The 69,585-nt window shown below is 46.9% G+C and overlaps 18 non-coding genes across 18 annotated transcripts; all 18 read left to right on the top strand.

Annotated features, from left to right (window-relative positions):
• Positions 1–605: 605 nt before the first annotated feature.
• On the top strand, positions 606–677 carry TRNAG-UCC (transfer RNA glycine (anticodon UCC)). The gene has a single exon. It is a non-coding gene; the product is annotated as a tRNA-Gly (tRNA).
• Positions 678–2,211: 1,534 nt separating this feature from the next.
• TRNAG-UCC (transfer RNA glycine (anticodon UCC)) lies at positions 2,212–2,283 on the top strand. Its single transcript has one exon. It is a non-coding gene; the product is annotated as a tRNA-Gly (tRNA).
• A 3,135-nt stretch (positions 2,284–5,418) lies between these two features.
• Positions 5,419–5,490, top strand: TRNAG-UCC (transfer RNA glycine (anticodon UCC)). The gene has a single exon. It is a non-coding gene; the product is annotated as a tRNA-Gly (tRNA).
• Positions 5,491–8,628: 3,138 nt separating this feature from the next.
• TRNAG-UCC (transfer RNA glycine (anticodon UCC)) lies at positions 8,629–8,700 on the top strand. Its single transcript has one exon. It is a non-coding gene; the product is annotated as a tRNA-Gly (tRNA).
• A 1,533-nt stretch (positions 8,701–10,233) lies between these two features.
• TRNAG-UCC (transfer RNA glycine (anticodon UCC)) lies at positions 10,234–10,305 on the top strand. Its single transcript has one exon. It is a non-coding gene; the product is annotated as a tRNA-Gly (tRNA).
• Positions 10,306–13,413: 3,108 nt separating this feature from the next.
• On the top strand, positions 13,414–13,485 carry TRNAG-UCC (transfer RNA glycine (anticodon UCC)). The gene has a single exon. It is a non-coding gene; the product is annotated as a tRNA-Gly (tRNA).
• Positions 13,486–15,018: 1,533 nt separating this feature from the next.
• TRNAG-UCC (transfer RNA glycine (anticodon UCC)) lies at positions 15,019–15,090 on the top strand. The gene has a single exon. It is a non-coding gene; the product is annotated as a tRNA-Gly (tRNA).
• Positions 15,091–16,622: 1,532 nt separating this feature from the next.
• On the top strand, positions 16,623–16,694 carry TRNAG-UCC (transfer RNA glycine (anticodon UCC)). The gene has a single exon. It is a non-coding gene; the product is annotated as a tRNA-Gly (tRNA).
• A 6,348-nt stretch (positions 16,695–23,042) lies between these two features.
• Positions 23,043–23,114, top strand: TRNAG-UCC (transfer RNA glycine (anticodon UCC)). Its single transcript has one exon. It is a non-coding gene; the product is annotated as a tRNA-Gly (tRNA).
• Positions 23,115–26,251: 3,137 nt separating this feature from the next.
• TRNAG-UCC (transfer RNA glycine (anticodon UCC)) lies at positions 26,252–26,323 on the top strand. Its single transcript has one exon. It is a non-coding gene; the product is annotated as a tRNA-Gly (tRNA).
• A 1,531-nt stretch (positions 26,324–27,854) lies between these two features.
• On the top strand, positions 27,855–27,926 carry TRNAG-UCC (transfer RNA glycine (anticodon UCC)). The gene has a single exon. It is a non-coding gene; the product is annotated as a tRNA-Gly (tRNA).
• A 4,731-nt stretch (positions 27,927–32,657) lies between these two features.
• On the top strand, positions 32,658–32,729 carry TRNAG-UCC (transfer RNA glycine (anticodon UCC)). The gene has a single exon. It is a non-coding gene; the product is annotated as a tRNA-Gly (tRNA).
• A 1,532-nt stretch (positions 32,730–34,261) lies between these two features.
• Positions 34,262–34,333, top strand: TRNAG-UCC (transfer RNA glycine (anticodon UCC)). Its single transcript has one exon. It is a non-coding gene; the product is annotated as a tRNA-Gly (tRNA).
• Positions 34,334–40,633: 6,300 nt separating this feature from the next.
• On the top strand, positions 40,634–40,705 carry TRNAG-UCC (transfer RNA glycine (anticodon UCC)). Its single transcript has one exon. It is a non-coding gene; the product is annotated as a tRNA-Gly (tRNA).
• Positions 40,706–43,842: 3,137 nt separating this feature from the next.
• TRNAG-UCC (transfer RNA glycine (anticodon UCC)) lies at positions 43,843–43,914 on the top strand. The gene has a single exon. It is a non-coding gene; the product is annotated as a tRNA-Gly (tRNA).
• Positions 43,915–45,445: 1,531 nt separating this feature from the next.
• Positions 45,446–45,517, top strand: TRNAG-UCC (transfer RNA glycine (anticodon UCC)). The gene has a single exon. It is a non-coding gene; the product is annotated as a tRNA-Gly (tRNA).
• Positions 45,518–51,852: 6,335 nt separating this feature from the next.
• On the top strand, positions 51,853–51,924 carry TRNAG-UCC (transfer RNA glycine (anticodon UCC)). Its single transcript has one exon. It is a non-coding gene; the product is annotated as a tRNA-Gly (tRNA).
• A 15,877-nt stretch (positions 51,925–67,801) lies between these two features.
• TRNAG-UCC (transfer RNA glycine (anticodon UCC)) lies at positions 67,802–67,873 on the top strand. Its single transcript has one exon. It is a non-coding gene; the product is annotated as a tRNA-Gly (tRNA).
• The last annotated feature ends 1,712 nt before the right edge of the window (positions 67,874–69,585 follow it).

Below are 69,585 nucleotides of genomic sequence, written 5' to 3' on the forward strand. Positions count from 1 at the left end.
GCTGGGCCCATAACCCAGAGGTCGATGGATCGAAATATCCTCTGCTAGCATGGATTGATTTTTTTTTCTTGTGAGGACCACTCTCTCGTTTCCACGCTGCCAGAGCGGAAAACAGCAGGCTTGTGCCAGCTTTTTGTGGGAAGAGACTGCTCAACTATCGGTCTCTGCTCAAAGTCAGGGAGACAGATGGTCAGAGAATCAACCCTACTCTTCAAAGGAAATGATGCACAGTTATGACCATTAACGAAAGATGGGACCCTCGCACTTCTTTCTGAGCCTGCTTGGAACGCTATTATTCCCTTTTTTTCTCCTACTATTATCAATCTCCTGTGAATTTTGTGGAGCTGTTTTCTTTCTCTACCCTGCTGTTTTTCCCTTGCTGCCAATATATGCTTATTTCAATGATTTGAACTGCTGCTTTCCCTTTCTCCTTTTCTGCGCAGCTTTTGCATGGGTTTCAATCTCCAGTTCCTTAGCAGTTGCAAGAACTTTTTTCCTGATTTTCATGTTGGTCTGTAAACCAAAAATACCTGTGATACTGGTGCAATATAGTAATTGAACTCAGGGTTGTGATGTCTAGAGCTTAAAAAAAAAAATACCATGGAGCGTTGGTGGTATAGTGGTGAGCATAGCTGCCTTCCGAGCAGTTGACCTGGGTTCGATTCCCGGCCAACGCAGTGCTAATATTTATACATTAAGAAAGCAGTAGCTATTCTAACGCAATATGTTAAAAAAAAGAAAAATATCTTGACCAGATTACTCAGCTATTAGATAAATAATAAACAAAGACATAGGCAGACATCCCAAAAGCCCCGTCTGCGACTTTCTATGTCCTGAAATTTTTATATTTTACAAACAGCAGTCACCACTCACAACTGCTGGTAATAAATAGGCTGCAGGGGGGCAGGCAATGAAACGGCTAAGCCCTTCTGCCCGACCAGCCTTTAGAACTGCAGCATCTCTGCAGTAAAAAGTGTTTCAGGTCAATATCTCTCCCCTGGAAAAAATGTGCGAGACCCACCACCGATAAATGTGGCAAAAGTCCCCAACATTTTCTGCATATTTGTGCTCTTACCTGAAAGCAGCGCCACCTTGTAGTCATCGCAGGCAACTGCAGCATACAACCAAATTTATCCGAGAGCAAGGTGAAAGAAACCCAAGGGAACAGCCCCTGTCTGCAGCAGGAAGGGTGGCTGCTTCGAATGGACAGAACTTCCAGTCCTAAGTCCACTCACGTCCCGAACGCTCCCAAACGCTCATACCGGGCAAGCCCTCACCGGGTGCACCTCTGGCTCCCAGGTAAGGCCAAAACCTGAGCATGGTAGCGCAGGATCACAGAGAAGGAGCGGGTGGGGGTGCTTCTGTCTTGACAAAGGCATGACATGGCTAGTGACAGAGAGGGACTTGACTTTCCCCTATGACTGACTGTGAGAGGGGAAGGCGAAGATTTTCTGCACCCAGCATGCCTTGTGACATTCTTAGGCAAATGAGGTGAGAGCCCTGCCAGAATAGCTCCAGCAATCCCATGCCACTCCTCTGAAGGCTCCTGATCTGCATAACAACAGCATTTTGAACAGGAAGCAGAGTGGCGCAGCGGAAGTGTGCTGGGCCCATAACCCCGAGGTCGATGGATCGAAACCATCCTCTGCTAGCATGGATTGATTTTTTTTTTCTTGTGAGGACCACTCTCTCGTTTCCACGCTGCCAGAGCGGAAAACAGCAGGCTTGTGCCAGCTTTTTGTGGGAAGAGACTGCTCAACTATCGGTCTCTGCTCAAAGTCAGGGAGACAGATGGTCAGAGAATCAACCCTACACTTCAAAGGAAATGATGCACAGTTATGACCATTAACGAAAGATGGGACCCTCGCACTTCTTTCTGAGCCTGCTTGGAACGCTATTATTCCCTTTTTTTGTCCTGCTATTATCAATCTCCTGTGAATTTCGTGGAGCTGTTTTCTTTCTCTACCCTGCTGTTTTTCCCTTGCTGCCAATATATGCTTATTTCAATGATTTGAACTGCTGCTTTCCCTTTCTCCTTTTCTGCGCAGCTTTTGCATTGGTTTCAATCTCCAGTTCCTTAGCAGTTGCAAGAACTTTTTTCCTGATTTTCATGTTGGTCTGTAAACCAAAAATACCTCTGATACTGGTGCAATATAGTAATTGAACTCAGGGTTGTGATGTCTAGAGCTTAAAAAAAACATATGCCATGGAGCGTTGGTGGTATAGTGGTGAGCATAGCTGCCTTCCAAGCAGTTGACCCGGGTTCGATTCCCGGCCAACGCAGTGCTAATATTTATACACTAAGAAAGCAGTAACTATTCTAACGCAATATGTTAAAAAAAAGAGAAATATCTTGACCAGATTACTCAGCTATTAGATAAATAATAAACAAAGACATAGGCAGGCATCCCAAAAGCTCCGTCTGCGACTTTCTATGTCCTGAAATTTTTATATTTTACAAACAGCAGTCACCACTCACAACTGCTGGTAATAAATAGGCTGCAGGGGGGCAGGCAATGAAACGGCTAAGCCCTTCTGCCCGACCAGCCTTTAGAACTGCAGCATCTCTGCAGTAAAAAGTGTTTCAGGTCAATATCTCTCCCCAGGAAAAAATGTGCGAGACCCACCACCGATAAATGTGGCAAAAGTCCCCAACATTTTCTGCATATTTGTGCTCTTACCTGAAAGCAGCGCCACCTTGTAGTCATCGCAGGCAACTGCAGCATACAACCAAATTTATCCGAGAGCAAGGTGAAAGAAACCCAAGGGAACAGCCCCTGTCTGCAGCAGGAAGGTTGGCTGCTTCGAATGGACAGAACTTCCAGTCCTAAGTCCACTCACGTCCCGAACGCTCCCAAACGCTCATACCGGACAAGCCCTCACCGGGTGCACCTCTGGCTCCCAGGTAAGGCCAAAACCTGAGCATGGTAGCGCAGGATCACAGAGAAGGAGCGGGTGGGGGTGCTTCTGTCTTGACAAAGGCGTGACATGGCTAGTGACTGAGAGGGCCTTGACTTTCCCCTATGACTGACTGTGAGAGGGGAAGGCGAAGATTTTCTGCACCCAGCATGCCTTGTGACATTCTTAGGCAAATGAGGTGAGAGCCCTGCCAGAATAGCTCCAGCGATCCCATGCCACTCCTCTGAAGGCTCCTGATCTGCATAACCACAGCATTTTGAACAGGAAGCAGAGTGGCGCAGCGGAAGTGTGCTGGGCCCATAACCCAGAGGTTGATGGATCGAAACCATCCTCTGCTAGCATGGATTGATTTTTTTTTCTTGTGAGGACCACTCTCTTGTTTCCACGCTGCCAGAGCGGAAAACAGCAGGCTTGTGCCAGCTTTTTGTGGGAAGAGACTGCTCAACTATCGGTCTCTGCTCAAAGTCAGGGAGACAGATGGTCAGAGAATCAACCCTACTCTTCAAAGGAAATGACGCACAGTTATGACCATTAACGAAAGATGGGACCCTCGCACTTCTTTCTGAGCCTGCTTGGAACGCTATTATTCCCTTTTTTTCTCCTACTATTATCAATCTCCTGTGAATTTCGTGGAGCTGTTTTCTTTCTCTACCCTGCTGTTTTTCCCTTGCTGCCAATATATGCTTATTTCAATGATTTGAACTGCTGCTTTCCCTTTCTCCTTTTCTGCGCAGCTTTTGCATGGGTTTCAATCTCCAGTTCCTTAGCAGTTGCAAGAACTTTTTTCCTGATTTTCATGTTGGTCTGTAAACCAAAAATACCTGTGATACTGGTGCAATATAGTAATTGAACTCAGGGTTGTGATGTCTAGAGCTTAAAAAAAAAAATACCATGGAGCGTTGGTGGTATAGTGGTGAGCATAGCTGCCTTCCGAGCAGTTGACCTGGGTTCGATTCCCGGTCAACGCAGTGCTAATATTTATACATTAAGAAAGCAGTAGCTATTCTAACGCAATATGTTAAAAAAAAGAAAAATATCTTGACCAGATTACTCAGCTATTAGATAAATAATAAACAAAGACATAGGGAGACATCCCAAAAGCCCCGTCTGCGACTTTCTATGTCCTGAAATTTTTATATTTTACAAACAGCAGTCACCACTCACAACTGCTGGTAATAAATAGGCTGCAGGGGGGCAGGCAATGAAACGGCTAAGCCCTTCTGCCCGACCAGCCTTTAGAACTGCAGCATCTCTGCAGTAAAAAGTGTTTCAGGTCAATATCTCTCCCCAGGAAAAAATGTGCGAGACCCACCACCGATAAATGTGGCAAAAGTCCCCAACATTTTCTGCATATTTGTGCTCTTACCTGAAAGCAGCGCCACCTTGTAGTCATCGCAGGCAACTGCAGCATACAACCAAATTTATCCGAGAGCAAAGTGAAAGAAACCCAAGGGAACAGCCCCTGTCTGCAGCAGGAAGGTTGGCTGCTTCAAATGGACAGAACTTCCAGTCCTAAGTCCACTCACTTCCCGAACGCTCCCAAACGCTCATACCGGACAAGCTCTCACCGGGTGCACCTCTGGCTCCCAGGTAAGGCCAAAACCTGAGCATGGTAGCGCAGGATCACAGAGAAGGAGCGGGTGGGGGTGCTTCTGTCTTGACAAAGACGTGACATGGCTAGTGACTGAGAGGGCCTTGACTTTCCCCTATGACTGACTGTGAGAGGGGAAGGCGAAGATTTTCTGCACCCAGCATGCCTTGTGACATTCTTAGGCAAATGAGGTGAGAGCCCTGCCAGAATAGCCCCAGCGATCCCATGCCACTCCTCTGAAGGCTCCTGATCTGCATAACCACAGCATTTTGAAAAGGAAGCAGAGTGGCGCAGCGGAAGCGTGCTGGGCCCATAACCCAGAGGTCGATGGATCGAAACCATCCTCTGCTAGCATGGATTGATTTTTTTTCCTTGTGAGGACCACTCTCTCGTTTCCACGCTGCCAGAGCGGAAAACAGCAGGCTTGTGCCAGATTTTGTGGGAAGAGACTGCTCAACTATCGGTCTCTGCTCAAAGTCAGGGAGACAGATGGTCAGAGAATCAACCCTACTCTTCAAAGGAAATGATGCACAGTTATGACCATTAACGAAAGATGGGACCCTTGCACTTCTTTCTGAGCCTGCTTGGAACGCTATTATTCCCTTTTTTTCTCCTACTATTATCAATCTCCTGTGAATTTCGTGGAGCTGTTTTCTTTCTCTACCCTGCTGTTTTTCCCTTGCTGCCAATATATGCTTATTTCAATGATTTGAACTGCTGCTTTCCCTTTCTCCTTTTCTGCGCAGCTTTTGCATGGGTTTCAATCTCCAGTTCCTTAGCAGTTGCAAGAACTTTTTTCCTGATTTTCATGTTGGTCTGTAAACCAAAAATACCTGTGATACTGGTGCAATATAGTAATTGAACTCAGGGTTGTGATGTCTAGAGCTTAAAAAAATATATACCATGGAGCGTTGGTGGTATAGTGGTAAGCATAGCTGCCTTCCGAGCAGTTGACCTGGGTTCGATTCCCGGCCAACGCAGTGCTAATATTTATACATTAAGAAAGCAGTAGCTATTCTAACGCAATATGTTAAAAAAAAGAAAAATATCTTGACCAGATTACTCAGCTATTAGATAAATAATAAACAAAGACATAGGCAGACATCCCAAAAGCCCCGTCTGCGACTTTCTATGTCCTGAAATTTTTATATTTTACAAACAGCAGTCACCACTCACAACTGCTGGTAATAAATAGGCTGCAGGGGGGCAGGCAATGAAACGGCTAAGCCCTTCTGCCCGACCAGCCTTTAGAACTGCAGCATCTCTGCAGTAAAAAGTGTTTCAGGTCAATATCTCTCCCCTGGAAAAAATGTGCGAGACCCACCACCGATAAATGTGGCAAAAGTCCCCAACATTTTCTGCATATTTGTGCTCTTACCTGAAAGCAGCGCCACCTTGTAGTCATCGCAGGCAACTGCAGCATACAACCAAATTTATCCGAGAGCAAGGTGAAAGAAACCCAAGGGAACAGCCCCTGTCTGCAGCAGGAAGGTTGGCTGATTCGAATGGTCAGAACTTCCAGTCCTAAGTCCACTCACGTCCCGAACACTCCCAAACGCTCATACCGGGCAAGCCCTCATCGGGTGCACCTCTGGCTCCCAGGTAAGGCCAAAACCTGAGCATGGTAGCGCAGGATCACAGAGAAGGAGCGGGTGGGGGTGCTTCTGTCTTGACAAAGGCGTGACATGGCTAGTGACTGAGAGGGCCTTGACTTTCCCCTATGACTGACTGTGAGAGGGGAAGGCGAAGATTTTCTGCACCCAGCATGCCTTGTGACATTCTTAGGCAAATGAGGTGAGAGCCCTGCCAGAATAGCTCCAGCGATCCCATGCCACTCCTCTGAAGGCTCCTGATCTGCATAACCACAGCATTTTGAACAGGAAGCAGAGTGGCGCAGCGGAAGCTTGCTGGGCCCATAACCCAGAGGTCGATGGATCGAAACCATCCTCTGCTAGCATGGATTGATTTTTTTTTCTTGTGAGGACCACTCTCTCGTTTCCACGCTGCCAGAGCGGAAAACAGCAGGCTTGTGCCAGCTTTTTGTGGGAAGAGACTGCTCAACTATCGGTCTCTGCTCAAAGTCAGGTTGACAGATGGTCAGAGAATCAACCCTACACTTCAAAGGAAATGATGCACAGTTATGACCATTAACGAAAGATGGGACCCTCGCACTTCTTTCTGAGCCTGCTTGGAACGCTATTATTCCCTTTTTTTGTCCTGCTATTATCAATCTCCTGTGAATTTCGTGGAGCTGTTTTCTTTCTCTACCCTGCTGTTTTTCCCTTGCTGCCAATATATGCTTATTTCAATGATTTGAACTGCTGCTTTCCCTTTCTCCTTTTCTGCGCAGCTTTTGCATGGGTTTCAATCTCCAGTTCCTTAGCAGTTGCAAGAACTTTTTTCCTGATTTTCATGTTGGTCTGTAAACCAAAAATACCTCTGATACTGGTGCAATATAGTAATTGAACTCAGGGTTGTGATGTCTAGAGCTTAAAAAAAACATATGCCATGGAGCGTTGGTGGTATAGTGGTGAGCATAGCTGCCTTCCAATCAGTTGACCCGGGTTCGATTCCCGGCCAACGCAGTGCTAGTATTTATACATTAAGAAAGCAGTAGCTATTCTAACGCAATATGTTAAAAAAAAGAGAAATATCTTGACCAGATTACTCAGCTATTAGATAAATAATAAACAAAGACATAGGCAGGCATCCCAAAAGCCCCGTCTGCGACTTTCTATGTCCTGAAATTTTTATATTTTACAAACAGCAGTCACCACTCACAACTGCTGGTAATAAATGGGCTGCAGGGGGGCAGGCAATGAAACGGCTAAGCCCTTCTGCCCGACCAGCCTTTAGAACTGCAGCATCTCTGCAGTAAAAAGTGTTTCAGGTCAATATCTCTCCCCTGGAAAAAATGTGCGAGACCCACCACCGGTAAATGTGGCAAAAGTCCCCAACATTTTCTGCATATTTGTGCTCTTACCTGAAAGCAGCGCCACCTTGTAGTCATCGCAGGCAACTGCAGCATACAACCAAATTTATCCGAGAGCAAGGTGAAAGAAACCCAAGGGAACAGCCCCTGTCTGCAGCAGGAAGGTTGGCTGATTCGAATGGTCAGTACTTCCAGTCCTAAGTCCACTCACGTCCCGAACACTCCCAAACGCTCATACCGGGCAAGCCCTCACCGGGTGCACCTCTGGCTCCCAGGTAAGGCCAAAACCTGAGCATGGTAGCGCAGGATCAAAGAGAAGGAGCGGGTGGGGGTGCTTCTGTCTTGACAAAGGCGTGACATGGCTAGTGACTGAGAGGGCCTTGACTTTCCCCTATGACTGACTGTGAGAGGGGAAGGCGAAGATTTTCGGCACCCAGCATGCCTTGTGACATTCTTAGGCAAATGATGTGAGAGCCCTGCCAGAATAGCTCCAGCGATCCCATGCCACTCCTCTGAAGGCTCCTGATCTGCATAACCACAGCATTTTGAACAGGAAGCAGAGTGGCGCAGCGGAAGCGTGCTGGGCCCATAACCCAGAGGTCGATGGATTGAAACCATCCTCTGCTAGCATGGATTGATTTTTTTTTCTTGTGAGGACCACTCTCTCGTTTCCACGCTGCCAGAGCGGAAAACAGCAGGCTTGTGCCAGCTTTTTGTGGGAAGAGACTGCTCAACTATCGGTCTCTGCTCAAAGTCAGGGAGACAGATGGTCAGAGAATCAACCCTGCACTTCAAAGGAAATGATGCACAGTTATGACCATTAACGAAAGATGGGACCCTCGCACTTCTTTCTGAGCCTGCTTGGAACGCTATTATTCCCTTTTTTTCTCCTACTATTATCAATCTCCTGTGAATTTCGTGGAGCTGTTTTCTTTCTCTACCCTGCTGTTTTTCCCTTGCTGCCAATATATGCTTATTTCAATGATTTGAACTGCTGCTTTCCCTTTCTCCTTTTCTGCGCAGCTTTTGCATGGGTTTCAATCTCCAGTTCCTTAGCAGTTGCAAGAACTTTTTTCATGATTTTCATGTTGGTCTGTAAACCAAAAATACTTCTGATACTGGTGCAATATAGTAATTGAACTCAGGGTTGTGATGTCTAGAGCTTAAAAAAAACATATGCCATGGAGCGTTGGTGGTATAGTGGTGAGCATAGCTGCCTTCCAAGCAGTTGACCCGGGTTCGATTCCCGGCCAACGCAGTGCTAATATTTATACATTAAGAAAGCAGTAGCTATTCTAACGCAATATGTTAAAAAAAAGAGAAATATCTTGACCAGATTACTCAGCTATTAGATAAATAATAAACAAAGACATAGGCAGGCATCCCAAAAGCCCCGTCTGCGACTTTCTATGTCCTGAAATTTTTATATTTTACAAACAGCAGTCACCACTCACAACTGCTGGTAATAAATGGGCTGCAGGGGGGCAGGCAATGAAACGGCTAAGCCCTTCTGCCCGACCAGCCTTTAGAACTGCAGCATCTCTGCAGTAAAAAGTGTTTCAGGTCAATATCTCTCCCCTGGAAAAAATGTGCGAGACCCACCACCGATAAATGTGGCAAAAGTCCCCAACATTTTCTGCATATTTGTGCTCTTACCTGAAAGCAGCGCCACCTTGTAGTCATCGCAGGCAACTGCAGCATACAACCAAATTTATCCGAGAGCAAGGTGAAAGAAACCCAAGGGAACAGCCCCTGTCTGCAGCAGGAAGGTTGGCTGCTTCGAATGGACAGAACTTCCAGTCCTAAGTCCACTCCCGTCCCGAACGCTCCCAAACGCTCATACCGGGCAAGCCCTCACCGGGTGCACCTCTGGCTCCCAAGTAAGGCCAAAACCTGAGCATGGTAGCGCAGGATCACAGAGAAGGAGCGGGTGGGGGTGCTTCTGTCTTGACAAAGGCGTGACATGGCTAGTGACAGAGAGGGCCTTGACTTTCCCCTATGACTGACTGTGAGAGGGGAAGGCGAAGATTTACTGCACCCATCATGCCTTGTGACATTCTTAGGCAAATGAGGTGAGAGCCCTGCCAGAATAGCTCCAGCGATCCCATGCCACCCCTCTGAAGGCTCCTGATCTGCATAACCACAGCATTTTGAACAGGAAGCAGAGTCGCGCAGCGGAAGCGTGCTGGGCCCATAACCCAGAGGTCGATGGATTGAAACCATCCTCTGCTAGCATGGATTGATTTTGTTTTCTTGTGAGGACCACTCTCTCGTTTCCACGCTGCCAGAGCGGAAAACAGCAGGCTTGTGCCAGCTTTTTGTGGGAAGACACTGCTCAACTATCGGTCTCTGCTCAAAGTCAGGGAGACAGATGGTCAGAGAATCAACCCTACACTTCAAAGGAAATGATGCACAGTTATGACCATTAACGAAAGATGGGACCCTCGCACTTCTTTCTGAGCCTGCTTGGAACGCTATTATTCCCTTTTTTTGTCCTGCTATTATCAATCTCCTGTGAATTTCGTGGAGCTGTTTTCTTTCTCTACCCTGCTGTTTTTCCCTTGCTGCCAATATATGCTTATTTCAATGATTTGAACTGCTGCTTTCCCTTTCTCCTTTTCTGCGCAGCTTTTGCATGGGTTTCAATCTCCAGTTCCTTAGCAGTTGCAAGAACTTTTTTCCTGATTTTCATGTTGGTCTGTAAACCAAAAATACCTCTGATACTGGTGCAATATAGTAATTGAACTAAGGGTTGTGATGTCTAGAGCTTAAAAAAAACATATGCCATGGAGCGTTGGTGGTATAGTGGTGAGCATAGCTGCCTTCCAAGCAGTTGACCCGGGTTCGATTCCCGGCCAACGCAGTGCTAATATTTATACATTAAGAAAGCAGTAGCTATTCTAACGCAATATGTTAAAAAAAAGAGAAATATCTTGATCAGATTACTCAGCTATTAGATAAATAATAAACAAAGACATAGGCAGGCATCCCAAAAGCCCCGTCTGCGACTTTCTATGTCCTGAAATTTTTATATTTTACAAACAGCAGTCACCACTCACAACTGCTGGTAATAAATGGGCTGCAGGGGGGCAGGCAATGACCAGCCTTTAGAACTGCAGCATCTCTGCAGTAAAAAGTGTTTCAGGTCAATATCTCTCCCCTGGAAAAAATGTGCGAGACCCACCACCGATAAATGTGGCAAAAGTCCCCAACATTTTCTGCATATTTGTGCTCTTACCTGAAAGCAGCGCCACCTTGTAGTCATCGCAGGCAACTGCAGCATACAACCAAATTTATCCGAGAGCAAGGTGAAAGAAACCCAAGGGAACAGCCCCTGTCTGCAGCAGGAAGGTTGGCTGATTCGAATGGTCAGAACTTCCAGTCCTAAGTCCACTCACGTCCCGAACACTCCCAAACGCTCATACCGGGCAAGCCCTCACCGGGTGCACCTCTGGCTCCCAGGTAAGGCCAAAACCTGAGCATGGTAGCGCAGGATCAAAGAGAAGGAGCGGGTGGGGGTGCTTCTGTCTTGACAAAGGCGTGACATGGCTAGTGACTGAGAGGGCCTTGACTTTCCCCTATGACTGACTGTGAGAGGGGAAGGCGAAGATTTTCTGCACCCAGCATGCCTTGTGACATTCTTAGGCAAATGAGGTGAGAGCCCTGCCAGAATAGGTCCAGCGATCCCATGCCACTCCTCTGAAGGCTCCTGATCTGCATAACCACAGCATATTGAACAGGAAGCAGAGTGGCGCAGCGGAAGCGTGCTGGGCCCATAACCCAGAGGTCGATGGATCTAAACCATCCTCTGCTAGTATGGATTGATTTTTTTTCTTGTGAGGACCACTCTCTCGTTTAAACGCTGCCAGAGCGGAAAACAGCAGGCTTGTGCCAGCTTTTTGTGGGAAGAGACTGCTCAACTATAGGTCTCTGCTCAAAGTCAGGGAGACAGATGGTCAGAGAATCAACCCTACACTTCAAAGGAAATGATGCACAGTTATGACCATTAACAAAAGATGGGACCCTCGCACTTCTTTCTGAGCCTGCTTGGAACGCTAATATTCCCTTTTTTTGTCCTGCTATTATCAATCTCCTGTGAATTTCGTGGAGCTGTTTTCTTTCTCTACCCTGCTGTTTTTCCCTTGCTGCCAATATATGCTTATTTCAATGATTTGAACTGCTGCTTTCCCTTTCTCCTTTTCTGCGCAGCTTTTGCATTGGTTTCAATCTCCAGTTCCTTAGCAGTTGCAAGAACTTTTTTCCTGATTTTCATGTTGGTCTGTAAACCAAAAATACCTCTGATACTGGTGCAATATAGTCATTGAACTCAGGGTTGTGATGTCTAGAGCTTAAAAAAAACATATGCCATGGAGCGTTGGTGGTATAGTGGTGAGCATAGCTGCCTTCCAAGCAGTTGACCCGGGCTCGATTCCCGGCCAACGCAGTGCTAATATTTACACATTAAGAAAGCAGTAGCTATTCTAACGCAATATGTTAAAAAAAAGAGAAATATCTTGACCAGATTACTCAGCTATTAGATAAATAATAAACATAGGCAGGCATCCCAAAAGCCCCGTCTGCGACTTTCTATGTCCTGAAATTTTTATATTTTACAAACAGCAGTCACCACTCACAACTGCTGGTAATAAATGGGCTGCAGGGGGGCAGGCAATGAAACGGCTAAGCCCTTCTGCCCGACCAGCCTTTAGAACTGCAGCATCTCTGCAGTAAAAAGTGTTTCAGGTCAATATCTCTCCCCTGGAAAAAATGTGCGAGACCCACCACCGATAAATGTGGCAAAAGTCCCCAACATTTTCTGCATATTTGTGCTCTTACCTGAAAGCAGCGCCACCTTGTAGTCATCGCAGGCAACTGCAGCATACAACCAAATTTATCCGAGAGCAAGGTGAAAGAAACCCAAGGGAACAGCCCCTGTCTGCAGCAGGAAGGTTGGCTGCTTTGAATGGACAGAACTTCCAGTCCTAAGTCCACTCACGTCCCGAACGCTGCCAAACGCTCATACCGGGCAAGCCCTCACCGGGTGCACCTCTGGCTCCCAGGTAAGGCCAAAACCTGAGCATGGTAGCGCAGGATCACAGAGAAGGAGCGGGTGGGGGTGCTTCTGTCTTGACAAAGGCGTGACATGGCTAGTGACTGAGAGGGACTTGACTTTCCCCTATGACTGACTGTGAGAGGGGAAGGCGAAGATTTTCTGCACCCAGCATGCCTTGTGACATTCTTAGGCAAATGAGGTGAGAGCCCTGCCAGAATAGCTCCAGCGATCCCATGCCACTCCTCTGAAGGCTCCTGATCTGCATAACCACAGCATTTTGAACAGGAAGCAGAGTGGTGCAGCGGAAGCGTGCTGGGCCCATAACCCAGAGGTCGATGGATCGAAACCATCCTCTGCTAGCATGGATTGATTTTTTTTTCTTGTGAGGACCACTCTCTCGTTTCCACGCTGCCAGAGCGGAAAACAGCAGGCTTGTGCCAGCTTTTTGTGGGAAGAGACTGCTCAACTATCGGTCTCTGCTCAAAGTCAGGTTGACAGATGGTCAGAGAATCAACCCTACACTTCAAAGGAAATGATGCACAGTTATGACCATTAACGAAAGATGGGACCCTCGCACTTCTTTCTGAGCCTGCTTGGAACGCTATTATTCCCTTTTTTTGTCCTGCTATTATCAATCTCCTGTGAATTTCGTCGAGCTGTTTTCTTTCTCTACCCTGCTGTTTTTCCCTTCCTGCCAATATATGCTTATTTCAATGATTTGAACTGCTGCTTTCCCTTTCTCCTTTTCTGCGCAGCTTTTGCATGGGTTTCAATCTCCAGTTCCTTAGCAGTTGCAAGAACTTTTTTCCTGATTTTCATGTTGGTCTGTAAACCAAAAATACCTCTGATACTGGTGCAATATAGTAATTGAACTCAGGGTTGTGATGTCTAGAGCTTAAAAAAAACATATGCCATGGAGCGTTGGTGGTATAGTGGTGAGCATAGCTGCCTTCCAAGCAGTTGACCCGGGTTCGATTCCCGGCCAACGCAGTGCTAATATTTATACATTAAGAAAGCAGTAGCTATTCTAACGCAATATGTTAAAAAAAAGAGAAATATCTTGACCAGATTACTCAGCTATTAGATAAATAATAAACAAAGACATAGGCAGGCATCCCAAAAGCCCTGTCTGAGACTTTCTATGTCCTGAAATTTTTATATTTTACAAACAGCAGTCACCACTCACAACTGCTGGTAATAAATGGGCTGCAGGGGGGCAGGCAATGAAACGGGTAAGCCCTTCTGCCCGACCAGCCTTTAGAACTGCAGCATCTCTGCAGTAAAAAGTGTTTCAGGTCAATATCTCTCCCCTGGAAAAAATGTGCGAGACCCACCACCGATAAATGTGGCAAAAGTCCCCAACATTTTCTGCATATTTGTGCTCTTACCTGAAAGCAGCGCCACCTTGTAGTCATCGCAGGCAACTGCAGCATACAACCAAATTTATCCGAGAGCAAGGTGAAAGAAACCCAAGGGAACAGCCCTTGTCTGCAGCAGGAAGGTTGGCTGCTTCGAATGGACAGAACTTCCAGTCCTAAGTCCACTCACGTCCCGAACGCTCCCAAACTCTCATACCGGGCAAGCCCTCACCGGGTGCACCTCTGGCTCCCAGGTAAGGCCAAAACCTGAGCATGGTAGCGCAGGATCACAGAGAAGGTGCGGGTGGGGGTGCTTCTGTCTTGACAAAGGCATTACATGGCTAGTGACAGAGAGGGACTTGATTTTCCCCTATGACTGACTGTGAGAGGGGAAGGCGAAGATTTTCTGCACCCAGCATGCCTTGTGACATTCTTAGGCAAATGAGGTGAGAGCCCTGCCAGAATAGCTCCAGCGATCCCATGCCACTCCTCTGAAGGCTCCTGATCTGCATAACCACAGCATTTTGAACAGGAAGCAGAGTGGAGCAGCGGAAGCGTGCTGGGCCCATAACCCAGAGGTCGATGGATCGAAACCACCCTCTGCTAGCATGGATTGATTTTTTTTTCTTGTGAGGACCACTCTCTCGTTTCCACGCTGCCAGAGCGGAAAACAGCAGGCTTGTGCCAGCTTTTTGTGGGAAGAGACTGCTCAACTATCGGTCTCTGCTCAAAGTCAGGGAGACAGATGGTCAGAGAATCAACCCTACACTTCAAAGGAAATGATGCACAGTTATGACCATTAACGAAAGACGGGACCCTCGCACTTCTTTCTGAGCCTGCTTGGAACGCTATTATTCCCTTTTTTTGTCCTGCTATTATCAATCTCCTGTGAATTTCGTGGAGCTGTTTTCTTTCTCTACCCTGCTGTTTTTCCCTTGCTGCCAATATATGCTTATTTCAATGATTTGAACTGCTGCTTTCCCTTTCTCCTTTTCTGCGCAGCTTTTGCATTGGTTTCAATCTCCAGTTCCTTAGCAGTTGCAAGAACTTTTTTCCTGATTTTCATGTTGGTCTGTAAACCAAAAATACCTCTGATACTGGTGCAATATAGTCATTGAACTCAGGGTTGTGATGTCTAGAGATTAAAAAAAACATATGCCATGGAGCGTTGGTGGTATAGTGGTGAGCATAGCTGCCTTCCAAGCAGTTGACCCGGGTTCGATTCCCGGCCAACGCAGTGCTAATATTTATACATTAAGAAAGCAGTAGCTATTCTAACGCAATATGTTAAAAAAAAGAGAAATATCTTGACCAGATTACTCAGCTATTAGATAAATAATAAACAAAGACATAGGCAGGCATCCCAAAAGCCCCGTCTGCGACTTTCTATGTCCTGAAATTTTTATATTTTACAAACAGCAGTCACCACTCACAACTGCTGGTAATAAATGGGCTGCAGGGGGGCAGGCAATGAAACGGCTAAGCCCTTCTGCCGACCAGCCTTTATAACTGCAGCATCTCTGCAGTAAAAAGTGTTTCAGGTCAATATCTCTCCCCTGGAAAAAATGTGCGAGACCCACCACCGATAAATGTGGCAAAAGTCCCCAACATTTTCTGCATATTTGTGCTCTTACCTGAAAGCAGCGCCACCTTGTAGTCATCGCAGGCAACGGCAGCATACAACCAAATTTATCCGAGAGCAAGGTGAAAGAAACCCAAGGGAACAGCCCCTGTCTGCAGCAGGAAGGTTGGCTGCTTCGAATGGACAGAACTTCCAGTCCTAAGTCCACTCACGTCCCGAACGCTCCCAAACGCTCATACCGGACAAGCCCTCACCGGGTGCACCTCTGGCTCCCAGGTAAGGCCAAAACCTGAGCATGGTAGCGCAGGATCACAGAGAAGGAGCGGGTGGGGGTGCTTCTGTCTTGACAAAGGCGTGACATGGCTAGTGACTGAGAGGGCCTTGACTTTCCCCTATGACTGACTGTGAGAGGGGAAGGCGAAGATTTTCTGCACCCAGCATGCCTTGTGACATTCTTAGGCAAATGAGGTGAGAGCCCTGCCAGAATAGCTCCAGCGATCCCATGCCACTCCTCTGAAGGCTCCTGATCTGCATAACCACAGCATTTTGAACAGGAAGCAGAGTGGCGCAGCGGAAGCGTGCTGGGCCCATAACCCAGAGGTCGATGGATCGAAACCATCCTCTGCTAGCATGGATTGATTTTTTTTTCTTGTGAGGACCACTCTCTCGTTTCCACGCTGCCAGAGCGGAAAACAGCAGGCTTGTGCCAGCTTTTTGTGGGAAGAGACTGCTCAACTATCGGTCTCTGCTCAACGTCAGGGAGACAGATGGTCAGAGAATCAACCCTACACTTCAAAGGAAATGATGCACAGTTATGACCATTAACGAAAGATGGGACCCTCGCACTTCTTTCTGAGCCTGCTTGGAACGCTATTATTCCCTTTTTTTGTCCTGCTATTATCAATCTCCTGTGAATTTCGTGGAGCTGTTTTCTTTCTCTACCCTGCTGTTTTTCCCTTGCTGCCAATATATGCTTATTTCAATGATTTGAACTGCTGCTTTCCCTTTCTCCTTTCCTGCGCAGCTTTTGCATTGGTTTCAATCTCCAGTTCCTTAGCAGTTGCAAGAACTTTTTTCCTGATTTTCATGTTGGTCTGTAAACCAAAAATACCTCTGATACTGGTGCAATATAGTAATTGAACTCAGGGTTGTGATGTCTAGAGCTTAAAAAAAACATATGCCATGGAGCGTTGGTGGTATAGTGGTGAGCATAGCTGCCTTCCAAGCAGTTGACCCGGGTTCGATTCCCGGCCAACGCAGTGCTAATATTTATACATTAAGAAAGCAGTAGCTATTCTAACGCAATATGTTAAAAAAAAGAGAAATATCTTGACCAGATTACTCAGCTATTAGATAAATAATAAACAAAGACATAGGCAGGCATCCCAAAAGCCCCGTCTGCGACTTTCTATGTCCTGAAATTTTTATATTTTACAAACAGCAGTCACCACTCACAACTGCTGGTAATAAATGGGCTGCAGGAGGGCAGGCAATGAAACGGCTAAGCCCTTCTGCCCGACCAGCCTTTAGAACTGCAGCATCTCTGCAGTAAAAAGTGTTTCAGGTCAATATCTCTCCCCTGGAAAAAATGTGCGAGACCCACCACCGATAAATGTGGCAAAAGTCCCCAACATTTTCTGCATATTTGTGCTCTTACCTGAAAGCAGCGCCACCTTGTAGTCATCGCAGGCAACTGCAGCATACAACCAAATTTATCCGAGAGCAAGGTGAAAGAAACCCAAGGGAACAGCCCCTGTTTGCAGCAGGAAGGTTGGCTGCTTCGAATGGACAGAACTTCCAGTCCTAAGTCCACTCACGACCCGAACGCTCCCAAACGCTCATACCGGACAAGCCCTCCCCGGGTGCACCTCTGGCTCCCAGGTAAGGCCAAAACCTGAGCATGGTAGCGCAGGATCACAGAGAAGGAGCGGGTGGGGGTGCTTCTGTCTTGACAAAGGCGTGACATGGCTAGTGACTGAGAGGGCCTTGACTTTCCCCTATGACTGACTGTGAGAGGGGAAGGCGAAGATTTTCTGCACCCAGCATGCCTTGTGACATTCTTAGGCAAATGAGGTGAGAGCCCTGCCAGAATAGCTCCAGCGATCCCATGCCACTCCTCTGAAGGCTCCTGATCTGCATAACCACAGCATTTTGAACAGGAAGCAGAGTGGCGCAGCGGAAGCGTGCTGGGCCCATAACCCAGAGGTCGATGGATCGAAACCATCCTCTGCTAGCATGGATTGATTTTTTTTTCTTGTGAGGACCACTCTCTTGTTTCCACGCTGCCAGAGCGGAAAACAGCAGGCTTGTGCCAGCTTTTTGTGGGAAGAGACTGCTCAACTATCGGTCTCTGCTCAAAGTCAGGGAGACAGATGGTCAGAGAATCAACCCTACTCTTCAAAGGAAATGATGCACAGTTATGACCATTAACGAAAGATGGGACCCTCGCACTTCTTTCTGAGCCTGCTTGGAACGCTATTATTCCCTTTTTTTGTCCTGCTATTATCAATCTCCTGTGAATTTCGTGGAGCTGTTTTCTTTCTCTACCCTGCTGTTTTTCCCTTGCTGCCAATATATGCTTATTTCAATGATTTGAACTGCTGCTTTCCCTTTCTCCTTTTCTGCGCAGCTTTTGCATGGGTTTCAATCTCCAGTTCCTTAGCAGTTGCAAGAACTTTTTTCCTGATTTTCATGTTGGTCTGTAAACCAAAAATACCTCTGATACTGGTGCAATATAGTCATTGAACTCAGGGTTGTGATGTCTAGAGCTTAAAAAAAACATATGCCATAGAGTGTTGGTGGTATAGTGGTGCGCATAGCTGCCTTCCAAGCAGTTGACCCGGGTTCGATTCCCGGCCAACGCAGTGCTAATATTTATACATTAAGAAAGCAGTAGCTATTCTAACGCAATATGTTAAAAAAAAGAGAAATATCTTGACCAGATTACTCAGCTATTAGATAAATAATAAACAAAGACATAGGCAGGCATCCCAAAAGCCCCGTCTGCGACTTTCTATGTCCTGAAATTTTTATATTTTACAAACAGCAGTCACCACTCACAACTGCTGGTAATAAATGGGCTGCAGGGGGGCAGGCAATGAAACGGCTAAGCCCTTCTGCCCGACCAGCCTTTAGAACTGCAGCATCTCTGCAGTAAAAAGTGTTTCAGGTCAATATCTCTCCCCTGGAAAAAATGTGCGAGACCCACCACCGATAAATGTGGCAAAAGTCCCCAACATTTTCTGCATATTTGTGCTCTTACCTGAAAGCAGCGCCACCTTGTAGTCATCGCAGGCAACTGCAGCATACAACCAAATTTATCCGAGAGCAAGGTGAAAGAAACCCAAGGGAACAGCCCCTGTCTGCAGCAGGAAGGTTGGCTGCTTCGAATGGACAGAACTTCCAGTCCTAAGTCCACTCACGTCCCGAATGCTCCCAAACGCTCATACCGGACAAGCCCTCACCGGGTGCACCTCTGGCTCCCAGGTAAGGCCAAAACCTGAGCATGGTAGCGCAGGATCACAGAGAAGGAGCGGGTGGGGGTGCTTCTGTCTTGACAAAGGCGTGACATGGCTAGTGACTGAGAGGGCCTTGACTTTCCCCTATGACTGACTGTGAGAGGGGAAGGCGAAGATTTTCTGCACCCAGCATGCCTTGTGACATTCTTAGGCAAATGAAGTGAGAGCCCTGCCAGAAAAGCTCCAGCGATCCCATGCCACTCCTCTGAAGGCTCCTGATCTGCATAACCACAGCATTTTGAACAGGAAGCAGAGTGGCGCAGCGGAAGTGTGCTGGGCCCATAACCCAGAGGTCGATGGATCGAAACCATCCTCTGCTAGCATGGATTGATTTTTTTTTCTTGTGAGGACCACTCTCTCGTTTCCACGCTGCCAGAGCGGAAAACAGCAGGCTTGTGCCAGCTTTTTGTGGGAAGAGACTGCTCAACTATCGGTCTCTGCTCAAAGTCAGGGAGACAGATGGTCAGAGAATCAACCCTACACTTCAAAGGAAATGATGCACAGTTATGACCATTAACGAAAGATGGGACCCTCGCACTTCTTTCTGAGCCTGCTTGGAACGCTATTATTCCCTTTTTTTGTCCTGCTATTATCAATCTCCTGTGAATTTCGTGGAGCTGTTTTCTTTCTCTACCCTGCTGTTTTTCCCTTGCTGCCAATATATGCTTATTTCAATGATTTGAACTGCTGCTTTCCCTTTCTCCTTTCCTGCGCAGCTTTTGCATTGGTTTCAATCTCCAGTTCCTTAGCAGTTGCAAGAACTTTTTTCCTGATTTTCATGTTGGTCTGTAAACCAAAAATACCTCTGATACTGGTGCAATATAGTAATTGAACTCAGGGTTGTGATGTCTAGAGCTTAAAAAAAACATATGCCATGGAGCGTTGGTGGTATAGTGGTGAGCATAGCTGCCTTCCAAACAGTTGACCCGGGTTCGATTCCCGGACAACGCAGTGCTAATATTTATACATTAAGAAAGCAGTAGCTATTCTAACGCAATATGTTAAAAAAAAGAGAAATATCTTGACCAGATTACTCAGCTATTAGATAAATAATAAACAAAGACATAGGCAGGCATCCCAAAAGCCCCGTCTGCGACTTTCTATGTCCTGAAATTTTTATATTTTACAAACAGCAGTCACCACTCACAACTGCTGGTAATAAATGGGCTGCAGGGGGGCAGGCAATGAAACGGCTAAGCCCTTCTGCCCGACCAGCCTTTAGAACTGCAGCATCTCTGCAGTAAAAAGTGTTTCAGGTCAATATCTCTCCCCTGGAAAAAATGTGCGAGACCCACCACCGATAAATGTGGCAAAAGTCCCCAACATTTTCTGCATATTTGTGCTCTTACCTGAAAGCAGCGCCACCTTGTAGTCATCGCAGGCAACTGCAGCATACAACCAAATTTATCCGAGAGCAAGGTGAAAGAAACCCAAGGGAACAGCCCCTGTTTGCAGCAGGAAGGTTGGCTGCTTCGAATGGACAGAACTTCCAGTCCTAAGTCCACTCACGACCCGAACGCTCCCAAACGCTCATACCGGACAAGCCCTCCCCGGGTGCACCTCTGGCTCCCAGGTAAGGCCAAAACCTGAGCATGGTAGCGCAGGATCACAGAGAAGGAGCGGGTGGGGGTGCTTCTGTCTTGACAAAGGCGTGACATGGCTAGTGACTGAGAGGGCCTTGACTTTCCCCTATGACTGACTGTGAGAGGGGAAGGCGAAGATTTTCTGCACCCAGCATGCCTTGTGACATTCTTAGGCAAATGAGGTGAGAGCCCTGCCAGAATAGCTCCAGCGATCCCATGCCACTCCTCTGAAGGCTCCTGATCTGCATAACCACAGCATTTTGAACAGGAAGCAGAGTGGCGCAGCGGAAGCGTGCTGGGCCCATAACCCAGAGGTCGATGGATCGAAACCATCCTCTGCTAGCATGGATTGATTTTTTTTTCTTGTGAGGACCACTCTCTTGTTTCCACGCTGCCAGAGCGGAAAACAGCAGGCTTGTGCCAGCTTTTTGTGGGAAGAGACTGCTCAACTATCGGTCTCTGCTCAAAGTCAGGGAGACAGATGGTCAGAGAATCAACCCTACTCTTCAAAGGAAATGATGCACAGTTATGACCATTAACGAAAGATGGGACCCTCGCACTTCTTTCTGAGCCTGCTTGGAACGCTATTATTCCCTTTTTTTGTCCTGCTATTATCAATCTCCTGTGAATTTCGTGGAGCTGTTTTCTTTCTCTACCCTGCTGTTTTTCCCTTGCTGCCAATATATGCTTATTTCAATGATTTGAACTGCTGCTTTCCCTTTCTCCTTTTCTGCGCAGCTTTTGCATGGGTTTCAATCTCCAGTTCCTTAGCAGTTGCAAGAACTTTTTTCCTGATTTTCATGTTGGTCTGTAAACCAAAAATACCTCTGATACTGGTGCAATATAGTCATTGAACTCAGGGTTGTGATGTCTAGAGCTTAAAAAAAACATATGCCATAGAGTGTTGGTGGTATAGTGGTGCGCATAGCTGCCTTCCAAGCAGTTGACCCGGGTTCGATTCCCGGCCAACGCAGTGCTAATATTTATACATTAAGAAAGCAGTAGCTATTCTAACGCAATATGTTAAAAAAAAGAGAAATATCTTGACCAGATTACTCAGCTATTAGATAAATAATAAACAAAGACATAGGCAGGCATCCCAAAAGCCCCGTCTGCGACTTTCTATGTCCTGAAATTTTTATATTTTACAAACAGCAGTCACCACTCACAACTGCTGGTAATAAATGGGCTGCAGGGGGGCAGGCAATGAAACGGCTAAGCCCTTCTGCCCGACCAGCCTTTAGAACTGCAGCATCTCTGCAGTAAAAAGTGTTTCAGGTCAATATCTCTCCCCTGGAAAAAATGTGCGAGACCCACCACCGATAAATGTGGCAAAAGTCCCCAACATTTTCTGCATATTTGTGCTCTTACCTGAAAGCAGCGCCACCTTGTAGTCATCGCAGGCAACTGCAGCATACAACCAAATTTATCCGAGAGCAAGGTGAAAGAAACCCAAGGGAACAGCCCCTGTCTGCAGCAGGAAGGTTGGCTGCTTCGAATGGACAGAACTTCCAGTCCTAAGTCCACTCACGTCCCGAACGCTCCCAAACGCTCATACCGGACAAGCCCTCACCGGGTGCACCTCTGGCTCCCAGGTAAGGCCAAAACCTGAGCATGGTAGCGCAGGATCACAGAGAAGGAGCGGGTGGGGGTGCTTCTGTCTTGACAAAGGCGTGACATGGCTAGTGACTGAGAGGGCCTTGACTTTCCCCTATGACTGACTGTGAGAGTGGAAGGCGAAGATTTTCTGCACCCAGCATGCCTTGTGACATTCTTAGGCAAATGAAGTGAGAGCCCTGCCAGAAAAGCTCCAGCGATCCCATGCCACTCCTCTGAAGGCTCCTGATCTGCATAACCACAGCATTTTGAACAGGAAGCAGAGTGGCGCAGCGGAAGTGTGCTGGGCCCATAACCCAGAGGTCGATGGATCGAAACCATCCTCTGCTAGCATGGATTGATTTTTTTTTCTTGTGAGGACCACTCTCTCGTTTCCACGCTGCCAGAGCGGAAAACAGCAGGCTTGTGCCAGCTTTTTGTGGGAAGAGACTGCTCAACTATCGGACTCTGCTCAAAGTCAGGGAGACAGATGGTCAGAGAATCAACCCTACACTTCAAAGGAAATGATGCACAGTTATGACCATTAACGAAAGATGGGACCCTCGCACTTCTTTCTGAGCCTGCTTGGAACGCTATTATTCCCTTTTTTTGTCCTGCTATTATCAATCTCCTGTGAATTTCGTGGAGCTGTTTTCTTTCTCTACCCTGCTGTTTTTCCCTTGCTGCCAATATATGCTTATTTCAATGATTTGAACTGCTGCTTTCCCTTTCTCCTTTCCTGCGCAGCTTTTGCATTGGTTTCAATCTCCAGTTCCTTAGCAGTTGCAAGAACTTTTTTCCTGATTTTCATGTTGGTCTGTAAACCAAAAATACCTCTGATACTGGTGCAATATAGTAATTGAACTCAGGGTTGTGATGTCTAGAGATTAAAAAAAACATATGCCATGGAGCGTTGGTGGTATAGTGGTGAGCATAGCTGCCTTCCAAGCAGTTGACCCGGGTTCGATTCCCGGCCAACGCAGTGCTAATATTTATACATTAAGAAAGCAGTAGCTATTCTAACGCAATATGTTAAAAAAAAGAGAAATATCTTGACCAGATTACTCAGCTATTAGATAAATAATAAACAAAGACATAGGCAGGCATCCCAAAAGCCCCGTCTGCGACTTTCTATGTCCTGAAATTTTTATATTTTACAAACAGCAGTCACCACTCACAACTGCTGGTAATAAATGGGCTGCAGGGGGGCAGGCAATGAAACGGCTAAGCCCTTCTGCCCGACCAGCCTTTAGAACTGCAGCATCTCTGCAGTAAAAAGTGTTTCAGGTCAATATCTCTCCCCTGGAAAACATGTGCGAGACCCACCACCGATAAATGTGGCAAAAGTCCCCAACATTTTCTGCATATTTGTGCTCTTACCTGAAAGCAGCGCCACCTTGTAGTCATCGCAGGCAACTGCAGCATACAACCAAATTTATCCGAGAGCAAGGTGAAAGAAACCCAAGGGAACAGCCCCTGTTTGCAGCAGGAAGGTTGGCTGCTTCGAATGGACAGAACTTCCAGTCCTAAGTGCACTCACAACCCGAACGCTCCCAAACGCTCATACCGGACAAGCCCTCCCCGGGTGCACCTCTGGCTCCCAGGTAAGGCCAAAACCTGAGCATGGTAGCGCAGGATCACAGAGAAGGAGCGGGTGGGGGTGCTTCTGTCTTGACAAAGGCGTGACATGGCTAGTGACTGAGAGGGCCTTGACTTTCCCCTATGACTGACTGTGAGAGGGGAAGGCGAAGATTTTCTGCACCCAGCATGCCTTGTGACATTCTTAGGCAAATGAGGTGAGAGCCCTGCCAGAATAGCTCCAGCGATCCCATGCCACTCCTCTGAAGGCTCCTGATCTGCATAACCACAGCATTTTGAACAGGAAGCAGAGTGGCGCAGTGGAAGCGTGCTGGGCCCATAACCCAGAGGTCGATGGATCGAAACCATCCTCTGCTAGCATGGATTGATTTTTTTTTCTTGTGAGGACCACTCTCTTGTTTCCACGCTGCCAGAGCGGAAAACAGCAGGCTTGTGCCAGCTTTTTGTGGGAAGAGACTGCTCAACTATCGGTCTCTGCTCAAAGTCAGGGAGACAGATGGTCAGAGAATCAACCCTACTCTTCAAAGGAAATGATGCACAGTTATGACCATTAACGAAAGATGGGACCCTCGCACTTCTTTCTGAGCCTGCTTGGAACGCTATTATTCCCTTTTTTTCTCCTACTATTATCAATCTCCTGTGAATTTCGTGGAGCTGTTTTCTTTCTCTACCCTGCTGTTTTTCCCTTGCTGCCAATATATGCTTATTTCAATGATTTGAACTGCTGCTTTCCCTTTCTCCTTTTCTGCGCAGCTTTTGCATGGGTTTCAATCTCCAGTTCCTTAGCAGTTGCAAGAACTTTTTTCCTGATTTTCATGTTGGTCTGTAAACCAAAAATACCTGTGATACTGGTGCAATATAGTAATTGAACTCAGGGTTGTGATGTCTAGAGCTTAAAAAAAAATATACCCTGGAGCGTTGGTGGTATAGTGGTGAGCATAGCTGCCTTCCGAGCAGTTGACCTGGGTTCGATTCCCGGCCAATGCAGTGCTAATATTTATACATTAAGAAAGCAGTAGCTATTCTAACGCAATATGTTAAAAAAAAGAAAAATATCTTGACCAGATTACTCAGCTATTAGATAAATAATAAACAAAGACATAGGCAGACATCCCAAAAGCCCCGTCTGCGACTTTCTATGTCCTGAAATTTTTATATTTTACAAACAGCAGTCACCACTCACAACTGCTGGTAATAAATAGGCTGCAGGGGGGCAGGCAATGAAACGGCTAAGCCCTTCTGCCCGACCAGCCTTTAGAACTGCAGCATCTCTGCAGTAAAAAGTGTTTCAGGTCAATATCTGTCCCCTGGAAAAAATGTGCGAGACCCACCACCGATAAATGTGGCAAAAGTCCCCAACATTTTCTGCATATTTGTGCTCTTACCTGAAAGCAGCGCCACCTTGTAGTCATCGCAGGCAACTGCAGCATACAACCAAATTTATCCGAGAGCAAGGTGAAAGAAACCCAAGGGAACAGCCCCTGTCTGCAGCAGGAAGGTTGGCTGCTTCGAATGGACAGAACTTCCAGTCCTAAGTCCACTCACGTCCCGAACGCTCCCAAACTCTCATACCGGGCAAGCCCTCACCGGGTGCACCTCTGGCTCCCAGGTAAGGCCAAAACCTGAGCATGGTAGCGCAGGATCACAGAGAAGGAGCGGGTGGGGGTGCTTCTGTCTTGACAAAGGCATTACATGGCTAGTGACAGAGAGGGACTTGACTTTCCCCTATGACTGACTGTGGGAGGGGAAGGCGAAGATTTTCTGCACCCAGCATGCCTTGTGACATTCTTAGGCAAATGAGGTGAGAGCCCTGCCAGAATAGCTCCAGCGATCCCATGCCACTCCTCTGAAGGCTCCTGATCTGCATAACCAAAGCATTTTGAACAGGAAGCAGAGTGGCGCAGCGGAAGCGTGCTGGGCCCATAACCCAGAGGTCGATGGATCGAAACCATCCTCTGCTAGCATGGATTGATTTTTTTTTCTTGTGAGGACCACTCTCTCGTTTCCACGCTGCCAGAGCGGAAAACAGCAGGCTTGTGCCAGCTTTTTGTGGGAAGAGACTGCTCAACTATCGGTCTCTGCTCAAAGTCAGGGAGACAGATGGTCAGAGAAGCAACCCTACACTTCAAAGGAAATGATGCACAGTTATGACCATTAACGAAAGATGGGACCCTCGCACTTCTTTCTGAGCCTGCTTGGAACGCTATTATTCCCTTTTTTTATCCTGCTATTATCAATCTCCTGTGAATTTCGTGGAGCTGTTTTCTTTCTCTACCCTGCTGTTTTTCCCTTGCTGCCAATATATGCTTATTTCAATGATTTGAACTGCTGCTTTCCCTTTCTCCTTTTCTGCGCAGCTTTTGCATTGGTTTCAATCTCCAGTTCCTTAGCAGTTGCAAGAACTTTTTTCCTGATTTTCATGTTGGTCTGTAAACCAAAAATACCTCTGATACTGGTGCAATATAGTAATTGAACTCAGGGTTGTGATGTCTAGAGATTAAAAAAAACATATGCCATGGAGCGTTGGTGGTATAGTGGTGAGCATAGCTGCCTTCCAAGCAGTTGACCCGGGTTCGATTCCCGGCCAACGCAGTGCTAATATTTATACATTAAGAAAGCAGTAGCTATTCTAACGCAATATGTTAAAAAAAAGAGAAATATCTTGACCAGATTACTCAGCTATTAGATAAATAATAAACAAAGACATAGGCAGGCATCCCAAAAGCCCCGTCTGCGACTTTCTATGTCCTGAAATTTTTATATTTTACAAACAGCAGTCACCACTCACAACTGCTGGTAATAAATGGGCTGCAGGGGGGCAGGCAATGAAACGGCTAAGCCCTTCTGCCGACCAGCCTTTAGAACTGCAGCATCTCTGCAGTAAAAAGTGTTTCAGGTCAATATCTCTCCCCTGGAAAAAATGTGCGAGACCCACCACCGATAAATGTGGCAAAAGTCCCCAACATTTTCTGCATATTTGTGCTCTTACCTGAAAGCAGCGCCACCTTGTAGTCATCGCAGGCAACGGCAGCATACAACCAAATTTATCCGAGAGCAAGGTGAAAGACACCCAAGGGAACAGCCCCTGTCTGCAGCAGGAAGGTTGGCTGCTTCGAATGGACAGAACTTCCAGTCCTAAGTCCACTCACGTCCCGAACGCTCCCAAACGCTCATACCGGACAAGCCCTCACCGGCTGCACCTCTGGCTCCCAGGTAAGGCCAAAACCTGAGCATGGTAGCGCAGGATCACAGAGAAGGAGCGGGTGGGGGTGCTTCTGTCTTGACAAAGGCGTGACATGGCTAGTGACTGAGAGGGCCTTGACTTTCCCCTATGACTGACTGTGAGAGGGGAAGGCGAAGATTTTCTGCACCCAGCATGCCTTGTGACATTCTTAGGCAAATGAGGTGAGAGCCCTGCCAGAATAGCTCCAGCGATCCCATGCCACTCCTCTGAAGGCTCCTGATCTGCATAACCACAGCATTTTGAACAGGAAGCAGAGTGGCGCAGCGGAAGCGTGCTGGGCCCATAACCCAGAGGTCGATGGATCGAAACCATCCTCTGCTAGCATGGATTGATTTTTTTTTCTTGTGAGGACCACTCTCTCGTTTCCACGCTGCCAGTGCGGAAAACAGCAGGCTTGTGCCAGCTTTTTGTGGGAAGAGACTGCTCAACTATCGGTCTCTGCTCAAAGTCAGGGAGACAGATGGTCAGAGAATCAACCCTACTCTTCAAAGGAAATGATGCACAGTTATGACCATTAACGAAAGATGGGACCCTCGCACTTCTTTCTGAGCCTGCTTGGAACGCTATTATTCCCTTTTTTTCTCCTACTATTATCAATCTCCTGTGAATTTCGTGGAGCTGTTTTCTTTCTCTACCCTGCTGTTTTTCCCTTGCTGCCAATATATGCTTATTTCAATGATTTGAACTGCTGCTTTCCCTTTCTCCTTTTCTGCGCAGCTTTTGCATGGGTTTCAATCTCCAGTTCCTTAGCAGTTGCAAGAACTTTTTTCCTGATTTTCATGTTGGTCTGTAAACCAAAAATACCTGTGATACTGGTGCAATATAGTAATTGAACTCAGGGTTGTGATGTCTAGAGCTTAAAAAAATATATACCATGGAGCGTTGGTGGTATAGTGGTAAGCATAGCTGCCTTCCGAGCAGTTGACCTGGGTTCGATTCCCGGCCAACGCAGTGCTAATATTTATACATTAAGAAAGCAGTAGCTATTCTAACGCAATATGTTAAAAAAAAGAAAAATATCTTGACCAGATTACTCAGCTATTAGATAAATAATAAACAAAGACATAGGCAGACATCCCAAAAGCCCCGTCTGCGACTTTCTATGTCCTGAAATTTTTATATTTTACAAACAGCAGTCACCACTCACAACTGCTGGTAATAAATAGGCTGCAGGGGGGCAGGCAATGAAACGGCTAAGCCCTTCTGCCCGACCAGCCTTTAGAACTGCAGCATCTCTGCAGTAAAAAGTGTTTCAGGTCAATATCTCTCCCCTGGAAAAAATGTGCGAGACCCACCACCGATAAATGTGGCAAAAGTCCCCAACATTTTCTGCATATTTGTGCTCTTACCTGAAAGCAGCGCCACCTTGTAGTCATCGCAGGCAACTGCAGCATACAACCAAATTTATCCGAGAGCAAGGTGAAAGAAACCCAAGGGAACAGCCCCTGTCTGCAGCAGGAAGGTTGGCTGCTTCGAATGGACAGAACTTCCAGTCCTAAGTCCACTCACGTCCCGAACGCTCCCAAACGCTCATACCGGGCAAGCCCTCACCGGGTGCACCTCTGGCTCCCAGGTAAGGCCAAAACCTGAGCATGGTAGCGCAGGATCACAGAGAAGGAGCGGGTGGGGGTGCTTCTGTCTTGACAAAGGCATGACATGGCTAGTGACAGAGAGGGCCTTGACTTTCCCCTATGACTGACTGTGAGAGGGGAAGGCGAAGATTTTCTGCACCCAGCATGCCTTGTGACATTCTTAGGCAAATGAGGTGAGAGCCCTGCCAGAATAGCTCCAGCGATCCCATGCCACTCCTCTGAAGGCTCCTGATCTGCATAACCACAGCATTATGAACAGGAAGCAGAGTGGCGCAGCGGAAGCGTGCTGGGCCCATAACCCAGAGGTCGATGGATCGAAACCATCCCCTGCTAGCATGGATTGACTTTTTTTTCTTGTGAGGACCACTCTCTTGTTTCCACGCTGCCAGAGCGGAAAACAGCAGGCTTGTGCCAGCTTTTTGTGGGAAGAGACTGCTCAATTATCGGTCTCTGCTCAAAGTCAGGGAGACAGATGGTCAGAGAATCAACCCTACACTTCAAAGGAAATGATGCACAGTTATGACCATTAACGAAAGATGGGACCCTCGCACTTCTTTCTGAGCCTGCTTGGAACGCTATTATTCCCTTTTTTTGTCCTGCTATTATCAATCTCCTGTGAATTTCGTGGAGCTGTTTTCTTTCTCTACCCTGCTGTTTTTCCCTTGCTGCCAATATATGCTTATTTCAATGATTTGAACTGCTGCTTTCCCTTTCTCCTTTTCTGTGCAGCTTTTGCATTGGTTTCAATCTCCAGTTCCTTAGCAGTTGCAAGAACTTTTTTCCTGATTTTCATGTTGGTCAGTAAACCAAAAATACCTCTGATACTGGTGCAATATAGTCATTGAACTCAGGGTTGTGATGTCTAGAGCTTAAAAAAAGCATATGCCATGGAGCGTTGGTGGTATAGTGGTGAGCATAGCTGCCTTCCAAGCAGATGACCCGGGTTTGATTCCCGGCTAACGCAGTGCTAATATTTATACATTAAGAAAGCAGTAGCTATTCTATCGCAATATGTTAAAAAAAAGAGAAATATCTTGACCAGATTACTCAGCTATTAGATAAATAATAAACAAAGACAGAGGCAGGCATCCCAAAAGCCCCGTCTGCGACTTTCTATGTCCTGAAATTTTTATATTTTACAAACAGCAGTCACCACTCACAACTGCTGGTAATAAATGGGCTGCAGGGGGGCAGGCAATGAAACGGCTAAGCCCTTCTGCCCGACCAGCCTTTAGAACTGCAGCATCTCTGCAGTAAAAAGTGTTTCAGGTCAATATCTCTCCCCTGGAAAAAATGTGCGAGACCCACCACCGATAAATGTGGCAAAAGTCCCCAACGTTTTCTGCATATTTGTGCTCTTACCTGAAAGCAGCGCCACCTTGTAGTCATTGCAGGCAACTGCAGTATACAACCAAATTTATCCGAGAGCAAGGTGAAAGAAACCCAAGGGAACAGCCCCTGTCTGCAGCAGGAAGGTTGGCTGCTTCGAATGGACAGAACTTCCAGTCCTAAGTCCACTCATGTCCCGAACGCTCCCAAACGCTCCTACCGGACAAGCTCTCACCGGGTGCACCTCTGGCTCCCAGGTAAGGCCAAAACCTGAGCATGGTAGCGCAGGATCACAGAGAAGGAGCGGGTGGGGGTGCTTCTGTCTTGACAAAGGCGTGACATGGCTAGTGACTGAGAGGGACTTGACTTTCCCCTATGACTGACTGTGAGAGGGGAAGGCGAAGATTTTCTGCACCCAGCATGCCTTGTGACATTCTTAGGCAAATGAGGTGAGAGCCCTGCCAGAATAGCTCCAGCGATCCCAGGCCACTCCTCTGAAGGCTCCTGATCTGCATAACCACAGCATTTTGAACAGGAAGCAGAGTGGCGCAGCGGAAGCGTGCTGGGCCCATAACCCAGAGGTCGATAGATCGAAACCATCCTCTGCTAGCATGGATTGATTTTTTTTTCTTGTGAGGACCACTCTCTCGTTTCCACGCTGCCAGAGCAGAAAACAGCAGGCTTGTGCCAGCTTTTTGTGGGAAGAGACTGCTCAACTATCGGTCTCTGCTCAAAGTCAGGGTGACAGATGGTCAGAGAATCAACCCTACACTTCAAAGGAAATGATGCACAGTTATGACCATTAACGAAAGATGAGACCCTCGCACTTCTTTCTGAGCCTGCTTGGAACGCTATTATTCCCTTTTTTTGTCCTGCTATTATCAATCTCCTGTGAATTTCGTGGAGCTGTTTTCTTTCTCTACCCTGCTGTTTTTCCCTTGCTGCCAATATATGCTTATTTCAATGATTTGAACTGCTGCTTTCCCTTTCTCCTTTTCTGCGCAGCTTTTGCATTGGTTTCAATCTCCAGTTCCTTAGCAGTTGCAAGAACTTTTTTCCTGATTTTCATGTTGGTCAGTAAACCAAAAATACCTCTGATACTGGTGCAATATAGTCATTGAACTCAGGGTTGTGATGTCTCGAGCTTAAAAAAGACATATGCCATGGAGCGTTGGTGGTATAGTGGTGAGCATACCTGCCTTCCAAGCAATTGACCCGGGATTGATTCCCGGCTAACGCAGTGCTAATATTTATACATTAAGAAAGCAGTAGCTATTCTATCGCAATATGTTAAAAAAAAGAGAAATATCTTGACCAGATTACTCAGCTATTAGATAAATAATAAACAAAGACAGAGGCAGGCATCCCAAAAGCCCCGTCTGCGACTTTCTATGTCCTGAAATTTTTATATTTTACAAACAGCAGTCACCACTCACAACTGCTGGTAATAAATGGGCTGCAGGGGGGCAGACAATGAAACGGCTAAGCCCTTCTGCCCGACCAGCCTTTAGAACTGCAGCATCTCTGCAGTAAAAAGTGTTTCAGGTCAATATCTCTCCCCTGGAAAAAATGTGCGAGACCCACCACCGATAAATGTGGCAAAAGTCCCCAACATTTTCTGCATATTTGTGCTCTTACCTGAAAGCAGCGCCACCTTGTAGTCATCGCAGGCAACTGCAGCATACAACCAAATTTATCGGAGAGCAAGGTGAAAGAAACCCAAGGGAACAGCCCCTGTCTGCAGCAGGAAGGTTGGCTGCTTCGAATGGACAGAACTTCCAGTCCTAAGTCCACTCACGTCCCAAACGCTCATACCGGGCAAGCCCTCACCGGGTGCACCTCTGGCTCCCAGGTAAGGCCAAAACCTGAGTATGGTAGCGCAGGATCACAGAGAAGGAGCGGGTGGGGGTGCTTCTGTCTTGACAAAGGCGTGACATGGCTAGTGACTGAGAGGGACTTGACTTTCCCCTATGACTGACTGTGAGAGGGGAAGGCCAAGATTTTCTGCACCCACCATGCCTTGTGACATTCTTAGGCAAATGAGGTGAGAGCCCTGCCAGAATAACTCCAGCGATCCCATGCCACTCCTCTGAAGGCTCCTGATCTGCATAACCACAGCATTTTGAACAGGAAGCAGAGTGGCGCAGCGGAAGCGTGCTGGGCCCATAACCCAGAGGTCGATGGATCGAAACCATCCTCTGCTAGCATGGATTGATTATTTTTCTTATGAGGACCACTCTCTCGTTTCCACGCTGCCAGAGCGGAAAACAGCAGGCTTGTGCCAGCTTTTTGTGGGAAGAGACTGCTCAACTATCGGTCTCTGCTCAAAGTCAGGGAGACAGATGGTCAGAGAATCAACCCTACACTTCAAAGGAAATGATGCACAGTTATGACCATTAACGAAAGATGGGACCCTCGCACTTCTTTCTGAGCCTGCTTGGAACGCTATTATTCCCTTTTTTTGTCCTGCTATTATCAATCTCCTGTGAATTTCGTGGAGCTGTTTTCTTTCTCTACCCTGCTGTTTTTCCCTTGCTGCCAATATATGCTTATTTCAATGATTTGAACAGCTGCTTTCCCTTTCTCCTTTTCTGCGCAGCTTTTGCATAGGTTTCAATCTCCAGTTCCTTAGCAGTTGCAAGAACTTTTTTCCTGATTTTCATGTTGGTCTGTAAACCAAAAATACCTGTGATACTGGTGCAATATAGTAATTGAACTCAGGGTTGTGATGTCTAGAGCTTAAAAAAATATATACCATGGAGCGTTGGTGGTATAGTGGTAAGCATAGCTGCCTTCCGAGCAGTTGACCTGGGTTCGATTCCCGGCCAACGCAGTGCTAATATTTATACATTAAGAAAGCAGTAGCTATTCTAACGCAATATGTTAAAAAAAAGAAAAATATCTTGACCAGATTACTCAGCTATTAGATAAATAATAAACAAAGACATAGGCAGACATCCCAAAAGCCCCGTCTGCGACTTTCTATGTCCTGAAATTTTTATATTTTACAAACAGCAGTCACCACTCACAACTGCTGGTAATAAATAGGCTGCAGGGGGGCAGGCAATGAAACGGCTAAGCCCTTCTGCCCGACCAGCCTTTAGAACTGCAGCATCTCTGCAGTAAAAAGTGTTTCAGGTCAATATCTCTCCCCTGGAAAAAATGTGCGAGACCCACCACCATAAATGTGGCAAAAGTCCCCAACATTTTCTGCATATTTGTGCTCTTACCTGAAAGCAGCGCCACCTTGTAGTCATCGCAGGCAACTGCAGCATACAACCAAATTTATCCGAGAGCAAGGTGAAAGAAACCCAAGGGAACAGCCCCTGTCTGCAGCAGGAAGGTTGGCTGCTTCGAATGGACAGAACTTCCAGTCCTAAGTCCACTCACGTCCCGAACGCTCCCAAACGCTCATACCGGGCAAGCCCTCACTGGGTGCACCTCTGGCTCCCAGGTAAGGCCAAAACCTGAGCATGGTAGCGCAGGATCACAGAGAAGGAGCGGGTGGGGGTGCTTCTGTCTTGACAAAGGCGTGACATGGCTAGTGACAGAGAGGGCCTTGACTTTCCCCTATGACTGACTGTGAGAGGGGAAGGCGAAGATTTTCTGCACCCAGCATGCCTTGTGACATTCTTAGGCAAATGAGGTGAGAGCCCTGCCAGAATAGCTCCAGCGATCCCATGCCACTCCTCTGAAGGCTCCTGATCTGCATAACCACAGCATTTTGAACAGGAAGCAGAGTCGCGCAGCGGAAGCGTGCTGGGCCCATAACCCAGAGGTCGATGGATTGAAACCATCCTCTGCTAGCATGGATTGATTTTTTTTTCTTGTGAGGACCACTCTCTCGTTTCCACGCTGCCAGAGCGGAAAACAGCAGGCTTGTGCCAGCTTTTTGTGGGAAGAGACTGCTCAACTATCGGTCTCTGCTCAAAGTCAGGGAGACAGATGGTCAGAGAATCAACCCTACACTTCAAAGGAAATGATGCACAGTTATGATCATTAACGAAAGATGGGACCCTCGCACTTCTTTCTGAGCCTGCTTGGAACGCTATTATTACCTTTTTTTGTCCTGCTATTATCAATCTCCTGTGAATTTCGTGTAGCTGTTTTCTTTCTCTACCCTGCTGTTTTTCCCTTGCTGCCAATATATGCTTATTTCAATGATTTGAACTGCTGCTTTCCCTTTCTCCTTTTCTGCGCAGCTTTTGCATGGGTTTCAATCTCCAGTTCCTTAGCAGTTGCAAGAACTCTTTTCCTGATTTTCATGTTGGTCTGTAAACCAAAAATACCTCTGATACTGGTGCAATATAGTAATTGAACTCAGGGTTGTGATGTCTAGAGCTTAAAAGAAACATATGCTATGGAGCGTTGGTGGTATAGTGGTGAGCATAGCTGCCTTCCAAGCAGTTGACCCGGGTTCGATTCCCGGCCAACGCAGTGCTAATATTTATACATTAAGAAAGCAGTAGCTATTCTAACGCAATATGTTAAAAAAAAGAGAAATATCTTGACCAGATTACTCAGCTATTAGATAAATAATAAACAAAGACATAGGCAGGCATCCCAAAATCCCCGTCTGCGACTTTCTATGTCCTGAAATTTTTATATTTTACAAACAGCAGTCACCACTCACAACTGCTGGTAATAAATGGGCTGCAGGGGGGCAGGCAATGACCAGCCTTTAGAACTGCAGCATCTCTGCAGTAAAAAGTGTTCCAGGTCAATATCTCTCCCCTGGAAAAAATGTGCGAGACCCACCACCGATAAATGTGGCAAAAGTCCCCAACATTTTCTGCATATTTGTGCTCTTACCTGAAAGCAGCGCCACCTTGTAGTCATCGCAGGCAACTGCAGCATACAACCAAATTTATCCGAGAGCAAGGTGAAAGAAACCCAAGGGAACAGCCCCTGTCTGCAGCAGGAAGGTTGGCTGATTCGAATGGTCAGAACTTCCAGTCCTAAGTCCACTCACGTCCTGAACACTCCCAAACGCTCATACCGGGCAAGCCCTCACTGGGTGCACCTCTGGCTCCCAGGTAAGGCCAAAACCTGAGCATGGTAGCGCAGGATCAAAGAGAAGGAGCGGGTGGGGGTGCTTTTGTCTTGACAAAGGCGTGACATGGCTAGTGACTGAGAGGGCCTTGACTTTCCCCTATGACTGACTGTGAGAGGGGAAGGCGAAGATTTTCTGCACCCAGCATGCCTTGTGACATTCTTAGGCAAATGAGGTGAGAGCCCTGCCAGAATAGCTCCAGCGATCCCATGCCACTCCTCTGAAGGCTCCTGATCTGCATAACCACAGCATTTTGAGCAGGAAGCAGAGTGGCGCAGCGGAAGCGTGCTGGGCCCATAACCCAGAGGTCGATGGATCGAAACCATCCTCTGCTAGCATGGATTGATTTTTTTTCTTGTGAGGACCACTCTCTCGTTTCCACGCTGCCAGAGCGGAAAACAGCAGGCTTGTGCCAGCTTTTTGTGGGAAGAGACTGCTCAACTATCGGTCTCTGCTCAAAGTCAGGGAGACAGATGGTCAGAGAATCAACCCTACACTTCAAAGGAAATGATGCACAGTTATGACCATTAACGAAAGATGGGACCCTCGCACTTCTTTCTGAGCCTGCTTGGAACGCTATTATTCCCTTTTTTTGTCCTGCTATTATCAATCTCCTGTGAATTTCGTGGAGCTGTTTTCTTTCTCTACCCTGCTGTTTTTCCCTTGCTGCCAATATATGCTTATTTCAATGATTTGAACTGCTGCTTTCCCTTTCTCCTTTCCTGCGCAGCTTTTGCATTGGTTTCAATCTCCAGTTCCTTAGCAGTTGCAAGAACTTTTTTCCTGATTTTCATGTTGGTCTGTAAACCAAAAATACCTCTGATACTGGTGCAATATAGTAATTGAACTCAGGGTTGTGATGTCTAGAGCTTAAAAAAAACATATGCCATGGAGCGTTGGTGGTATAGTGGTGAGCATAGCTGCCTTCCAAGCAGTTGACCCGGGTTCGATTCCCGGACAACGCAGTGCTAATATTTATACATTAAGAAAGCAGTAGCTATTCTAACGCAATATGTTAAAAAAAAGAGAAATATCTTGACCAGATTACTCAGCTATTAGATAAATAATAAACAAAGACATAGGCAGGCATCCCAAAAGCCCCGTCTGCGACTTTCTATGTCCTGAAATTTTTATATTTTACAAACAGCAGTCACCACTCACAACTGCTGGTAATAAATGGGCTGCAGGGGGGCAGGCAATGACCAGCCTTTAGAACTGCAGCATCTCTGCAGTAAAAAGTGTTCCAGGTCAATATCTCTCCCCTGGAAAAAATGTGCGAGACCCACCACCGATAAATGTGGCAAAAGTCCCCAACATTTTCTGCATATTTGTGCTCTTACCTGAAAGCAGCGCCACCTTGTAGTCATCGCAGGCAACTGCAGCATACAACCAAATTTATCCGAGAGCAAGGTGAAAGAAACCCAAGGGAACAGCCCCTGTCTGCAGCAGGAAGGTTGGCTGATTCGAATGGTCAGAACTTCCAGTCCTAAGTCCACTCACGTCCTGAACACTCCCAAACGCTCATACCGGGCAAGCCCTCACTGGGTGCACCTCTGGCTCCCAGGTAAGGCCAAAACCTGAGCATGGTAGCGCAGGATCAAAGAGAAGGAGCGGGTGGGGGTGCTTTTGTCTTGACAAAGGCGTGACATGGCTAGTGACTGAGAGGGCCTTGACTTTCCCCTATGACTGACTGTGAGAGGGGAAGGCGAAGATTTTCTGCACCCAGCATGCCTTGTGACATTCTTAGGCAAATGAGGTGAGAGCCCTGCCAGAATAGCTCCAGCGATCCCATGCCACTCCTCTGAAGGCTCCTGATCTGCATAACCACAGCATTTTGAGCAGGAAGCAGAGTGGCGCAGCGGAAGCGTGCTGGGCCCATAACCCAGAGGTCGATGGATCGAAACCATCCTCTGCTAGCATGGATTGATTTTTTTTCTTGTGAGGACCACTCTCTCGTTTCCACGCTGCCAGAGCGGAAAACAGCAGGCTTGTGCCAGCTTTTTGTGGGAAGAGACTGCTCAACTATCGGTCTCTGCTCAAAGTCAGGGAGACAGATGGTCAGAGAATCAACCCTACACTTCAAAGGAAATGATGCACAGTTATGACCATTAACGAAAGATGGGACCCTCGCACTTCTTTCTGAGCCTGCTTGGAACGCTATTATTCCCTTTTTTTGTCCTGCTATTATCAATCTCCTGTGAATTTCGTGGAGCTGTTTTCTTTCTCTACCCTGCTGTTTTTCCCTTGCTGCCAATATATGCTTATTTCAATGATTTGAACTGCTGCTTTCCCTTTCTCCTTTCCTGCGCAGCTTTTGCATTGGTTTCAATCTCCAGTTCCTTAGCAGTTGCAAGAACTTTTTTCCTGATTTTCATGTTGGTCTGTAAACCAAAAATACCTCTGATACTGGTGCAATATAGTAATTGAACTCAGGGTTGTGATGTCTAGAGCTTAAAAAAAACATATGCCATGGAGCGTTGGTGGTATAGTGGTGAGCATAGCTGCCTTCCAAGCAGTTGACCCGGGTTCGATTCCCGGACAACGCAGTGCTAATATTTATACATTAAGAAAGCAGTAGCTATTCTAACGCAATATGTTAAAAAAAAGAGAAATATCTTGACCAGATTACTCAGCTATTAGATAAATAATAAACAAAGACATAGGCAGGCATCCCAAAAGCCCCGTCTGCGACTTTCTATGTCCTGAAATTTTTATATTTTACAAACAGCAGTCACCACTCACAACTGCTGGTAATAAATGGGCTGCAGGGGGGCAGGCAATGAAACGGCTAAGCCCTTCTGCCCGACCAGCCTTTAGAACTGCAGCATCTCTGCAGTAAAAAGTGTTTCAGGTCAATATCTCTCCCCTGGAAAAAATGTGCGAGACCCACCACCGATAAATGTGGCAAAAGTCCCCAACATTTTCTGCATATTTGTGCTCTTACCTGAAAGCAGCGCCACCTTGTAGTCATCGCAGGCAACTGCAGCATACAACCAAATTTATCCGAGAGCAAGGTGAAAGAAACCCAAGGAAACAGCCCCTGTTTGCAGCAGGAAGGTTGGCTGCTTCGAATGGACAGAACTTCCAGTCCTAAGTCCACTCACGACCCGAACGCTCCCAAACGCTCATACCGGACAAGCCCTCCCCGGGTGCACCTCTGGCTCCCAGGTAAGGCCAAAACCTGAGCATGGTAGCGCAGGATCACAGAGAAGGAGCGGGTGGGGGTGCTTCTGTCTTGACAAAGGCGTGACATGGCTAGTGACTGAGAGGGCCTTGACTTTCCCCTATGACTGACTGTGAGAGGGGAAGGCGAAGATTTTCTGCACCCAGCATGCCTTGTGACATTCTTAGGCAAATGAGGTGAGAGCCCTGCCAGAATAGCTCCAGCGATCCCATGCCACTCCTCTGAAGGCTCCTGATCTGCATAACCACAGCATTTTGAACAGGAAGCAGAGTGGCGCAGCGGAAGCGTGCTGGGCCCATAACCCAGAGGTCGATGGATTGAAACCATCCTCTGCTAGCATGGATTGATTTTTTTTTCTTGTGAGGACCACTCTCTTGTTTCCACGCTGCCAGAGCGGAAAACAGCAGGCTTGTGCCAGCTTTTTGTGGGAAGAGACTGCTCAACTATCGGTCTCTGCTCAAAGTCAGGGAGACAGATGGTCAGAGAATCAACCCTACACTTCAAAGGAAATGATGCACAGTTATGACCATTAACGAAAGATGGGACCCTCGCACTTCTTTCTGAGCCTGCTTGGAACGCTATTATTCCCTTTTTTTGTCCTGCTATTATCAATCTCCTGTGAATTTCGTGGAGCTGTTTTCTTTCTCTACCCTGCTGTTTTTCCCTTGCTGCCAATATATGCTTATTTCAATGATTTGAACTGCTGCTTTCCCTTTCTCCTTTTCTGCGCAGCTTTTGCATGGGTTTCAATCTCCAGTTCCTTAGCAGTTGCAAGAACTTTTTTCCTGATTTTCATGTTGGTCTGTAAACCAAAAATACCTCTGATACTGGTGCAATATAGTCATTGAACTCAGGGTTGTGATGTCTAGAGCTTAAAAAAAACATATGCCATAGAGTGTTGGTGGTATAGTGGTGCGCATAGCTGCCTTCCAAGCAGTTGACCCGGGTTCGATTCCCGGCCAACGCAGTGCTAATATTTATACATTAAGAAAGCAGTAGCTATTCTAACGCAATATGTTAAAAAAAAGAGAAATATCTTGACCAGATTACTCAGCTATTAGATAAATAATAAACAAAGACATAGGCAGGCATCCCAAAAGCCCCGTCTGCGACTTTCTATGTCCTGAAATTTTTATATTTTACAAACAGCAGTCACCACTCACAACTGCTGGTAATAAATGGGCTGCAGGGGGGCAGGCAATGAAACGGCTAAGCCCTTCTGCCCGACCAGCCTTTAGAACTGCAGCATCTCTGCAGTAAAAAGTGTTTCAGGTCAATATCTCTCCCCTGGAAAAAATGTGCGAGACCCACCACCGATAAATGTGGCAAAAGTCCCCAACATTTTCTGCATATTTGTGCTCTTACCTGAAAGCAGCGCCACCTTGTAGTCATCGCAGGCAACTGCAGCATACAACCAAATTTATCCGAGAGCAAGGTGAAAGAAACCCAAGGGAACAGCCCCTGTCTGCAGCAGGAAGGTTGGCTGCTTCGAATGGACAGAACTTCCAGTCCTAAGTCCACTCACGTCCCGAACGCTCCCAAACGCTCATACCGGACAAGCCCTCACCGGGTGCACCTCTGGCTCCCAGGTAAGGCCAAAACCTGAGCATGGTAGCGCAGGATCACAGAGAAGGAGCGGGTGGGGGTGCTTCTGTCTTGACAAAGGCGTGACATGGCTAGTGACTGAGAGGGCCTTGACTTTCCCCTATGACTGACTGTGAGAGTGGAAGGCGAAGATTTTCTGCACCCAGCATGCCTTGTGACATTCTTAGGCAAATGAAGTGAGAGCCCTGCCAGAAAAGCTCCAGCGATCCCATGCCACTCCTCTGAAGGCTCCTGATCTGCATAACCACAGCATTTTGAACAGGAAGCAGAGTGGCGCAGCGGAAGTGTGCTGGGCCCATAACCCAGAGGTCGATGGATCGAAACCATCCTCTGCTAGCATGGATTGATTTTTTTTTCTTGTGAGGACCACTCTCTCGTTTCCACGCTGCCAGAGCGGAAAACAGCAGGCTTGTGCCAGCTTTTTGTGGGAAGAGACTGCTCAACTATCGGACTCTGCTCAAAGTCAGGGAGACAGATGGTCAGAGAATCAACCCTACACTTCAAAGGAAATGATGCACAGTTATGACCATTAACGAAAGATGGGACCCTCGCACTTCTTTCTGAGCCTGCTTGGAACGCTATTATTCCCTTTTTTTGTCCTGCTATTATCAATCTCCTGTGAATTTCGTGGAGCTGTTTTCTTTCTCTACCCTGCTGTTTTTCCCTTGCTGCCAATATATGCTTATTTCAATGATTTGAACTGCTGCTTTCCCTTTCTCCTTTCCTGCGCAGCTTTTGCATTGGTTTCAATCTCCAGTTCCTTAGCAGTTGCAAGAACTTTTTTCCTGATTTTCATGTTGGTCTGTAAACCAAAAATACCTCTGATACTGGTGCAATATAGTAATTGAACTCAGGGTTGTGATGTCTAGAGATTAAAAAAAACATATGCCATGGAGCGTTGGTGGTATAGTGGTGAGCATAGCTGCCTTCCAAGCAGTTGACCCGGGTTCGATTCCCGGCCAACGCAGTGCTAATATTTATACATTAAGAAAGCAGTAGCTATTCTAACGCAATATGTTAAAAAAAAGAGAAATATCTTGACCAGATTACTCAGCTATTAGATAAATAATAAACAAAGACATAGGCAGGCATCCCAAAAGCCCCGTCTGCGACTTTCTATGTCCTGAAATTTTTATATTTTACAAACAGCAGTCACCACTCACAACTGCTGGTAATAAATGGGCTGCAGGGGGGCAGGCAATGAAACGGCTAAGCCCTTCTGCCCGACCAGCCTTTAGAACTGCAGCATCTCTGCAGTAAAAAGTGTTTCAGGTCAATATCTCTCCCCTGGAAAACATGTGCGAGACCCACCACCGATAAATGTGGCAAAAGTCCCCAACATTTTCTGCATATTTGTGCTCTTACCTGAAAGCAGCGCCACCTTGTAGTCATCGCAGGCAACTGCAGCATACAACCAAATTTATCCGAGAGCAAGGTGAAAGAAACCCAAGGGAACAGCCCCTGTTTGCAGCAGGAAGGTTGGCTGCTTCGAATGGACAGAACTTCCAGTCCTAAGTGCACTCACAACCCGAACGCTCCCAAACGCTCATACCGGACAAGCCCTCCCCGGGTGCACCTCTGGCTCCCAGGTAAGGCCAAAACCTGAGCATGGTAGCGCAGGATCACAGAGAAGGAGCGGGTGGGGGTGCTTCTGTCTTGACAAAGGCGTGACATGGCTAGTGACTGAGAGGGCCTTGACTTTCCCCTATGACTGACTGTGAGAGGGGAAGGCGAAGATTTTCTGCACCCAGCATGCCTTGTGACATTCTTAGGCAAATGAGGTGAGAGCCCTGCCAGAATAGCTCCAGCGATCCCATGCCACTCCTCTGAAGGCTCCTGATCTGCATAACCACAGCATTTTGAACAGGAAGCAGAGTGGCGCAGTGGAAGCGTGCTGGGCCCATAACCCAGAGGTCGATGGATCGAAACCATCCTCTGCTAGCATGGATTGATTTTTTTTTCTTGTGAGGACCACTCTCTTGTTTCCACGCTGCCAGAGCGGAAAACAGCAGGCTTGTGCCAGCTTTTTGTGGGAAGAGACTGCTCAACTATCGGTCTCTGCTCAAAGTCAGGGAGACAGATGGTCAGAGAATCAACCCTACTCTTCAAAGGAAATGATGCACAGTTATGACCATTAACGAAAGATGGGACCCTCGCACTTCTTTCTGAGCCTGCTTGGAACGCTATTATTCCCTTTTTTTCTCCTACTATTATCAATCTCCTGTGAATTTCGTGGAGCTGTTTTCTTTCTCTACCCTGCTGTTTTTCCCTTGCTGCCAATATATGCTTATTTCAATGATTTGAACTGCTGCTTTCCCTTTCTCCTTTTCTGCGCAGCTTTTGCATGGGTTTCAATCTCCAGTTCCTTAGCAGTTGCAAGAACTTTTTTCCTGATTTTCATGTTGGTCTGTAAACCAAAAATACCTGTGATACTGGTGCAATATAGTAATTGAACTCAGGGTTGTGATGTCTAGAGCTTAAAAAAAAATATACCCTGGAGCGTTGGTGGTATAGTGGTGAGCATAGCTGCCTTCCGAGCAGTTGACCTGGGTTCGATTCCCGGCCAATGCAGTGCTAATATTTATACATTAAGAAAGCAGTAGCTATTCTAACGCAATATGTTAAAAAAAAGAAAAATATCTTGACCAGATTACTCAGCTATTAGATAAATAATAAACAAAGACATAGGCAGACATCCCAAAAGCCCCGTCTGCGACTTTCTATGTCCTGAAATTTTTATATTTTACAAACAGCAGTCACCACTCACAACTGCTGGTAATAAATAGGCTGCAGGGGGGCAGGCAATGAAACGGCTAAGCCCTTCTGCCCGACCAGCCTTTAGAACTGCAGCATCTCTGCAGTAAAAAGTGTTTCAGGTCAATATCTGTCCCCTGGAAAAAATGTGCGAGACCCACCACCGATAAATGTGGCAAAAGTCCCCAACATTTTCTGCATATTTGTGCTCTTACCTGAAAGCAGCGCCACCTTGTAGTCATCGCAGGCAACTGCAGCATACAACCAAATTTATCCGAGAGCAAGGTGAAAGAAACCCAAGGGAACAGCCCCTGTCTGCAGCAGGAAGGTTGGCTGCTTCGAATGGACAGAACTTCCAGTCCTAAGTCCACTCACGTCCCGAACGCTCCCAAACTCTCATACCGGGCAAGCCCTCACCGGGTGCACCTCTGGCTCCCAGGTAAGGCCAAAACCTGAGCATGGTAGCGCAGGATCACAGAGAAGGAGCGGGTGGGGGTGCTTCTGTCTTGACAAAGGCATTACATGGCTAGTGACAGAGAGGGACTTGACTTTCCCCTATGACTGACTGTGGGAGGGGAAGGCGAAGATTTTCTGCACCCAGCATGCCTTGTGACATTCTTAGGCAAATGAGGTGAGAGCCCTGCCAGAATAGCTCCAGCGATCCCATGCCACTCCTCTGAAGGCTCCTGATCTGCATAACCAAAGCATTTTGAACAGGAAGCAGAGTGGCGCAGCGGAAGCGTGCTGGGCCCATAACCCAGAGGTCGATGGATCGAAACCATCCTCTGCTAGCATGGATTGATTTTTTTTTCTTGTGAGGACCACTCTCTCGTTTCCACGCTGCCAGAGCGGAAAACAGCAGGCTTGTGCCAGCTTTTTGTGGGAAGAGACTGCTCAACTATCGGTCTCTGCTCAAAGTCAGGGAGACAGATGGTCAGGGAAGCAACCCTACACTTCAAAGGAAATGATGCACAGTTATGACCATTAACGAAAGATGGGACCCTCGCACTTCTTTCTGAGCCTGCTTGGAACGCTATTATTCCCTTTTTTTATCCTGCTATTATCAATCTCCTGTGAATTTCGTGGAGCTGTTTTCTTTCTCTACCCTGCTGTTTTTCCCTTGCTGCCAATATATGCTTATTTCAATGATTTGAACTGCTGCTTTCCCTTTCTCCTTTTCTGCGCAGCTTTTGCATTGGTTTCAATCTCCAGTTCCTTAGCAGTTGCAAGAACTTTTTTCCTGATTTTCATGTTGGTCTGTAAACCAAAAATACCTCTGATACTGGTGCAATATAGTAATTGAACTCAGGGTTGTGATGTCTAGAGATTAAAAAAAACATATGCCATGGAGCGTTGGTGGTATAGTGGTGAGCATAGCTGCCTTCCAAGCAGTTGACCCGGGTTCGATTCCCGGCCAACGCAGTGCTAATATTTATACATTAAGAAAGCAGTAGCTATTCTAACGCAATATGTTAAAAAAAAGAGAAATATCTTGACCAGATTACTCAGCTATTAGATAAATAATAAACAAAGACATAGGCAGGCATCCCAAAAGCCCCGTCTGCGACTTTCTATGTCCTGAAATTTTTATATTTTACAAACAGCAGTCACCACTCACAACTGCTGGTAATAAATGGGCTGCAGGGGGGCAGGCAATGAAACGGCTAAGCCCTTCTGCCGACCAGCCTTTAGAACTGCAGCATCTCTGCAGTAAAAAGTGTTTCAGGTCAATATCTCTCCCCTGGAAAAAATGTGCGAGACCCACCACCGATAAATGTGGCAAAAGTCCCCAACATTTTCTGCATATTTGTGCTCTTACCTGAAAGCAGCGCCACCTTGTAGTCATCGCAGGCAACGGCAGCATACAACCAAATTTATCCGAGAGCAAGGTGAAAGACACCCAAGGGAACAGCCCCTGTCTGCAGCAGGAAGGTTGGCTGCTTCGAATGGACAGAACTTCCAGTCCTAAGTCCACTCACGTCCCGAACGCTCCCAAACGCTCATACCGGACAAGCCCTCACCGGCTGCACCTCTGGCTCCCAGGTAAGGCCAAAACCTGAGCATGGTAGCGCAGGATCACAGAGAAGGAGCGGGTGGGGGTGCTTCTGTCTTGACAAAGGCGTGACATGGCTAGTGACTGAGAGGGCCTTGACTTTCCCCTATGACTGACTGTGAGAGGGGAAGGCGAAGATTTTCTGCACCCAGCATGCCTTGTGACATTCTTAGGCAAATGAGGTGAGAGCCCTGCCAGAATAGCTCCAGCGATCCCATGCCACTCCTCTGAAGGCTCCTGATCTGCATAACCACAGCATTTTGAACAGGAAGCAGAGTGGCGCAGCGGAAGCGTGCTGGGCCCATAACCCAGAGGTCGATGGATCGAAACCATCCTCTGCTAGCATGGATTGATTTTTTTTTCTTGTGAGGACCACTCTCTCGTTTCCACGCTGCCAGTGCGGAAAACAGCAGGCTTGTGCCAGCTTTTTGTGGGAAGAGACTGCTCAACTATCGGTCTCTGCTCAAAGTCAGGGAGACAGATGGTCAGAGAATCAACCCTACTCTTCAAAGGAAATGATGCACAGTTATGACCATTAACGAAAGATGGGACCCTCGCACTTCTTTCTGAGCCTGCTTGGAACGCTATTATTCCCTTTTTTTCTCCTACTATTATCAATCTCCTGTGAATTTCGTGGAGCTGTTTTCTTTCTCTACCCTGCTGTTTTTCCCTTGCTGCCAATATATGCTTATTTCAATGATTTGAACTGCTGCTTTCCCTTTCTCCTTTTCTGCGCAGCTTTTGCATGGGTTTCAATCTCCAGTTCCTTAGCAGTTGCAAGAACTTTTTTCCTGATTTTCATGTTGGTCTGTAAACCAAAAATACCTGTGATACTGGTGCAATATAGTAATTGAACTCAGGGTTGTGATGTCTAGAGCTTAAAAAAATATATACCATGGAGCGTTGGTGGTATAGTGGTAAGCATAGCTGCCTTCCGAGCAGTTGACCTGGGTTCGATTCCCGGCCAACGCAGTGCTAATATTTATACATTAAGAAAGCAGTAGCTATTCTAACGCAATATGTTAAAAAAAAGAAAAATATCTTGACCAGATTACTCAGCTATTAGATAAATAATAAACAAAGACATAGGCAGACATCCCAAAAGCCCCGTCTGCGACTTTCTATGTCCTGAAATTTTTATATTTTACAAACAGCAGTCACCACTCACAACTGCTGGTAATAAATAGGCTGCAGGGGGGCAGGCAATGAAACGGCTAAGCCCTTCTGCCCGACCAGCCTTTAGAACTGCAGCATCTCTGCAGTAAAAAGTGTTTCAGGTCAATATCTCTCCCCTGGAAAAAATGTGCGAGACCCACCACCGATAAATGTGGCAAAAGTCCCCAACATTTTCTGCATATTTGTGCTCTTACCTGAAAGCAGCGCCACCTTGTAGTCATCGCAGGCAACTGCAGCATACAACCAAATTTATCCGAGAGCAAGGTGAAAGAAACCCAAGGGAACAGCCCCTGTCTGCAGCAGGAAGGTTGGCTGCTTCGAATGGACAGAACTTCCAGTCCTAAGTCCACTCACGTCCCGAACGCTCCCAAACGCTCATACCGGGCAAGCCCTCACCGGGTGCACCTCTGGCTCCCAGGTAAGGCCAAAACCTGAGCATGGTAGCGCAGGATCACAGAGAAGGAGCGGGTGGGGGTGCTTCTGTCTTGACAAAGGCATGACATGGCTAGTGACAGAGAGGGCCTTGACTTTCCCCTATGACTGACTGTGAGAGGGGAAGGCGAAGATTTTCTGCACCCAGCATGCCTTGTGACATTCTTAGGCAAATGAGGTGAGAGCCCTGCCAGAATAGCTCCAGCGATCCCATGCCACTCCTCTGAAGGCTCCTGATCTGCATAACCACAGCATTATGAACAGGAAGCAGAGTGGCGCAGCGGAAGCGTGCTGGGCCCATAACCCAGAGGTCGATGGATCGAAACCATCCCCTGCTAGCATGGATTGATTTTTTTTTCTTGTGAGGACCACTCTCTTGTTTCCACGCTGCCAGAGCGGAAAACAGCAGGCTTGTGCCAGCTTTTTGTGGGAAGAGACTGCTCAATTATCGGTCTCTGCTCAAAGTCAGGGAGACAGATGGTCAGAGAATCAACCCTACACTTCAAAGGAAATGATGCACAGTTATGACCATTAACGAAAGATGGGACCCTCGCACTTCTTTCTGAGCCTGCTTGGAACGCTATTATTCCCTTTTTTTGTCCTGCTATTATCAATCTCCTGTGAATTTCGTGGAGCTGTTTTCTTTCTCTACCCTGCTGTTTTTCCCTTGCTGCCAATATATGCTTATTTCAATGATTTGAACTGCTGCTTTCCCTTTCTCCTTTTCTGCGCAGCTTTTGCATTGGTTTCAATCTCCAGTTCCTTAGCAGTTGCAAGAACTTTTTTCCTGATTTTCATGTTGGTCAGTAAACCAAAAATACCTCTGATACTGGTGCAATATAGTCATTGAACTCAGGGTTGTGATGTCTAGAGCTTAAAAAAAGCATATGCCATGGAGCGTTGGTGGTATAGTGGTGAGCATAGCTGCCTTCCAAGCAGATGACCCGGGTTTGATTCCCGGCTAACGCAGTGCTAATATTTATACATTAAGAAAGCAGTAGCTATTCTATCGCAATATGTTAAAAAAAAGAGAAATATCTTGACCAGATTACTCAGCTATTAGATAAATAATAAACAAAGACAGAGGCAGGCATCCCAAAAGCCCCGTCTGCGACTTTCTATGTCCTGAAATTTTTATATTTTACAAACAGCAGTCACCACTCACAACTGCTGGTAATAAATGGGCTGCAGGGGGGCAGGCAATGAAACGGCTAAGCCCTTCTGCCCGACCAGCCTTTAGAACTGCAGCATCTCTGCAGTAAAAAGTGTTTCAGGTCAATATCTCTCCCCTGGAAAAAATGTGCGAGACCCACCACCGATAAATGTGGCAAAAGTCCCCAACGTTTTCTGCATATTTGTGCTCTTACCTGAAAGCAGCGCCACCTTGTAGTCATTGCAGGCAACTGCAGTATACAACCAAATTTATCCGAGAGCAAGGTGAAAGAAACCCAAGGGAACAGCCCCTGTCTGCAGCAGGAAGGTTGGCTGCTTCGAATGGACAGAACTTCCAGTCCTAAGTCCACTCACGTCCCGAACGCTCCCAAACGCTCCTACCGGACAAGCTCTCACCGGGTGCACCTCTGGCTCCCAGGTAAGGCCAAAACCTGAGCATGGTAGCGCAGGATCACAGAGAAGGAGCGGGTGGGGGTGCTTCTGTCTTGACAAAGGCGTGACATGGCTAGTGACTGAGAGGGACTTGACTTTCCCCTATGACTGACTGTGAGAGGGGAAGGCGAAGATTTTCTGCACCCAGCATGCCTTGTGACATTCTTAGGCAAATGAGGTGAGAGCCCTGCCAGAATAGCTCCAGCGATCCCAGGCCACTCCTCTGAAGGCTCCTGATCTGCATAACCACAGCATTTTGAACAGGAAGCAGAGTGGCGCAGCGGAAGCGTGCTGGGCCCATAACCCAGAGGTCGATAGATCGAAACCATCCTCTGCTAGCATGGATTGATTTTTTTTTCTTGTGAGGACCACTCTCTCGTTTCCACGCTGCCAGAGCAGAAAACAGCAGGCTTGTGCCAGCTTTTTGTGGGAAGAGACTGCTCAACTATCGGTCTCTGCTCAAAGTCAGGGTGACAGATGGTCAGAGAATCAACCCTACACTTCAAAGGAAATGATGCACAGTTATGACCATTAACGAAAGATGAGACCCTCGCACTTCTTTCTGAGCCTGCTTGGAACGCTATTATTCCCTTTTTTTGTCCTGCTATTATCAATCTCCTGTGAATTTCGTGGAGCTGTTTTCTTTCTCTACCCTGCTGTTTTTCCCTTGCTGCCAATATATGCTTATTTCAATGATTTGAACTGCTGCTTTCCCTTTCTCCTTTTCTGCGCAGCTTTTGCATTGGTTTCAATCTCCAGTTCCTTAGCAGTTGCAAGAACTTTTTTCCTGATTTTCATGTTGGTCAGTAAACCAAAAATACCTCTGATACTGGTGCAATATAGTCATTGAACTCAGGGTTGTGATGTCTCGAGCTTAAAAAAGACATATGCCATGGAGCGTTGGTGGTATAGTGGTGAGCATACCTGCCTTCCAAGCAATTGACCCGGGTTTGATTCCCGGCTAACGCAGTGCTAATATTTATACATTAAGAAAGCAGTAGCTATTCTATCGCAATATGTTAAAAAAAAGAGAAATATCTTGACCAGATTACTCAGCTATTAGATAAATAATAAACAAAGACAGAGGCAGGCATCCCAAAAGCCCCGTCTGCGACTTTCTATGTCCTGAAATTTTTATATTTTACAAACAGCAGTCACCACTCACAACTGCTGGTAATAAATGGGCTGCAGGGGGGCAGACAATGAAACGGCTAAGCCCTTCTGCCCGACCAGCCTTTAGAACTGCAGCATCTCTGCAGTAAAAAGTGTTTCAGGTCAATATCTCTCCCCTGGAAAAAATGTGCGAGACCCACCACCGATAAATGTGGCAAAAGTCCCCAACATTTTCTGCATATTTGTGCTCTTACCTGAAAGCAGCGCCACCTTGTAGTCATCGCAGGCAACTGCAGCATACAACCAAATTTATCGGAGAGCAAGGTGAAAGAAACCCAAGGGAACAGCCCCTGTCTGCAGCAGGAAGGTTGGCTGCTTCGAATGGACAGAACTTCCAGTCCTAAGTCCACTCACGTCCCAAACGCTCATACCGGGCAAGCCCTCACCGGGTGCACCTCTGGCTCCCAGGTAAGGCCAAAACCTGAGTATGGTAGCGCAGGATCACAGAGAAGGAGCGGGTGGGGGTGCTTCTGTCTTGACAAAGGCGTGACATGGCTAGTGACTGAGAGGGACTTGACTTTCCCCTATGACTGACTGTGAGAGGGGAAGGCCAAGATTTTCTGCACCCACCATGCCTTGTGACATTCTTAGGCAAATGAGGTGAGAGCCCTGCCAGAATAGCTCCAGCGATCCCATGCCACTCCTCTGAAGGCTCCTGATCTGCATAACCACAGCATTTTGAACAGGAAGCAGAGTGGCGCAGCGGAAGCGTGCTGGGCCCATAACCCAGAGGTCGATGGATCGAAACCATCCTCTGCTAGCATGGATTGATTATTTTTCTTATGAGGACCACTCTCTCGTTTCCACGCTGCCAGAGCGGAAAACAGCAGGCTTGTGCCAGCTTTTTGTGGGAAGAGACTGCTCAACTATCGGTCTCTGCTCAAAGTCAGGGAGACAGATGGTCAGAGAATCAACCCTACACTTCAAAGGAAATGATGCACAGTTATGACCATTAACGAAAGATGGGACCCTCGCACTTCTTTCTGAGCCTGCTTGGAACGCTATTATTCCCTTTTTTTGTCCTGCTATTATCAATCTCCTGTGAATTTCGTGGAGCTGTTTTCTTTCTCTACCCTGCTGTTTTTCCCTTGCTGCCAATATATGCTTATTTCAATGATTTGAACAGCTGCTTTCCCTTTCTCCTTTTCTGCGCAGCTTTTGCATAGGTTTCAATCTCCAGTTCCTTAGCAGTTGCAAGAACTTTTTTCCTGATTTTCATGTTGGTCTGTAAACCAAAAATACCTGTGATACTGGTGCAATATAGTAATTGAACTCAGGGTTGTGATGTCTAGAGCTTAAAAAAATATATACCATGGAGCGTTGGTGGTATAGTGGTAAGCATAGCTGCCTTCCGAGCAGTTGACCTGGGTTTGATTCCCGGCCAACGCAGTGCTAATATTTATACATTAAGAAAGCAGTAGCTATTCTAACGCAATATGTTAAAAAAAAGAAAAATATCTTGACCAGATTACTCAGCTATTAGATAAATAATAAACAAAGACATAGGCAGACATCCCAAAAGCCCCGTCTGCGACTTTCTATGTCCTGAAATTTTTATATTTTACAAACAGCAGTCACCACTCACAACTGCTGGTAATAAATAGGCTGCAGGGGGGCAGGCAATGAAACGGCTAAGCCCTTCTGCCCGACCAGCCTTTAGAACTGCAGCATCTCTGCAGTAAAAAGTGTTTCAGGTCAATATCTCTCCCCTGGAAAAAATGTGCGAGACCCACCACCATAAATGTGGCAAAAGTCCCCAACATTTTCTGCATATTTGTGCTCTTACCTGAAAGCAGCGCCACCTTGTAGTCATCGCAGGCAACTGCAGCATACAACCAAATTTATCCGAGAGCAAGGTGAAAGAAACCCAAGGGAACAGCCCCTGTCTGCAGCAGGAAGGTTGGCTGCTTCGAATGGACAGAACTTCCAGTCCTAAGTCCACTCACGTCCCGAACGCTCCCAAACGCTCATACCGGGCAAGCCCTCACTGGGTGCACCTCTGGCTCCCAGGTAAGGCCAAAACCTGAGCATGGTAGCGCAGGATCACAGAGAAGGAGCGGGTGGGGGTGCTTCTGTCTTGACAAAGGCGTGACATGGCTAGTGACAGAGAGGGCCTTGACTTTCCCCTATGACTGACTGTGAGAGGGGAAGGCGAAGATTTTCTGCACCCAGCATGCCTTGTGACATTCTTAGGCAAATGAGGTGAGAGCCCTGCCAGAATAGCTCCAGCGATCCCATGCCACTCCTCTGAAGGCTCCTGATCTGCATAACCACAGCATTTTGAACAGGAAGCAGAGTCGCGCAGCGGAAGCGTGCTGGGCCCATAACCCAGAGGTCGATGGATTGAAACCATCCTCTGCTAGCATGGATTGATTTTTTTTTCTTGTGAGGACCACTCTCTCGTTTCCACGCTGCCAGAGCGGAAAACAGCAGGCTTGTGCCAGCTTTTTGTGGGAAGAGACTGCTCAACTATCGGTCTCTGCTCAAAGTCAGGGAGACAGATGGTCAGAGAATCAACCCTACACTTCAAAGGAAATGATGCACAGTTATGATCATTAACGAAAGATGGGACCCTCGCACTTCTTTCTGAGCCTGCTTGGAACGCTATTATTACCTTTTTTTGTCCTGCTATTATCAATCTCCTGTGAATTTCGTGTAGCTGTTTTCTTTCTCTACCCTGCTGTTTTTCCCTTGCTGCCAATATATGCTTATTTCAATGATTTGAACTGCTGCTTTCCCTTTCTCCTTTTCTGCGCAGCTTTTGCATGGGTTTCAATCTCCAGTTCCTTAGCAGTTGCAAGAACTCTTTTCCTGATTTTCATGTTGGTCTGTAAACCAAAAATACCTCTGATACTGGTGCAATATAGTAATTGAACTCAGGGTTGTGATGTCTAGAGCTTAAAAGAAACATATGCCATGGAGCGTTGGTGGTATAGTGGTGAGCATAGCTGCCTTCCAAGCAGTTGACCCGGGTTCGATTCCCGGCCAACGCAGTGCTAATATTTATACATTAAGAAAGCAGTAGCTATTCTAACGCAATATGTTAAAAAAAAGAGAAATATCTTGACCAGATTACTCAGCTATTAGATAAATAATAAACAAAGACATAGGCAGGCATCCCAAAATCCCCGTCTGCGACTTTCTATGTCCTGAAATTTTTATATTTTACAAACAGCAGTCACCACTCACAACTGCTGGTAATAAATGGGCTGCAGGGGGGCAGGCAATGACCAGCCTTTAGAACTGCAGCATCTCTGCAGTAAAAAGTGTTCCAGGTCAATATCTCTCCCCTGGAAAAAATGTGCGAGACCCACCACCGATAAATGTGGCAAAAGTCCCCAACATTTTCTGCATATTTGTGCTCTTACCTGAAAGCAGCGCCACCTTGTAGTCATCGCAGGCAACTGCAGCATACAACCAAATTTATCCGAGAGCAAGGTGAAAGAAACCCAAGGGAACAGCCCCTGTCTGCAGCAGGAAGGTTGGCTGATTCGAATGGTCAGAACTTCCAGTCCTAAGTCCACTCACGTCCTGAACACTCCCAAACGCTCATACCGGGCAAGCCCTCACTGGGTGCACCTCTGGCTCCCAGGTAAGGCCAAAACCTGAGCATGGTAGCGCAGGATCAAAGAGAAGGAGCGGGTGGGGGTGCTTCTGTCTTGACAAAGGCGTGACATGGCTAGTGACTGAGAGGGCCTTGACTTTCCCCTATGACTGACTGTGAGAGGGGAAGGCGAAGATTTTCTGCACCCAGCATGCCTTGTGACATTCTTAGGCAAATGAGGTGAGAGCCCTGCCAGAATAGCTCCAGCGATCCCATGCCACTCCTCTGAAGGCTCCTGATCTGCATAACCACAGCATTTTGAACAGGAAGCAGAGTGGCGCAGCGGAAGCGTGCTGGGCCCATAACCCAGAGGTCGATGGATTGAAACCATCCTCTGCTAGCATGGATTGATTTTTTTTTCTTGTGAGGACCACTCTCTCGTTTCCACGCTGCCAGAGCGGAAAACAGCAGGCTTGTGCCAGCTTTTTGTGGGAAGAGACTGCTCAACTATCGGTCTCTGCTCAAAGTCAGGGAGACAGATGGTCAGAGAATCAACCCTGCACTTCAAAGGAAATGATGCACAGTTATGACCATTAACGAAAGATGGGACCCTCGCACTTCTTTCTGAGCCTGCTTGGAACGCTATTATTCCCTTTTTTTCTCCTACTATTATCAATCTCCTGTGAATTTCGTGGAGCTGTTTTCTTTCTCTACCCTGCTGTTTTTCCCTTGCTGCCAATATATGCTTATTTCAATGATTTGAACTGCTGCTTTCCCTTTCTCCTTTTCTGCGCAGCTTTTGCATGGGTTTCAATCTCCAGTTCCTTAGCAGTTGCAAGAACTTTTTTCCTGATTTTCATGTTGGTCTGTAAACCAAAAATACCTCTGATACTGGTGCAATATAGTAATTGAACTCAGGGTTGTGATGTCTAGAGCTTAAAAAAAAATATACCATGGAGCGTTGGTGGTATAGTGGTGAGCATAGCTGCCTTCCAAGCAGTTGACCCGGGTTTGGTTCCCGGCCAACGCAGTTCTAATATCTATACATTAAGAAAGCAGTAGCTATTCTAACGCAATATGTTAAAAAAAAGAAAAATATCTTGACCAGATTACTCAGCTATTAGATAAATAATAAACAAAGACATAGGCAGGCATCCCAAAAGCCCCGTCTGCGACTTTCTATGTCCTGAAATTTTTATATTTTACAAACAGCAGTCACCACTCACAACTGCTGGTAATAAATGGGCTGCAGGGGGGCAGGCAATGAAACGGCTAAGCCCTTCTGCCCGACCAGCCTTTAGAACTGCAGCATCTCTGCAGTAAAAAGTGTTTCAGGTCAATATCTCTCCCCAGGAAAAAATGTGCGAGACCCACCACCGATAAATGTGGCAAAAGTCCCCAACATTTTCTGCATATTTGTGCTCTTACCTGAAAGCAGCGCCACCTTGTAGTCATCGCAGGCAACTGCAGCATACAACCAAATTTATCCGAGAGAAAGGTGAAAGAAACCCAAGGGAACAGCCCCTGTCTGCAGCAGGAAGGTTGGCTGCTTCGAATGGACAGAACTTCCAGTCCTAAGTCCACTCACGTCCCAAACGCTCATACCGGGCAAGCCCTCACCGGGTGCACCTCTGGCTCCCAGGTAAGGCCAAAACCTGAGCATGGTAGCGCAGGATCACAGAGAAGGAGCGGGTGGGGGTGCTTCTGTCTTGACAAAGGCGTGACATGGCTAGTGACTGAGAGAGACTTGACTTTCCCCTATGACTGACTGTGAGAGGGGAAGGCGAAGATTTTCTGCACCCAGCATGCCTTGTGACATTCTTAGGCAAATGAGGTGAGAGCCCTGCCAGAATAGCTCCAGCGATCACATGCCACTCCTCTGAAGGCTCCTGATCTGAATAACCACAGCATTTTGAACAGGAAGCAAAGTGGCGCAGCGTAAGCGTGCTGGGCCCATAACCCAGAGGTCGATGGAGTGAAACCATCCTCTGCTAGCATGGATTGATTTTTTTTCTTGTGAGGACCACTCTCTCGTTTCCACGCTGCCAGAGCGGAAAACAGCAGGCTTGTGCCAGCTTTTTGTGGGAAGAGACAGCTCAACTATCGGTCTCTGCTCAAAGTCAGGGAGACAGATGGTCAGAGAATCAACCCTACACTTCAAAGGAAATGATGCACAGTTATGACCATTAACGAAAGATGGGACCCTCGCACTTCTTTCTGAGCCTGCTTGGAATGCTATTATTCCCTTTTTTTGTCCTGCTATTATCAATCTCCTGTGAATATCGTGGAGGTGTTTTCTTTCTCTACCCTGCTGTTTTTCCCTTGCTGCCAATAAATGCTTATTTCAATGATTTGAACTGCTGCTTTCCCTTTCTCCTTTTCTGCGCAGCTTTTGCATTGGTTTCAATCTCCAGTTCCTTAGCAGTTGCAAGAACTTTTTTCCTGATTTTCATGTTGGTCTGTAAACCAAAAATACCTCTGATACTGGTGCAATATAGTCATTGAACTCACGGTTGTGATGTCTAGAGCTTAAAAAAAACATATCCCATGGATCGTTGGTGGTATAGTGGTGAGCATAGCTGCCTTCCAAGCAGTTGACCCGGGTTCGATTCCCGGCCAACGCAGTGCTAATATTTATACATTAAGAAAGCAGTAACTATTCTAACGCAATATGTTAAAAAAAAGAGAAATATCTTGACCAGATTACTCAGCTATTAGATAAATAATAAACAAAGACATTGGCAGGCATCCCAAAAGCCCCGTCTGCGACTTTCTATGTCCTGAAATTTTTATATTTTACAAACAGCAGTCACCATCACAACTGCTGGTAATAAATGGGCTGCAGGGGGGCAGGCAATGAAACGGCTAAGCCCTTCTGCCCGACCAGCCTTTAGAACTGCAGCATCTCTGCAGTAAAAAGTGTTTCAGGTCAATATCTCTCCCCTGGAAAAAATGTGCGAGACCCACCACCGATAAATGTGGCAAAAGTCCCCAACGTTTTCTGCATATTTGTGCTCTTACCTGAAAGCAGCGCCACCTTGTAGTCATTGCAGGCAACTGCAGCATACAACCAAATTTATCCGAGAGCAAGGTGAAAGAAACCCAAGGGAACAGCCCCTGTCTGCAGCAGGAAGGTTGGCTGCTTCGAATGGACTGAACTTCCAGTCCTAAGTCCACTCACGTCCCGAACGCTCCCAAACGCTCCTACCGGGCAAGCTCTCACCGGGTGCACATCTGGCTCCCAGGTAAGGCCAAAACCTGAGCATGGTAGCGCAGGATCACAGAGAAGGAGCGGGTGGGGGTGCTTCTGTCTTGACAAAGGCGTGACATGGCTAGTGACTGAGAGGGACTTGACTTTCCCCTATGACTGACTGTGAGAGGGGAAGGCGAAGATTTTCTGCACCCAGCATGCCTTGTGACATTCTTAGGCAAATGAGGTGAGAGCCCTGCCAGAATAGCTCCAGCGATCCCAGGCCACTCCTCTGAAGGCTCCTGATCTGCATAACCACAGCATTTTGAATAGGAAGCAGAGTGGCGCAGCGGAAGCGTGCTGGGCCCATAACCCAGAGGTCGATAGATCGAAACCATCCTCTGCTAGCATGGATTGATTTTTTTTTCTTGTGAGGACCACTCTCTCGTTTCCACGCTGCCAGAGCAGAAAACAGCAGGCTTGTGCCAGCTTTTTGTGGGAAGAGACTGCTCAACTATCGGTCTCTGCTGAAAGTCAGGGTGACAGATGGTCAGAGAATCAACCCTACACTTCAAAGGAAATGATGCACAGTTATGACCATTAACGAAAGATGGGACCCTCGCACTTCTTTCTGGGCCTGCTTGGAACGCTATTATTCCCTTTTTTTGTCCTGCTATTATCAATCTCCTGTGAATTTCGTGGAGCTGTTTTCTTTCTCTACCCTGCTGTTTTTCCCTTGCTGCCAATATATGCTTATTTCAATGATTTGAACTGCTGCTTTCCCTTTCTCCTTTTCTGCGCAGCTTTTGCATTGGATTCAATCTCCAGTTCCTTAGCAGTTGCAAGAACTTTTTTCCTGATTTTCATGTTGGTCAGTAAACCAAAAATACCTCTGATACTGGTGCAATATAGTCATTGAACTCAGGGTTGTGATGTCTCGAGCTTAAAAAAAACATATGCCATGGAGCGTTGGTGGTATAGTGGTGAGCATACCTGCCTTCCAAGCAATTGACCCGGGTTTGATTCCCGGCTAACGCAGTGCTAATATTTATACATTAAGAAAGCAGTAGCTATTCTATCGCAATATGTTAAAAAAAAGAGAAATATCTTGACCAGATTACTCAGCTATTAGATAAATAATAAACAAAGACAGAGGCAGGCATCCCAAAAGCCCCGTCTGCGACTTTCTATGTCCTGAAATTTTTATATTTTACAAACAGCAGTCACCACTCACAACTGCTGGTAATAAATGGGCTGCAGGGGGGCAGACAATGAAACGGCTAAGCCCTTCTGCCCGACCAGCCTTTAGAACTGCAGCATCTCTGCAGTAAAAAGTGTTTCAGGTCAATATCTCTCCCCTGGAAAAAATGTGCGAGACCCACCACCGATAAATGTGGCAAAAGTCCCCAACATTTTCTGCATATTTGTGCTCTTACCTGAAAGCAGCGCCACCTTGTAGTCATCGCAGGCAACTGCAGCATACAACCAAATTTATCCGAGAGAAAGGTGAAAGAAACCCAAGGGAACAGCCCCTGTCTGCAGCAGGAAGGTTGGCTGCTTCGAATGGACAGAACTTCCAGTCCTAAGTCCACTCACGTCCCAAACGCTCATACCGGGCAAGCCCTCACCGGGTGCACCTCTGGCTCCCAGGTAAGGCCAAAACCTGAGCATGGTAGCGCAGGATCACAGAGAAGGAGCGGGTGGGGGTGCTTCTGTCTTGACAAAGGCGTGACATGGCTAGTGACTGAGAGGGACTTGACTTTCCCCTATGACTGACTGTGAGAGGGGAAGGCGAAGATTTTCTGCACCCACCATGCCTTGTGACATTCTTAGGCAAATGAGGTGAGAGCCCTGCCAGAATAGCTCCAGCGATCCCATGCCACTCCTCTGAAGGCTCCTGATCTGCATAACCACAGCATTTTGAACAGGAAGCAGAGTGGCGCAGCGGAAGCGTGCAGGGCCCATAACCCAGAGGTCGATGGATCGAAACCATCCTCTGCTAGCATGGATTGATTATTTTTCTTATGAGGACCACTCTCTCGTTTCCACGCTGCCAGAGCGGAAAACAGCAGGCTTGTGCCAGCTTTTTGTGGGAAGAGACTGCTCAACTATCGGTCTCTGCTCAAAGTCAGGGAGACAGATGGTCAGAGAATCAACCCTACACTTCAAAGGAAATGATGCACAGTTATGACCATTAACGAAAGATGGGACCCTCGCACTTCTTTCTGAGCCTGCTTGGAACGCTATTATTCCCTTTTTTTGTCCTGCTATTATCAATCTCCTGTGAATTTCGTGGAGCTGTTTTCTTTCTCTACCCTGCTGTTTTTCCCTTGCTGCCAATATATGCTTATTTCAATGATTTGAACAGCTGCTTTCCCTTTCTCCTTTTCTGCGCAGCTTTTGCATGGGTTTCAATCTCCAGTTCCTTAGCAGTTGCAAGAACTCTTTTCCTGATTTTCATGTTGGTCTGTAAACCAAAAATACCTCTGATACTGGTGCAATATAGTAATTGAACTCAGGGTTGTGATGTCTAGAGCTTAAAAGAAACATATGCCATGGAGCGTTGGTGGTATAGTGGTGAGCATAGCTGCCTTCCAAGCAGTTGACCCGGGTTTGATTCCCGGCCAACGCAGTGCTAATATTTATACATTAAGCAAGCTGTAGCTATTCTAACGCAATATGTTAAAAAAAGGAGAAATATCTAGACCAGATTACTCAGCTATTAGATAAATAATAAACAAAGACATAGGCAGGCATCCCAAAAGCCCCGTCTGCGACTTTCTATGTCCTGAAATTTTTATATTTTACAAACAGCAGTCACCACTCACAACTGCTGGTAATAAATGGGCTGCAGGGGGGCAGGCAATGACCAGCCTTTAGAACTGCAGCATCTCTGCAGTAAAAAGTGTTTCAGGTCAATATCTCTCCCCTGGAAAAAATGTGCGAGACCCACCACCGATAAATGTGGCAAAAGTCCCCAACATTTTCTGCATATTTGTGCTCTTACCTGAAATCAGCGCCACCTTGTAGTCATCGCAGGCAACTGCAGCATACAACCAAATTTATCCGAGAGCAAGGTGAAAGAAACCCAAGGGAACAGCCCCTGTCTGCAGCAGGAAGGTTGGCTGATTCGAATGGTCAGAACTTCCAGTCCTAAGTCCACTCACGTCCCGAACACTCCCAAACGCTCATACCGGGCAAGCCCTCACTGGGTGCACCTCTGGCTCCCAGGTAAGGCCAAAACCTGAGCATGGTAGCGCAGGATCAAAGAGAAGGAGCGGGTGGGGGTGCTTCTGTCTTGACAAAGGCGTGACATGGCTAGTGACTGAGAGGGCCTTGACTTTCCCCTATGACTGACTGTGAGAGGGGAAGGCGAAGATTTTCTGCACCCAGCATGCCTTGTGACATTCTTAGGCAAATGAGGTGAGAGCCCTGCCAGAATAGCTCCAGCGATCCCATGCCACTCCTCTGAAGGCTTCTGATCTGCATAACCACAGCATTTTGAACAGGAAGCAGAGTGGCGCAGCGGAAGCGTGCTGGGCCCATAACCCAGAGGTCGATGGATTGAAACCATCCTCTGCTAGCATGGATTGATTTTTTTTTCTTGTGAGGACCACTCTCTCGTTTCCACGCTGCCAGAGCGGAAAACAGCAGGCTTGTGCCAGCTTTTTGTGGGAAGAGACTGCTCAACTATCGGTCTCTGCTCAAAGTCAGGGAGACAGATGGTCAGAGAATCAACCCTGCACTTCAAAGGAAATGATGCACAGTTATGACCATTAACGAAAGATGGGACCCTCGCACTTCTTTCTGAGCCTGCTTGGAACGCTATTATTCCCTTTTTTTCTCCTACTATTATCAATCTCCTGTGAATTTCGTGGAGCTGTTTTCTTTCTCTACCCTGCTGTTTTTCCCTTGCTGCCAATATATGCTTATTTCAATGATTTGAACTGCTGCTTTCCCTTTCTCCTTTTCTGCGCAGCTTTTGCATGGGTTTCAATCTCCAGTTCCTTAGCAGTTGCAAGAACTTTTTTCCTGATTTTCATGTTGGTCTGTAAACCAAAAATACCTCTGATACTGGTGCAATATAGTAATTGAACTCAGGGTTGTGATGTCTAGAGCTTAAAAAAAAATATACCATGGAGCGTTGGTGGTATAGTGGTGAGCATAGCTGCCTTCCAAGCAGTTGACCCGGGTTTGGTTCCCGGCCAACGCAGTTCTAATATCTATACATTAAGAAAGCAGTAGCTATTCTAACGCAATATGTTAAAAAAAAGAAAAATATCTTGACCAGATTACTCAGCTATTAGATAAGTAATAAACAAAGACATAGGCAGGCATCCCAAAAGCCCCATCTGCGACTTTCTATGTCCTGAAATTTTTATATTTTACAAACAGCAGTCACCACTCACAACTGCTGGTAATAAATGGGATGCAGGGGGGCAGGCAATGAAACGGCTAAGCCCTTCTGCCCGACCAGCCTTTAGAACTGCAGTATCTCTGCAGTAAAAAGTGTTTCAGGTCAATATCTCTCCCCTGGAAAAAATGTGCGAGACCCACCACCGATAAATGTGGCAAAAGTCCCCAACATTTTCTGCATATTTGTGCTCTTACCTGAAAGCAGCGCCACCTTGTAGTCATCGCAGGCAACTGCAGCATACAACCAAATTTATCCGAGAGCAAGGTTAAAGAAACCCAAGGGAACAGCCCCTGTCTGCAGCAGGAAGGTTGGCTGCTTCGAATGGACAGAACTTCCAGTCCTAAGTCCACTCAAGTCCCGAACGCTCCCAAACGCTCATACCGGGCAAGCCCTCACCGGGTGCACCTTTGGCTCCCAGGTAAGGCCAAAACCTGAGCATGGTAGCGCAGGATCACAGAGAAGGAGCGGGTGGGGGTGCTTCTGTCTTGACAAAGGCGTGACATGGCTAGTGACTGAGAGGGCCTTGACTTTCCCCTATGACTGACTGTGAGAGGGGAAGGCGAAGATTTTCTGCACCCAGCATGCCTTGTGACATTCTTAGGCAAATGAGGTGAGAGCCCTGCCAGAATAGGTCCAGCGATCCCATGCCACTCCTCTGAAGGCTCCTGATCTGCATAACCACAGCATTTTAAACAGGAAGCAGAGTGGCGCAGCGGAAGCGTGCTGGGTCCATAACCCAGAGGTCGATGGATCTAAACCATCCTCTGCTAGTATGGATTGATTTTTTTTCTTGTGAGGACCACTCTCTCGTTTAAACGCTGCCAGAGCGGAAAACAGCAGGCTTGTGCCAGCTTTTTGTGGGAAGAGACTGCTCAACTATAGGTCTCTGCTCAAAGTCAGGGAGACAGATGGTCAGAGAATCAACCCTACACTTCAAAGGAAATGATGCACAGTTATGACCATTAACAAAAGATGGGACCCTCGCACTTCTTTCTGAGCCTGCTTGGAACGCTATTATTCCCTTTTTTTGTCCTGCTATTATCAATCTCCTGTGAATTTCGTGGAGATGTTTTCTTTCTCTACCCTGCTGTTTTTCCCTTGCTGCCAATATATGCTTATTTCAATGATTTGAACTGCTGCTTTCCCTTTCTCCTTTTCTGCGCAGCTTTTGCATTGGTTTCAATCTCCAGTTCCTTAGCAGTTGCAAGAACTTTTTTCCTGATTTTCATGTTGGTCTGTAAACCAAAAATACCTCTGATACTGGTGCAATATAGTCATTGAACTCAGGGTTGTGATGTCTAGAGTTTAAAAAAAACATATGCCACGGAGCGTTGGTGGTATAGTGGTGAGCATAGCTGCCTTCCAAGCAGTTGACCCGGGTTTGATTCCCTGCCAACGCAGTGCTAATATTTATACATTAAGCAAGCTGTAGCTATTCTAACGCAATATGTTAAAAAAAGGAGAAATATCTAGACCAGATTACTCAGCTATTAGATAAATAATAAACAAAGACATAGGCAGGCATCCCAAAAGCCCCGTCTGCGACTTTCTATGTCCTGAAATTTTTATATTTTACAAACAGCAGTCACCACTCACAACTGCTGGTAATAAATGGGCTGCAGGGGGGCAGGCAATGAAACAGCTAAGCCCTTCTGCCCGACCAGCCTTTAGAACTGCAGCATCTCTGCAGTAAAAAGTGTTTCAGGTCAATATCTCTCCCCTGGAAAAAATGTGCGAGACCCACCACCGATAAATGTGGCAAAAGTCCCCAACATTTTCTGCATATTTGTGCTCTTACCTGAAAGCAGCGCCACCTTGTAGTCATCGCAGGCAACTGCAGCATACAACCAAATTTATCCGAGAGCAAGGTGAAAGAAACCCAAGGGAACAGCCCCTGTCTGCAGCAGGAAGGTTGGCTGCTTCGAATGGACAGAACTTCCAGTCCTAAGTCCACTCACGTCCCGAACGCTCATACCGGGCAAGCCCTAACCGGGTGCACCTCTGGCTCCCAGGTAAGGCCAAAACCTGAGCATGGTAGCGCAGGATCACAGAGAAGGAGCGGCTGGGGGTGCTTCTGTCTTGACAAAGGCGTGACATGGCTAGTGACTGAGAGGGACTTGACTTTCCCCTATGACTGACTGTGAGAGGGGAAGGCGAAGATTTTCTGCACCCAGCATGCCTTGTGACATTCTTAGGCAAATGAGGTGAGAGCCCTGCCAGAATAGCTCCAGCGATCCCCTGCCACTCCTCTGAAGGCTCCTGATATGCATAACCATAAAATTTTGAACAGGAAGCAGAGTGGCGCAGCGGAAGCGTGCTGGGCCCATAACCCAGAGGTTGATGGATCGAAACCATCCTCTGCTAGCATGGATTGATTTTTTTTCTTGTGAGGACTAATCTCTCGTTTCCACGCTGCCAGAGCAGAAAACAGCAGGCTTGTGCCAGCTTTTTGTGGGAAGAGACTGCTCAACTATGGGTCTCTGCTCAAAGTCAGGGTGACAGATGGTCAGAGAATCAACCCTACACTTCAAAGGAAATGATGCACAGTTATGACCATTAACGAAAGATGGGACCCTCGCACTTCTTTCTGAGCCTGCTTGGATCGCTATTATTCCCTTTTTTTGTCCTGCTATTATCAATCTCCTGTGAATTTCGTGGAGCTGTTTTCTTTCTCTACCCTGCTGTTTTTCCCTTGCTGCCAATATATGCTTATTTCAATGATTTGAACTGCTGCTTTCCCTTTCTCCTTTTCTGCGCAGCTTTTGCATTGGTTTCAATCTCCAATTCCTTAGCAGTTGCAAGAACTTTTTTCCTGATTTTGATGTTGGTCAGTAAACCAAAAATACCTCTGATACTGGTGCAATATAGTCATTGAACTCAGGGTTGTGATGTCTAGAGCTTAAAAAAGACATACACCATGGAGCGTTGGTGGTATAGTGGTGAGCATACCTGCCTTCCAAGCAATTGACCCGGGTTTGATTCCCGGCTAACGCAGTGCTAATATTTATACATTAAGAAAGCAGTAGCTATTCTATCGCAATATGTTAAAAAAAAGAGAAATATCTTGACCAGATTACTCAGCTATTAGATAAATAATAAACAAAGACAGAGGCAGGCATCCCAAAAGCCCCGTCTGCGACTTTCTATGTCCTGAAATTTTTATATTTTACAAACAGCAGTCACCACTCACAACTGCTGGTAATAAATGGGCTGCAGGGGGGCAGGCAATGAAACGGCTAAGCCCTTCTGCCCGACCAGCCTTTAGAACTGCAGCATCTCTGCAGTAAAAAGTGTTTCAGGTCAATATCTCTCCCCTGGAAAAAATGTGCGAGACCCACCACCGATAAATGTGGCAAAAGTCCCCAACATTTTCTGCATATTTGTGCTCTTACCTGAAAGCAGCGCCACCTTGTAGTCATCGCAGGCAACTGCAGCATACAACCAAATTTATCCGAGAGAAAGGTGAAAGAAACCCAAGGGAACAGCCCCTGTCTGCAGCAGGAAGGTTGGCTGCTTCGAATGGACAGAACTTCCAGTCCTAAGTCCACTCACATCCCGAACGCTCCTAAACGCTCATACCGGGCAAGCCCTCACCGGGTGCACCTCTGGCTCCCAGGTAAGGCCAAAACCTGAGCATGGTAGCGCAGGATCACAGAGAAGGAGCGGGTGGGGGTGCTTCTGTCTTGACAAAGGCGTGACATGGCTAGTGACTGAGAGGGACTTGACTTTCCCCTATGACTGACTGTGAGAGGGGAAGGCGAAGATTTTCTGCACCCAGCATGCCTTGTGACATTCTTAGGCAAATGAGGTGAGAGCCCTGCCAGAATAGCTCCAGCGATCACATGCCACTCCTCTGAAGGCTCCTGATCTGCATAACCACAGCATTTTGAACAGGAAGCAGAGTGGCGCAGCGGAAGCGTGCTGGGCCCATAACCCAGAGGTCGATGGAGTGAAACCATCCTCTGCTAGCATGGATTGATTTTTTTTCTTGTGAGGACCACTCTCTCGTTTCCACGCTGCCAGAGCGGAAAACAGAAGGCTTGTGCCAGCTTTTTGTGGGAAGAGACTGCTCAACTATCGGTCTCTGCTCAAAGTCAGGGAGACAGATGGTCAGAGAATCAACCCTACACTTCAAAGGAAATGATGCACAGTAATGACCATTAACGAAAGATGGGACCCTCGCACTTCTTTCTGAGCCTGCTTGGAACGCTATTATTCCCTTTTTTTGTCCTGCTATTATCAATCTCCTGTGAATTTCGTGGAGCTGTTTTCTTTCTCTACCCTGCAGTTTTTCCCTTGCTGCCAATATATGCTTATTTCAATGATTTGAACTGCTGCTTTCCCTTTCTCCTTTTCTGCGCAGCTTTTGCATTGGTTTCAATCTCCAGTTCCTTAGCAGTTGCAAGAACTTTTTTCCTGATTTTCATGTTGGTCTGTAAACCAAAAATACCTCTGATACTGGTGCAATATAGTCATTGAACTCAGGGTTGTGATGTCTAGAGCTTAAAAAAAACATATGCCATGGAGCGTTGGTGGTATAGTGGTGAGCATAGCTGCCTTCCAAGCAGTTGACCCGGGTTTGATTCCCGGCTAACGCAGTGCTAATATTTATACATTAAGAAAGCAGTAGCTATTCTATCGCAATATGTTAAAAAAAAGAGAAATATCTTGACCAGATTACTCAGCTATTAGATAAATAATAAACAAAGACAGAGGCAGGCATCCCAAAAGCCCCGTCTGCGACTTTCTATGTCCTGAAATTTTTATATTTTACAAACAGCAGTCACCACTCACAACTGCTGGTAATAAATGGGCTGCAGGGGGGCAGGCAATGAAACGGCTAAGCCCTTCTGCCCGACCAGCCTTTAGAACTGCAGCATCTCTGCAGTAAAAAGTGTTTCAGGTCAATATCTCTCCCCTGGAAAAAATGTGCGAGACCCACCACCGATAAATGTGGCAAAAGTCCCCAAAATTTGCTGCATATTTGTGCTCTTACCTGAAAGCAGCGCCACCTTGTAGTCATCGCATGCAACTGCAGCATACAACCAAATTTATCCGAGAGCAAGGTTAAAGAAACCCAAGGGAACAGCCCCTGTCTGCAGCAGGAAGGTTGGCTGCTTCGAATGGACAGAACTTCCAGTCCTAAGTCCACTCAAGTCCCGAACGCTCCCAAACGCTCATACCGGGTGCACCTTTGGCTCCCAGGTAAGGCCAAAACCTGAGCATGGTAGCGCAGGATCACAGAGAAGGAGCGGGTGGGGGTGCTTCTGTCTTGACAAAGGCGTGACATGGCTAGTGACTGAGAGGGCCTTGACTTTCCCCTATGACTGACTGTGAGAGGGGAAGGCGAAGATTTTCTGCACCCAGCATGCCTTGTGACATTCTTAGGCAAATGAGGTGAGAGCCCTGCCAGAATAGCTCCAGCGATCCAATGCCACTCCTTTGAAGGCTCCTGATCTGCATAACCACAGCATTTTGAACAGGAAGCAGAGTGGCGCAGCAGAAGCGTGCTGGGCCCATAACCCATAGGTCGATGGATCTAAACCATCCTCTGCTAGCATGGATTGTTTTTTTTTCTTGTGAGGACCACTCTCTCGTTTAAACGCTGCCAGAGCGGAAAACAGCAGGCTTGTGCCAGCTTTTTGTGGGAAGAGACTGCTCAACTATCGGTCTCTGCTCAAAGTCAGGGAGACAGATGGTCAGAGAATCAACCCTACACTTCAAAGGAAATGATGCACAGTTATGACCATTAACAAAAGATGGGACCCTCGCACTTCTTTCTGAGCCTGCTTGGAACGCTATTATTCCCTTTTTTTGTCCTGCTATTATCAATCTCCTGTGAATATCGTGGAGGTGTTTTCTTTCTCTACCCTGCTGTTTTTCCCTTGCTGCCAATAAATGCTTATTTCAATGATTTGAACTGCTGCTTTCCCTTTCTCCTTTTCTGCGCAGCTTTTGCATTGGTTTCAATCTCCAGTTCCTTAGCAGTTGCAAGAACTTTTTTCCTGATTTTCATGTTGGTCTGTAAACCAAAAATACCTCTGATACTGGTGCAATATAGTCATTGAACTCAGGGTTGTGATGTCTAGAGCTTAAAAAAAACATATGCCATGGAGCATTGGTGGTATAGTGGTGAGCATAGCTGCCTTCCAAGCAGTTGACCCGGGTTCGATTCCCGGCCAACGCAGTGCTAATATTTATACATTAAGAAAGCAGTAGCTATTCTAACGCAATATGTTAAAAAAAAGAGAAATATCTTGACCAGATTACTCAGCTATTAGATAAATAATAAACAAAGACATAGGCAGGCATCCCAAAAGCCCCGTCTGCGACTTTCTATGTCCTGAAATGTTTATATTTTACAAACAGCAGTCACCACTCACAACTGCTGGTAATAAATGGGCTGCAGGGGGGCAGGCAATGAAACGGCTAAGCCCTTCTGCCCGACCAGCCTTTAGAACTGCAGCATCTCTGCAGTAAAAAGTGTTTCAGGTCAATATCTCTCCCCTGGAAAAAATGTGCGAGACCCACCACCGATAAATGTGGCAAAAGTCCCCAACATTTTCTGCATATTTGTGCTCTTACCTGAAAGCAGCGCCACCTTGTAGTCATCGCAGGCAACTGCAGCATACAACCAAATTTATCCAAGAGCAAGGTGAAAGAAACCCAAGGGAACAGCCCCTGTCTGCAGCAGGAAGGTTGGCTGCTTCGAATGGACAGAACTTCCAGTCCTAAGTCCACTCACGTCCCGAACGCTCCTAAACGCTCATACCGGGCAAGCCCTCACCGGGTGCACCTCTGGCTCCCAGGTAAGGCCAAAACCTGAGCATGGTAGCGCAGGATCACAGAGAAGGAGCGGGTGGGGGTGCTTCTGTCTTGACAAAGGCGTGACATGGCTAGTGACTGAGAGAGACTTGACTTTCCCCTATGACTGACTGTGAGAGGGGAAGGCGAAGATTTTCTGCACCCAGCATGCCTTGTGACATTCTTAGGCAAATGAGGTGAGAGCCCTGCCAGAATAGCTCCAGCGATCACATGCCACTCCTCTGAAGGCTCCTGATCTGCATAACCACAGCATTTTGAACAGGAAGCAGAGTGGCGCAGCGGAAGCGTGCTGGGCCCATAACAAAGAGGTCGATGGAGTGAAACCATCCTCTGCTAGCATGGATTGATTTTTTTTCTTGTGAGGACCACTCTCTCGTTTCCACGCTGCCAGAGCGGAAAACAGCAGGCTTGTTCCAGCTTTTTGTGGGAAGAGACTGCTCAACTATCGGTCTCTGCTCAAAGTCAGGGAGACAGAAGGTTAGAGAATCAACCCTACACTTCAAAGGAAATGATGCACAATTATGACCATTAACGAAAGATGGGACCCTCGCACTTCTTTCTGAGCCTGCTTGGAACGCTATTATTCCCTTTTTTTGTCCTGCTATTATCAATCTCCTGTGAATATCGTGGAGGTGTTTTCTTTCTCTACCCTGCTGTTTTTCCCTTGCTGCCAATAAATGCTTATTTCAATGATTTGAACTGCTGCTTTCCCTTTCTCCTTTTCTGCGCAGCTTTTGCATTGGTTTCAATCTCCAGTTCCTTAGCAGTTGCAAGAACTTTTTTCCTGATTTTCATGTTGGTCTGTAAACCAAAAATACCTCTGATACTGGTGCAATATAGTCATTGAACTCAGGGTTGTGATGTCTAGAGCTTAAAAAAAACATATGCCATGGAGCGTTGGTGGTATAGTGGTGAGCATAGCTGCCTTCCAAGCAGTTGACCCGGGTTCGATTCCCGGCCAACGCAGTGCTAATATTTATACATTAAGAAAGCATGAACTATTCTAACGCAATATGTTAAAAAAAAGAGAAATATCTTGACCAGATTACTCAGCTATTAGATAAATAATAAACAAAGACATAGTCAGGCATCCCAAAAGCCCCGTCTGCGACTTTCTATGTCCTGAAATTTTTATATTTTACAAACAGCAGTCACCACTCACAACTGCTGGTAATAAATGGGCTGCAGGGGGGCAGGCAATGAAACGGCTAAGCCCTTCTGCCCGACCAGCCTTTAGAACTGCAGCATCTCTGCAGTAAAAAGTGTTTCAGGTCAATATCTCTCCCCTGGAAAAAATGCGCGAGACCCACCACCGATAAATGTGGCAAAAGTCCCCAACATTTTCTGCATATTTGTGCTCTTACCTGAAAGCAGCGCCACCTTGTAGTCATCGCAGGCAACTGCAGCATACAACCAAATTTATCCGAGAGCAAGGTGAAAGAAACCCAAGGGAACAGCCCCTGTCTACAGCAGGAAGGTTGGCTGCTTCGAATGGACAGAACTTCCAGTCCTAAGTCCACTCACGTCCCAAACGCTCATACCGGGCAAGCCCTCACCGGGTGCACCTCTGGCTCCCAGGTAAGGCCAAAACCTGAGCATGGTAGCGCAGGATCACAGAGAAGGAGCGGGTGGGGGTGCTTCTGTCTTGACAAAGGCGTGACATGGCTAGTGACTGAGAGGGACTTGACTTTCCCCTATGACTGACTGTGAGAGGGGAAGGCGAAGATTTTCTGCACCCACCATGCCTTGTGACATTCTTAGGCAAATGAGGTGAGAGCCCTGCCAGAATAGCTCCAGCGATCCCATGCCACTCCTCTGAAGGCTCCTGATCTGCATAACCACAGCATTTTGAACAGGAAGCAGAGTGGCGCAGCGGACGCGTGCTGGGCCCATAACCCAGAGGTCGATGGATCGAAACCATCCTCTGCTAGCATGGATTGATTATTTTTCTTATGAGGACCACTCTCTCGTTTCCACGCTGCCAGAGCGGAAAACAGCAGGCTTGTGCCAGCTTTTTGCGGGAAGAGACTGCTCAACTATCGGTCTCTGCTCAAAGTCAGGGAGACAGATGGTCAGAGAATCAACCCTACACTTCAAAGGAAATGATGCACAGTTATGACCATTAACGAAAGATGGGACCCTCGCACTTCTTTCTGAGCCTTCTTGGAACGCTATTATTCCCTTTTTTTGTCCTGCTATTATCAATCTCCTGTGAATTTCGTGGAGCTGTTTTCTTTCTCTACCCTGCTGTTTTTCCCTTGCTGCCAATATATGCTTATTTCAATGATTTGAACTGCTGCTTTCCCTTTCTCCTTTTCTGCGCAGCTTTTGCATTGGTTTCAATCTCCAGTTCCTTAGCAGTTGCAAGAACTTTTTTCCTGATTTTCATGTTGGTCAGTAAACCAAAAATACCTCTGATACTGGTGCAATATAGTCATTGAACTCAGGGTTGTGATGTCTAGAGCTTAAAAAAAACATATGCCATGGAGCGTTGGTGGTATAGTGGTGAGCATAGCTGCCTTCCAAGCAGTTGACCCGGGTTTGATTCCCGGCTAACGCAGTGCTAATATTTATACATTAAGAAAGCAGTAGCTATTCTATCGCAATATGTTAAAAAAAAGAGAAATATCTTGACCAGATTACTCAGCTATTAGATAAATAATAAACAAAGACAGAGG

The sequence above is a fragment of the Pleurodeles waltl genome, unplaced genomic scaffold (assembly GCF_031143425.1).
Source record: "Pleurodeles waltl isolate 20211129_DDA unplaced genomic scaffold, aPleWal1.hap1.20221129 scaffold_135, whole genome shotgun sequence".
In the NCBI taxonomy this organism is placed as follows: domain Eukaryota; kingdom Metazoa; phylum Chordata; class Amphibia; order Caudata; family Salamandridae; genus Pleurodeles; species Pleurodeles waltl.